Source organism: Somniosus microcephalus, chromosome 10 (genome assembly GCF_052327205.1).
Source record: "Somniosus microcephalus isolate GS21.2 chromosome 10, FLI_Smic_1.0, whole genome shotgun sequence".
NCBI lineage: Eukaryota > Metazoa > Chordata > Chondrichthyes > Squaliformes > Somniosidae > Somniosus > Somniosus microcephalus.
The window spans coordinates 36,559,170-36,631,258 of NC_140996.1; the positions used below are offsets into that span (position 1 = coordinate 36,559,170).

General features: G+C 45.0%; 1 protein-coding gene across 1 annotated transcript; it reads right to left on the minus strand.

The window, feature by feature from the left end:
• Positions 1-37,440: 37,440 nt before the first annotated feature.
• On the minus strand, positions 37,441-41,463 carry slitrk1 (SLIT and NTRK like family member 1). Its single transcript, XM_085998552.1, has 2 exons — positions 40,765-41,463; positions 37,441-39,966 (listed from the first exon to the last, which is right to left on the minus strand). Exons 1-2 carry the CDS (start codon positions 41,459-41,461, stop codon positions 38,576-38,578), a joined length of 2,088 nt encoding a protein of 695 aa, XP_085854678.1. The 5' UTR covers positions 41,462-41,463; the 3' UTR covers positions 37,441-38,575.
• Between the last annotated feature and the right edge of the window lie 30,626 nt (positions 41,464-72,089).

Here is a 72,089-nt window from a genome sequence, read left to right on the forward strand (position 1 = left end):
TGAAAACAAGGATGAGAATTTTAAAATCTTCAGCATCAAAATCTCCACTATGCCACTGTGAACAATCAGTCCACCTTTCTGTTACAATGCTGAGTTCTTAAGAGCCTCACTGGATTTTATGTTCACTAGCCATCTGCTGCAGAGCAAAACCGGTCGTTTCACTTTGAACTTTTCCATTTCAGTTTGTTACTTTGTAAATTGTTCCACGCCATCAATCACAAGTCTATAAATTGTGATGAAATATTCCATTCATCACTCATCAGTATTTCTCTGCCTGTGACTGTGGTTGGTTTCAGTTTCATTTCCATTGTATTGTACTGTGTGTAGGGCTCCGCCCATACCTGGCTTCTATGTAAGCTGGCCCAGCCTGCAGCACATCCAGTACGGCAGACCTCTGGATGGAAGATACATTCTCCTCTGTGTGTTACCTTCTAAGTCAATAAAAGCCTTGTTTTGTTTCGCTAACATCGAGTCTCGGATTTATTGAGGCACATCAATTTTATTGACATAATTTTCAACACAATGGCTCAACTCTTGAAACCCGAACGTTTGGATTTGGACCAGCATGCTTTGGACGCATCGGCACGCTTCGGACACTGGTTTATGTGTATGGAATTCTTCCTGGACAATTCCGCAGCCGTCAAAGACGCTACGGACGCTGCGAGTATGAAACTCGGAATTCTGCGGAATTGGGTAAGCCACCGGGTTTACCCCCTCATCCAAGACGCCGACACGTACCTGGCCGCCTGCGACATCTTAAAGGCGCATTACCAGCAGCCTACGAATGAGGTGTATGCTAGGCATCTGCTCGCTACTCGCGCACAGCGACCTGGGGAATCGGTGGAGGAATTCCTAGGCACCCTGAAAACGCTTGGCAAAGACTGCAAGTGCCAAGATGTAAAAGCCGCAGTGTACACTGACGAGCTTGCTCGCGATGCCTTTATCACAGGCCTCAGCTCCACTTACATCCGGCAGAGACTGCTGGAAAAAACGGGATTGGACCTGAAACAGGCTGCGGACACAGCACGATCCCTGGATGTGGCCCAGAGAAACTCGGACGCCTACCCTTCAGCCCGCGCCGTCCACGCCGCCACGTGTGCACCAAGGGCGCCGCCATCTTGGAAGGCATCTTACCCGCCCGGCAGCCCGACACCGTCGGGGCCCCGCTCTCCCCCCAGAAGCCCTACGACAGCCGCGACGCGTCGGGGACCCAACTGCTACTTCTGCAGGCAGCCGAAGCACACCAGAAACCTGTGCCCGGCGAAAGGCACCACCTGCTTTAAGTGCAGTAAGAAGGGGCACTTCGGGAAGGTGTGCAGAGGGAACCCCGCCGGAAAACCCGCCACCGCCGCGTGTGCGCCGTGGGAGCGGCCATCTTGGACGCCATTTTGCCCAACCTCGTGGGGTCCGCCATCTTGTGAGCAGACAGCGTGGACGCCATCTTGTCTCGATCAGGGCCCTACAGTGGCATCGGTCACAGTGGACCAGACCAGGCCGCACCCGCTATCCAAATCAATGGTGGACATCGAGGTAAACGGGTGCAGGGTTAAATGTTTAATTGACAGTGGAAGCACGGAGAGTTTTATCCACCCTGAACTGGTACAACAACTCTCCCTAAAGGTGGTCCCTACTCAGGGTACCATCTCTATGGCTGATAAAACCCAGACATCGACCATTATGGGTTACTGCACGGTACAATTGTCCGTTAATGGAACTGTATACGATAATTTTAAAGTATTAATCATGAAGAATCTATGTGCGAGCGTGATCTTGGGCCTGGATTTCCAGTGCTACCACCAAAGCATCACGCTCAATTACGGTGGGTCCCAGCCGCCCCTCACAGTGTGCAGTCTGGCTACCCTGAAGGTAAAGCCGCCTTCGCTATTCGCGAACCTTACCCCTAACTGCCGGCCAATAGCGACCAAAAGCAGGAGGTACAGCTGGGAGGACAGGCGGTTTATCGCGACCGAGGTAGACAGGCTCCTGAAAGAGCGCATTATTGAACGCAGCAATAGCCCGTGGCGCGCCCAAGTGGTGGTGGTAAGGGGTAGCGAGAAGAAACGGATGGTGATCGACTATAGTCAAACGATCAACAGGTACACCCAACTAGACGCCTACCCGCTACCCCGCATATCAGAAATGGTGAACCAAATCGCCCAATACCGGGTGTTCTCCACCATCGACCTCAAGTCAGCGTACCACCAGCTCCCTATCAGACCAGAGGACCGCCCGTACACCGCCTTCGAGGCGAACGGACGCCTCTACCAATTCCTCAGAGTCCCCTTTGGGGTGACGAATGGGGTCTCGGTCTTCCAGAGGGAGATGGACCGCATGGTCGATGACCACCACTTGCAGGCAACCTTCCCCTACCTCGACAACGTCACCATCTGCGGTCACAACCAGCAGGATCACGACTCGAACCTCGAGAGGTTCCTGAAAACCGCACAAAAACTCAACCTCACCTACAACGAGGACAAGTGCATTTACAACACCACGCGCCTCTGCATACTAGGCAGTGTGGTGGAGAATGGGGAAATCGGGCCAGACCCCGACCGATTGCGCCCCCTACGGGAGCTGCCCCTGCCCAACATTCCCAAAGCCCTGAAAAGGTGCCTGGGGTTATTTTCTTATTATTCCCAATGGGTCCCCAACTACTCCGACAAAGCCCACCCCCTCTTGAAAGCATCCTCTTTTCCGCTCTCTGCTGAGGCCCATGCCGCCTTCAAAAGCATTAAGCAGGATATTGAGCGGGCCACGCTACAGGCAGTGGACGAGAACACTCCCTTTCAAGTGGAAAGTGATGCGTCTGACTTTGCCTTGGCGGCCACCCTCAACCAGGTGGGGCGGCCCGTAGCTTTCTTCTCGAGGACCCTCCAAGGGCCCGAGATCAGACACTCCTCCGTAGAAAAGGAGGCCCAAGCCATCGTGGAGGCAGTGCGCCACTGGTGCCACTACCTAGCCGGCAAACGCTTCACCCTACTTACCGACCAGCGGTCGGTAGCGTTTATGTTCAATAATAAACAGAGGGGGAAGATTAAAAATGATAAGATTCTTAGGTGGCGGATCGAGCTCTCCACCTTCGATTATGACATCATTTACCGGCCAGGGGCCCTTAACGAATCCCCCGACGCCCTCTCACGAGGGATGTGTGCCAGCGCCACCGGGGATCAGCTACAGACCCTCCACAATGACCTCTGCCACCCAGGGGTCACGCGGCTGTTCCACTTCATAAAGTCCCGCAACTTACCCTACTCGATTGAGGAAGTTCGGTCCCTGACCAGGAACTGTCGCACTTGCGCTGAGTGCAAGCCTCGGTTCTACCGCCCAGATAGAGCCCACTTAATCAAAGCTACACGGCCCTTTGAGCGGCTCAGCTTAGATTTCAAGGGCCCCCTCCCGTCCGTCGACCGCAATGTTTACTTCCTGAACATTGTGGATGAATACTCTCGTTTCCCATTCGCCTTCCCCTGCCCAGACATGACCAGCGCCACGGTCATTAAATGCCTCAACAGCCTGTTCTGCCTGTTCGGTATGCCGAGCTACATCCATACGGATAGGGGGGCGTCCTTCATGAGTGAAGAGCTACGCCAGTACATGCTGTCCAGGGGGATCGCCACGAGCCGTACCACCAGCTACAACCCCCGGGGTAACGGTCAAGTGGAGCGAGAGAACGGGACAGTATGGAAAGCAGTCACTCTAGCTCTAAGGACCAAAGGCCTCCCTATCTCCCGCTGGCAGGAAGTCCTCCCAGATGTGCTCCATTCGTTACGGTCGCTATTGTGTACTGCCACTAATGCCACGCCTCACGAGCGAATGTTTGTCTTTCCCCGGAAATCCACCTCAGGCGTATCCATGCCGTCATGGCTCTCCACCCCAGGTCCGGTATTCGTGCGAAGGCATGTGAGGGGCCACAAGACGGACCCTCTCGTGGAGTCAGTGCACCTACTCCACGCCAACCCCCAATACGCATATGTCCGGCACGCCGATGGAAGGGAGGACACCGTGTCCATAAAAGACGTCACCCCAGCCGGTAACGACAACAACCACGACAACAGCAGCAACAACGACCACAGCAACTCTTACCCACCCACTACTCTTTCATCACCCCCGGAAGAACATCGACCAACGGTACCCCCACCAACTAACCCTTCAACAACCCTGGCGGCACCCCCGGCAGAGACCCAGGAGGCCACCGGGGACACCCAGCCGACACCCGCGGCACCACAACAGCCACGTCGGTCGCAGAGGACTATCAAACCCCCGAACAGACTAAATCTATAGAAGGGGTGAATGTGATGAAATATTCCATTCATCACTCATCAGTATTTCTCTGCCTGTGATTGTGGTTGGTTTCAGTTTCATTTCCATTGTATTGTACTGTGTGTAGGGCTCCGCCCATATCTGGCTCCTATGTAAGCTGGCCCAGCCTGCAGCACATCCAGTACGGCAGACCTCTGGATGGAAGATACATTCTCCTCTGTGTGTTACCTTCTAAGTCAATAAAAGCCTTGTTTTGTTTCGCTAACATCGAGTCTCGGATTTATTGAGGCACATCATAAATATTTTACGCATTCGGAGCCAAGTCCACTAATCAGTGGACACAGCATTGCACAATGCACCACTTCCTCCCAGGCAGTCAAAAAGGAACTTTCAATTATATAGTGCCTTTCACTACCCAAAGTGCTTTGCAGCTAATGAAGTACTTTTTGAAGTGTAGTCACTGTTGCAATATAGAGAAATATAGCAGCCAGTTTGTGCACAGCAATGTCCCACAAGCAGCAATAAGATAATGACCAGGTAATCTATTTTAGTGATGTTGTTTGAGGGATCATTATTGGCCCGGACACTGGGGAAACCTCCCCTGCTTTTCTTTGAATACTGCCATGGGCTCTGGACTGCTTTCCGATGAGATGGTTGTTCTGGAGTGCCAAACAGAAAAAGACTCCTGTGCTCCACTTGATCCAGTAGCACTTTTGCTATTGTATCAGGAAATCTTGGTGTTCTTACGTGGTGCTGGTCCATTATCAATTGTAGCCTTGACCGAGTGTAGCAAATCTTTTTTTCCCCACCAAAAACACCTTTAAATCCTTGCAATGCTGCTGAATATCCTGTCCCCAAAGCAACTCCCAATCACTAGCAGATCGCATGCCAGGAGCTCACTTGTCAGGGCCAGGATTGGGCTCGGGTTTGGGTGGGTGCAACATCTGCACTATAGAAACATAGAAAAATAGGAGCAGGAGTAGGCCATTCGGCCCTTCGAGCCTGCTCCGCCAGTCAATATGATCATGGCTGATCCTCTATCTCAATACCATATTCCCGCTCTCTCCCCATACCCGTTGATGCCTTTTGTGTCCAGAAATCTATCTATCTCCTTCTTAAATATTTTCAGTGACTTGGCCTCCACAGCCTTCTGTGGTAGAGAATTCCATAGGTTCACCACCCTCTGAGTGAAGAAATTTCTCCTCATCTCAGTCCTAAATGTCCTACCCCGTATCTTGAGACTGTGACCCCTCGTTCTAGACACCCCCGGCCAGGGGAAACATCCTCCCTGCACCCAGTCTGTCTAGCTCTGTCAGAGTTTTATACGTTTCAATAAGATCCCCTCTCATTCTTCTAAACACTAGTGAATACAGGCCTAGTCGACCCAATCTCTCCTCATACGACAGTCTTGCCATCCCAGGAATCAGTCTGGTGAACCTTCGCTGCACTCCCTCTATGGCAAGTATATCTTTTCTTAGGTAAGGAGACCAAAACTGCACACATTACTCCAGGTGTGGTCTCACCAAGGCCCTGTACAACTGTAGTAAGACATCCTTGCTCCTGTACTCAAATCCTCTTACAATGAAGGCCAACATACCATTTGCCTTCCTAACTGCTTGCTGCACCTGCATGATTGCTTTCAGTGACTGGTGTACAAGGACACCCAGGTCCCTCTGTACATAAACATTTCCCAATCTATCACCATTTAAATAATACTCTGCCTTTCTGTTTTTCCTACCAAAGTAGATAACTTCACATTTATCCACGTTATATGCATCTCTCATGTATTTGCCCACTCACTCAACTTGTCTCAATCGCCTTGAAGCCTCTTTGCATTCTCCTCACAACTCACAATCCCACCTAGTTTCATGTCATCAGCAAACTTGGTCGTGTCGTCAGCAAACTTGTCATTCCCACGGTTTACACACTCAGATTGGAGAACACACGGAAGACTGAAGGAAGGAGACATTTACAGAAAGGAAGGAAAAGATGGACGCAAAGAGACAAATAAAAGCCGAGTTACAGAGACACCAAAAAGAGAAAGTACGCCAAATAGCTTGCTGACATTCACCATCTAGGGTCACATTTGAAGGGTAGTCACTTATGAGAGATACTGGAGGACTACTGGAACAAATGAAGCGTTAAACCGACATGAGTCATTGTCTTCAGGAAAGGAGGAAAGAAAAGATGGAAAAAGATTTTTAAAATAAATTTGTTGAAGTGAACTGTGTAGTACACATTCATGGGTTCTGCAGGCATCCATTAATTGCTATACACAAGTACATGGATTTTTCATGTGTACATGGAGTGCTTCAATGAGATCTAGTCATCTAGTTATTAGAGACTGACTGCAACGCTGTGTTTTTTCAAATATATGAGGCTGATGGAGGCCACTGTTGCTGAGTTGCTGATTGCAGCCTTTTTTAAAAATGCATCCACGCATAGATTAACATAAAGAATCCTCCCATGTGTAACTGTGTGTACAATGAACACATGACAGCATCCAACATCTGTCTGGAGCATATGATAAACCCACATCACAGTCAGCTCACAGCATTTCTTTGCTTCAACAGCTTGATGTCTCATATGACAAACATAATGTGGTGACTCCAATCTCTAATTAAGGCACTGTTTTATTTAGTCTTGATTTTCTAACAACATACTGCTTGGAGCATGTGGGAGTAAGTGTATTTTTGTCACAGAATGTGTACTAAATGCAGACAATTACTACTTCTTGCTTCATTTACCTCCAAAACTTTGTGATTTTTGTGGCACATACTAAACACGGCTTTTTTTCTGTTTTCACCTTGTACTCAATGCAAGTCACTTTGCAATTGCCCCTTTCCTAACACTACCATGACAGCCTTGCCTTTCCTCTAATTGACTACATAACATTACTGGGAAAGTTCCTCACAGATTGCTGCACTTACTTACTAATAAAAGGGTGCCAATAAGAGATATTAGTCAAACGACTTAATAAGTAACAACTTTCTAGCCCATTAAAGGGAGTGCATTTATCACAACTCACTATGTTGGCTAACACCTCTCACCCAAAAGGAAACGTTTCCCTTCCTTTCATCCTCACCCTACAATATTAACTCATCTTTTGAAGGCAGGGCAAGTTGTTCAGAAGATAATGAAAAAGACCTGGAATTAAGAAAAATGAAAGCCGAGACATGAATTAATTAAAAAAACTAAAAGTGCTCAAAAGAAAGCCAGCCAGTAAAATGTTCTCAGTTTGTCACCAGTTTGGTTTTGAAGTGGACAGCCAAGGTGTCTAGGGGGAGAAATTCGGTATCGCCCCATTTGGGGCGCTATTATTGGCCGTGCGCAAAGTTTAGCGCCTGGTGCTAATTATCACCTCCGACAGCAAACTTGGCTTTTATCGCCCCTGGAGGTGATTGGAGCGCTAAATCAGGTGCTACACACCTCTCTTAAGGTGCTAAGGCCGAGGAGTGAGGCGCTACCTCACAGCGCTGGCGAAGCTCATGTGATTTCAGTCAGCAATGGAACACAGACACACTGGCACCGTCCAATTCTTAAAGGGGAGTTCTGACGAATGGTCATCGACCTGAAACGTTCTGTTTTTATCTTAAAGGGGAGAGTTGATCTTGCTCTCCATCCACATCCTGCTCATTGCAGTCTTGAACCTCGGCCTGAATCTCGGCCTGGAGAGACCTGTACATCAAATCTGCCAGAAAGAACAATGGAGAGAACCAGGGGAAGAGCTCAGAGTGCAGCCCCCACAGTCTCTTCTAAATCGATACAAGGAAGGGCAAATCAAAACCAACCTGCAAAGTGCTGCTCAGTACCCAAAACTCCTTCACACAGCGTTGAATCTCTCCAGAAGTCTCTCTCTCTCTCTCTCTCAGAATGCGTGGTGCAAAAATGTCACCGACAAAAAAAGGCAGCAAGTGGTCGCCTTTAAATAGCGCTCCCCTAGTCCCTTTCTGACAGCATAACACTCCCCTCAACCTGTCGTTGCTAGCGGCAGGCGGTAAGGCAGGGGGCGCCACTCAATTTCTGGTCCTGGGCGCTAATGGGGCGCTGCGCATTCGACTGATGTCCAGATCTGCCGGCGGAGGAGATCGTGGCGGTATTGTTTAGCACCGCCGCAAAATGTCCGGTCAATTTCGTGAGAGGCGCAGATATCGCCGCGCCAGGGCGCTAGTTGCTTTGTGCCCCACTTATCGCCCTCTTAAGGCGCTAACGAGTGGCGCTACCAACTGAATTTTTCCCCGCTAGAATTTTTTGAACTGGACACAAAGGGCAGGATGTTCTTTTCATTTATTGCCCATTCTGTGGTAGATTTACGATCAGCAAAAGAGGAAAATCAACAGGGAAGCCTACTGCATAATCTCCACCTGCAAAACAGTCCACTGCAATTTCCCTCCTGCTACATTCAAAAAGAACCCTGTTGAATTTCCCACCCCTGCTTCTGAATAGCAACTTTTTTTTATATAAGAGGTGTTACTGGTTGTTAGGCAGCAGTACCCATGTGGAAATACTAATAAAGGCCATTAATCTCTAATTAAGGTTTTGTGGAATAGCTGTTTTTTTGTTGCTTTTTGCACCTGTACCTACGCAATATTTCCAGTATGCCACCTGGGGTTCCATTATTTCACTTTTTGCCTTTGCAGCCATTTCCCACCCCTTTTCATGGCTATTACACTTTACCTAAGTTATGAAGATTGAGATTGAAACTATCCGTTAAGCTGCCTCTGCCACTTTCCTTCCTTCCCCTAGCCCACCGGACCAAAACTTCCTCTAAGGTTCCCCTCGCCCTAGCCCTGAACTCATATCTTTCCCCAGTTTCTCTCCCATCTCCCCTCATGACCTCTCCGCACTCATCTTGTGCATGAGACCCTATACCCACCAAACTGCTGACCACCCAACTTCCTTTTCTGGCTCCCATGTTAGCTGACATTGTTAACAGTTCTCTCTCCTCATGTACTGTCCCCCTCTCCCTCAAATCTGCAGTCATCACCCCTCTCCTCAAAAAACCCTTGACCCCTCCATCCTTGCAAACTATCGCCCCGTCTCCAACCTCCCTTTCCTCTCCAAAGTCCTTGAATGTGTTGTTGCCTCCCAAATCCGTGCCCATCTTTCCCACAACCCCATGTTTGAATCTCTCCAATTAGGTTTCCGCCCCTGCCACAGTACCGAAACGGCTCTCATCAAAGTCACAAATGACTGCGACAAAGGTAAACCATCCCTCCTCGTCCTTCTTGACTGGTCTGCAGCCTTTGACACGGTTGACCACTCCATCCTTCTCCAACACCTCTCCACCATCATCTAGCTTGGTGGGACTGCACTCGCCTGGTTCCATTCTTATCTATCTAATCGTAGCCAGAGAATCACCTGCAATGGCTTCTCTTCCTGCTCCCGTATCGTTACCTCTGGTGTTCCCCAAAGATCTATCCTTGGCCCCCTCCTATTTCTCATCTACATGTTGCCCCTTGGCGACATCATCTGAAAACACAACGTCAGTTTCCACATGTACGCTGATGACATCCAGCTCTACCTCACCACCACTTCTCTCAACCCCTCCATGGTCTCTAAATTGTCAGACTGCTTGCCGACATCCAGTTCTGGATGAGCAGCAATTTTCTCCAGTTAAATGTTGGGAAGAGCAAAGCCATTGTTTTCGGTCCCCGCCACGAACTCTGTTCCCTAGCCACTCGCTCCATCCCTCTCCCTAACATTTGTCAGAGGCTGAACCACACTGTTCGCAATCTTTGTGTCATATTTGACCCTGAAATGAGCTTCCGACCACATATCCGCAGCATAACAAAGATCGCTTATTTCCACCTCCATAACATCGCACATCTCCGCCCTTGCCTCTGCTGAAACCCTCATCCATGCCTTTGTTACCTCTAGACTTGACTATTCCAATGCACTCCTAGCTGCCCTGCCACATTCTACCCTATATAAACTTGAGGTCATCCAAAACTCAGCTGCCCATGTCCTAACTCGCACCAAGTCCCGTTCACCCATCACCCCTGTACTCGCTGACCTACATTGGCTCCCAGTTAAGCAACGCCTCAATTTCAAAATTATCATCCTTGTTTTCAAATCCCTCCATGGCCTCGCCCCTCCCTATTTCTGTAATCTCCTCCAGCCCCACAACCCTCCCTCCCCCCCCACCTCCCCGCAGCCCCGAGATATCTGCGCTCCTCTAACTCTGTCCTCTTGGGTATCCCTGATTATAATCACTCAACATTTGGTGGTCATGCCTTCTGTTGCATAGGCTCTAAGCTCTGGAATTCCCTGCCTAACCCTCTCCGCCTCTCTACCTCTCTTTCATCCTTTAAGACACTCCTTAAAACCTATCTGTTTACCAAGCTTTTGATCACCTGCCCCAATTTCTCCTCATGTGGTCAATTTTTTTGTCCCACATTTTTTGTCTTATAATACTCCTGTGTAGCACCTTGGGACATTTTACTACATTAAAGATGCTTTATAAATACAAGTTGTTGTTGCTGCATGGGACAAGTGGGCACAAGTGCTCATTGGGGTGCATCTTCACTCCATGCTAGCAGAAATTTGGTCAGTTGTCTGTCCTGGGAGGGGGAGGAGAATGATTGCTTCGGCCCTCAACCTGTACAAGCTAGAGGGTTGATTGAGGATACATTTTGGGGCTAGATTTTCATGTTCACCGCCTTGGCAGTAATCTGCTGAGGAATGCCCGTCCTTTATACAACCTGCCCGATTTTCATTCCATTGAAGTCACTCTGTACTCCTCCAGATTAACACCCAGGTGATGAGGGTGAAAATCTACCCCTTAATTTGTTTTTCTTCGATGGCCCAGCTCACTTGCTGGGCCTGGACCTGTCCAATGGGACTCACATATCCCCTTGTTGACGGTACGTCTCATCTCTCTCAGCAGCAGCTGCCACTACAATGCTGAATCACCGGAGTGCCTATGGGACAGGAACTACATCCAAGGGACACACAGCCCTGGCACCTCCCCCAGCTCGCCCCTATGGAGTTTTGGGGCCACAGTGTATTATTGCAGCTAAAAAAAAAGAAGCCTGCGATGGTAGGAGTTAAAAGTACTAACAATCTCGTTGTGACATGGACTCTTTACTATAAATAAATTAGCAATTCAGAGGCTTGTCTCTGTCAGTGATGAGTACCTCACACCGATTGTGTTGGAATGTTTGTGACCTCTTCTTTACCATGAACAGCTGGGAAATAAAGCAGTATAGCAGACTCCTAACTAATCTAATTGAGTTTATGGGAATGGAACAATGCACAGACAGTCAGGCAACAACAGGCCACAAAAGAGAGGGGACAGCAGGGAGAGGAGGTCGTGTCCTGGACAGAATGCTGAGGGGCTGTTCTGTTCAAGTTAAGTAGGATGATCAACTGAACTGGGGTCAGGTAGCACATTCATTATTTCCATGTGATCGCATGGAGATAAGTTGTATTGATTGAACTAAGTGAATCTAATCATAACTATTGCTTTGTATATTTGTGTTACTGTTTCAGAAAGGTTTCTTTTCAAAGGATGAATAATGTGTACCTACATTTATTTATATAAGGATCATCAATAATTTATTAGAATGTTAGTTACAATATTTTCACTTCCATCTTATTATTGTGTGCCATGCAGTTAATCTTGTAATAGAAAATTACCATCAAACATACTTCTTGTTTCATTGGTGTAAGACTTCCACTATTTTTTAAAATATTATTATTAATTGTTGTCTTAGTATTGCATGAAATAAGCTGTTCATTTGTAAATTAAGTTAGACTTAGTTTTGGTGAAAAACATACGTAAAATCTCTAAAGGTTTGTAAGTGTGTTATGCAATACAGTGTTAGGAATGAAAACTGTAACTGATTTGTGTGAAATACTTGTCTGCAATATTAACTAAGGCATAACTCATTTAAAATAAATGAGTGAACACATTCTTTAGTCCAGCAGAAAAGGAATTTTATACAAACAAATTAACACGCACATTGCTGTGCAGTGTGATTTCAAGCCACAATTGTAAGGAATATTGTCCTCCTCAAGCTAACAAACCTCTTCTCCCAGCTTTTTGAGTTATAAACAGGGCAGTGACATGGGTCTTTCAATTGTGCCTTGATCCTAAATACATTAGTCCAGTCAGCCTAAAATTACTTGGGTCAGAGATGTAAGATTCGAAATTTTCAGCAATAATCACGCAAGAAAACAGGATAAAATAAGACAGTTTATTGACCAAAGTAAGCTTGCACAGAAAAACCTTTGATAAAAGGGCATACAAAATGGCCGCCGGGCCTCGTGATCAGTTTCTGGACCATTTGATTTCTGTTACTGCAAGCCAGACAGGCTTGTGGATTGAAAACAGTAAGCCCGCGAAAGCCAGTATCGGGAAACCGAAACTCAGGGAAACAGCATACATATTCAATGGATTCTAAGTACAGGACGGTTTCAGGCAAACAGGATGGGGCCCATCAAGATATGGGCGGACAATGCATGAACACTTATACCCATTTAATGTACAAAGGAGAAACCGTTTAACAGCCATCAAGGGAAATCTCCAGACCGATCAATATGCGAACCGGGTCACGGTGACAATGTAAAAGACATTAAAAGACATTATCGGCCAGGAAGGCCAGTTAAGTTATCACCGGCTCCCGTTACAAGACAAAGCGCCCCTGCAGAGATTTCTGCCCGCCAAAATTAATACAAAGACAGGACTATGATTTGGCGGGAGATAAGACTGTCCCAAAAGGGTATAACTATGGATTGAAAGTCCATCAAAGTGACAGTTACACAGATCCAGGATCAAGTTCACGTTTCACTTCTTCGGAATTCGACCAAGACGTTTCTTCTTTTCGAGGACGCTTCGGACGGACTTTTCAGTGCAAGGCAGCACTTCGATTTCGGGACACGATCGGTGTTCAGCCAGACAAGGCTCGGCCACGACGGGAAGATGACGAGGGTGGCCCGGGTGCTGTTGTCGGGAGATCATCGACGACCCAGGCCGAAGGAGAAGACACCCTCGGAAAAAACCAACGATCCAGGTCAGATAAAAAGGACATTCCGAGCCTAGCCAGGCAAGGCCTCGACACGTGCATCCATTTCTTCAATATCACATTGGTGGCAGGGACTGCTCCATGAACCCAAATCCACAATAGTGGATCTCAACCTTGACGAGCGCTCATCGAGGCTGTGTCTACCCCGCCGCCTCGAGAGAGAGAGAATATCGGCTGCGCCAGAAGTTTCCAGATCCACGTGACGACGGAAAGCTGTGCTAAAAGATTGCGAACCCCTTTTTGCGATTCTGATAGTGGTGAGCATGATCCCGAGTTCCTCAAATCGAAACTTAGTTTAGGTATTTAGGGGAGGGAGTAAGGTTAAATCGTAATGTGTTTCCCCTTTTACGACGTGCCGTGTGTTCCCCATTTCCATAGAGTCAAGTTCATAAATTTGTGCATGATTGTAGTTACTTTAATCTGTGCCTATGACATGTATTTTGTAATGCTTCAAACTGTTTAAAAATAAAAGCATCCATTTCGTGCTATTCAACCTGGTCTATTGAGTCCTTTCTCTGCACTACAGTTCTCTGCATCTAAGTCCAAGGTCTAGAACCGTAGGGGAGAGTGGGTCGAACCACTCAAGGGTAATTATTACACAAAGCCTGGCAGGAGACCAGAACGAGCAAGAGAAACCCCCTACAGAGAGGGCAGAAAGCCTGATTTCTGCCTGGGATGAACAGAAATTTGGGGCAGAATCCAGTTGTGCCGGGATTCTGACCTGTCTAGAATGTCCTTTTATATTCCTGTGAGCAGGGTGTGAATGAATCTTTTTCCTGCCTCCCTGTGGTAAGGTGGGGGGTGGGGGGATTGGTGTCTGGGGGAGTTTCCAGGCTACCCCAAGGAAATTTCCACTTTAACGCCCTCCTTGTGGTTCAGTGTTGAGGCCTGTAAAAAGGCCTCAAACTTTTACCAGTGAAAGGTAGTTGATCCCAGGGATCGACTCCGTTCCCAAAAATGCCTGTTTGCTTTATCAGGAACAGAAGATCTGAAGGAGTTTTTTCAGGGCCATGCCAGGCTTTCCCTCTGCTGTTGGAGCATTCTTCCTGGTGGTTTGGGCTGAGCACCTCTGATCTACCCTTGCAGGTGCAATGGACAAATGACTCCAACCCTTGGAATTGGGAGAGGGTCTCTGTTCCGCTGTATTTGCACTGGCACAGTGAACCCCCAGGAATTTTGGGGCCAGTGTAAGTTCAAATTTGAAAAACACACTATTTCCAGTTTAAATTAGACCCCTTATATTGTTCTTCACTGTTAATTATAGCCTAGAAATTACTGTTGGTAATATTAGTGGACCAATGCTTAAAACTTAAAAAGTGTGTGTGCTAATATCACCAGCAATCATTTATAAGCTTGTATAATCTTCTTGTCGAACTCTTCCTTAAAGAGATGTGTTGCATGGTCAGCTCCAGCAATGTCATTATTAATGATCCCCGAGCTGGCCGAAAAATCCTGATTGCCTCAAAGTTGCTGTGCTGTACAGCAATAGGGGAATACAAAAGATCAATCAATTTAAGTGCTGGTCACCACAGTTTTTATTTATTTAGTGACTTCGCTGTTTCATTTTCTTTTTTAATTAAAGTGAAACTTATTGAAAAGGGAAAACAAAAATAGAAAATCAGGTGGAACGCACATTGAAAGAAAACGGCAAAACCTGCAGAGCGACCGAAAAATAGGTCTATTAACCTGCATTTAAAATCCGTACAAATGAGAAGTCAATGCATGCGCTTGTATCACACATAGCCGTCACCTCGGTGAACTACTTTTCATATTTTATGGAGATAACAAAAAAAATGTCATAGTAATCGCATCAGAATCACTGCACTCTGCACAAGTCAGTGCTGCCACTTAAATTTACATTCCCAGCTAACTTTCATTATTTTAATTGAATTAGCTACTTAACTAGCGCTATCAGCGGAATGTGTGATGAAGAGCGGAAGATATCCCGTTCATGATGTTGACCATAACTCACTTACTTTGCCAGATCAGAAAATTAATGAGATTTAAGTCATTCTCCCTCATCATGTATCACCTATGTGTCCAATACTGTGGTTGCACTCTAAAATTTAATGTACTTGAAGAAATATACATAAAAAAATATGGAGAAAGAGCAAGGAATTGCATTAGAGTAGATAGTTCTGATGCGGAGCAGGCACTGACACAATTGGCCATATGGCCACCTACTGTGCTAAAATGATTCTATGAAACAAAGTGTTAGAACATAAGAAACAGGACCAGGAGTAGGCCATTTGGCCCCACGAGACTGCTCCGCCATTCAATAAGATCATGGCTGAACTTCAACGTCAATTCCACTTTCCCGCCTGATCCCCATATCCCTTGATTCCCCTAGGGCAGGATTTCCCCGGGGCCCACACACACCATGCGGGTGGGACCCGGGAGACTGCGGGAAACCCGGCAGTACAGATTGACAGGCTGGCTTCCAGTCGTGCGGGGATCGCGGACCAGGAGGCCACAGGACAAGGTAAGTGCTGGGCCCAGGATGGTGGGGGGATCCAAGCCCGGGAGTCCGATTCCCCGGAGGGAGGTCCGATCCTCGAGCCAGGTGGTTGGGGTGGGGGGGGGAGCTCAATCCGCGACCCTGAGGCTGAGTCATGATACCCGGGGGGTCAGATCCCTGACCCTGGGGCTGAGTTGCGATTCCGGCGGGGCGGGGGGGGGGTCCGATCTCCAACCCTGCGGAGGTGGGGAGACTCGATCCCTGACGCCAAGGCTCAGTTGAAATCCAGGGTGGGTCCGATCCCCAACCCCGAGCCGAGTTGCAACCCCGGGCGGGGTGCGGGGGTGTTCCAGGCCCGGCGTAGGGGGGGGCGGGGGTGCGGGGTCCAATCTCTGGGGGGAGTCAGATGCCTGACCCTGGGGATGGGCAGGCTGATGGTGGCGGCACTTCGGGGGCCGGGAGTAACCATTCCTGCTCCTCCTGGCCCACAAGGGTTGCTCCCTGAGGCTGAAGCCACCTTGTTGCAGTCACTGGGAATCCCGAGCCCTGGGATCCTCGGCCGCCTGCAGTTAAACCCGCTTGCAGGTTAAAGTAGAGGCTTCAGGCTTCATTATCATATTCAAATTGCCAACCCACCTCCTGGCAGCGGGTTGGCAGCCTGCACCCCCATCCCTCTTGAGTTAAAGGTGAAAGTGGGCGGGTTGGAGGCAGGTTGGAGTCAGGATTCACATTTTTTCAACTTTCAATTCCCCCCGCTCCCACTCCTCCAACCCACCCATTCTTACCTCTGAAAATTCCGGCACCAGATTCCAAAAATCTAACTATCACAGCCTTGAATATACTCAATGACTTTGGAGCAGAGAATTCCAAAGATTCACAACCCTCTGAGTGAAGAAATTCCTCCTCATCTCGCTATTAAAATGCCGACCCCTTATCCTGAGACTAAGCCCCCTGGTTCTAGATTCTCCAGCCAGTTGAAACAATCTCTCAGCATCTATCCTATCAATCCCCCTCAGAATCTTATATGTTTCAATGGGCCAGAAATTCGCGGCCAAAGGCGTGAGTGCGCTCGGGGTACTCACGCATCTGGCCGTTGGAAATGCCGGCGTTCAGCATGAACAGCGCATGCGGGGAACGCCGGCATTTCCAGACCTCGAGCACGTGCGACTGCACAGGCAGCGCTTGCGCAGTGAACTTCGTAGATTTCATTCATGAAATCCGTGAGGGTAAGTCCTCAGAAGTTACACTTGAAAAAAGCAAGTGTAAAGTGGTTCATTGGCTGCGGAGGAAGAAACATTTTATCGTGGAGCTTCTGAAATGCAATATTTTTGTTTGGGAAAGGGAGGGAAGTTATTTTAAGAAATTTTAAGTAAGTTTTAAAGTTAAAATTTTTTTTTTTTAAAAGGGTTTTCAGAACGGTAGGTAGAAGGAGCAATTGTGGCTGTGTGAATGGAATGTGAGAATGAGTTATGTATGTATGTCCACATATATTCCTTTATGTATATGTATGTATGTTTTATATTCCTTTACTAATGTGTATGAATGTATGTTTTTAATTATGATTTTCAAATAAGTTACTTTCTCTGAAAGTCATAACTAAATAATACATTCATACACATAAGTAAAGGAATATATACATAACACGCAAAGGAATATATACAGACATACATACTTTCAGAAGCTCCACGATAAGAAATTATCTTCCTCCGCAGCCTCTGGAGCAACTGTACCCATGCTTTTTTCATGTGTAAGTTGTAAGGACTTGACCTCACTGAAAGCAGTAATGAAAGCAGCGAATTATACTGTGCACGCACTGCCTGTGCAGTCGCACGCGTTCTGCCTCTGAACCCCTTCGTTCAGAGGACAGGAAATGCCGGTTTTCCCCAAAAGCACTGTGCATGCTGAAAACCGGCATTTCATCCGGCCAGGTGCGAAAGTACCCCGACCGTACTCGCGCAGTTGGAAGGGAATTACTGGGCCAACATTTTACATGTCAATAAAATGAAAAATTTAACAATTGCACGACTTGCCCCCTCGCATCTGCGACTGAGGGTCCAAGGAGGTGCATTGCGCAAGAGGTCATCATCATGCGTATCCTCACACTGTTCCCTTTGGGGAACTGTATGAAGTGGTGGAAGGATTTATGGCCGTGATTAACGCTCATTCCGTGACCGTAACCATCTTTGAACCAGCCATTAGGGTGGTTAGTCCTATGGCGGGAGGGTTTTACGGGCTCCCACAACCCATCTGAGGGGGGGGGGGCCACCAACACCCACGGACGCAAGTATCCCGCTGGATGTCCACCCAGAATTTAAAGTTGGAACTCCGACTCCACTTGCCGGGACTGTCTGGAGTGGGGTTCAAAACCTTACTCCTTCTGGCCCAGCGGCGGGGATGCTTACTGCTACGCAAAAGGCCCACTCCGCACAAAAGGTGACACCCATACGTTTCCTGTGCCTTTTCCCTCCCCGTGACTGGAGCCCTATGCTGCCATTTCACGTTGCTAATCGGATTGGGCCTTTGTCATAGCGGTAGGATCCCCGCCGCTGGGCCAGATCAGGGTAGGGTTTCGAATCCCGCTCCAGACAGTCCCGGCAAGTGGAGTCGGAGCTCCGGCTCTAAATTCTGGGTTGACATCCAGTGGGATATTTGCGTCCGTGGGTGTGGGTGGCCCCCCCCCCTTGTATAGCTTGTGGGAGCCCGTAAAACCCTCCCGCCATAGGACTAACCGCCCTAATGGCTGGTTCAAAGATGGTTACGGTCACGGAATGAGCGTTAATCACGGCCATAAATCCTTCCACCACTTCATACAGTTCCCCAAAGTAAACAGTGTGAAGACACGTATGACGACGACATTGCTAAATAAATAAATGGAATTTAAAAAATTATTTTAGGGCTTTTAAAAGTCTTTAAATTGCTTTAATTCTCTTTAAAACTACTTCAGATTACTCAAAATAATGTAAACATTTTAAAAAGTTTATAAAAGTTACCAAAATCTTCAAAAAACTTCCAAAAACCTATTTAAACTGCTGCTTTGCATGTAAAAATCCTTAGCAGCTTGACAGAAACATTGGGGGCGTGTCCAGTGAAACTGAGACCTCAAGGGGCGTGTCTCACTTGCACTGCACGCTCCAGGCTTCGCGCTGGCTGCACTCCTGGGCGGCGTGACGTCATACGCTGCCCGGGATTCTTCTTTTTCATTCACCAAGTCCAGGCGTCCCTGGAGCTGATCGTCAGTAGCGCGGGGTAAGTGTAAATACGGGGCTTGCACGCGCTGCAAGCCCCGTTCTGGAATTTCTGGGCCAATGAGATCTCATTCTTCTATACTCCAGAGAGGATAGGCCCAATCTACTCAATCTCTCCTCAAGGGACAACCCTCTCATCCCAGGAATCAACCTAGTGACCATTTGTTGCACTCTAAGGCAAGTATATCCTTCCTTAGATAAGCAGACTAAAACTGTGCACCGTACTCCAGAGCCCTGTACAATTGTAGCAAGACTTCCTTACTCTTGTACTCCAACCCTCTTGCAATAAAGGCCAACATGTCAAGTTCCTTCCTAATTGTTTGCTGCACCTTCATGCTAACTCTCTGTGTTTCTTGTACTTGGACACCTAAATCTCTCTGAACACCAACATTTAATAGTTGCTCACCATTTAAAAATATTCTGTTTTCCTATAAATCAAACAAAAATGTTCTATAAATCAACATTAATATGAAAAATAACAAGGAGACAGAGTCAAACAAATCCAGTAGATATTGATCATTAGGTGATTTTTAAATACTTTGAAGTGCAATATATCTGAACCAATTTTTATTTTCTGACATTTCTAAACTCGTTAATGTACTACTTTTTTTAACAAAAGACTGCCACATTGAGTGCCTTTTTTTAAATATTTCAGTCTGTTCCAACATTTTGCAATCTTTTAGCAAAGCATTTGGGTGAAAGCACATTCTGTTTCACACCAACATGTATAATGATGAGATATTGTATCTGTTGGGCTGATTCGAGTTCTATTCCCTGCTGTTAGAAACTAGGGGAACCTAAAATGATATATGGTTATGCGGATGAAACTGTAACACAAATAATAGTGTTTAAATGATTGTATTTGTGCTCGAGACAATAAGGGGTTAATGTATAAATTGTGTTTTACTGGAACTGTGTAAGTTTTGTTTTCCTGGAGACTTGTATTAGACTTTGAGACAAAATTACTTCAGTTAGTTAGATTCGATATTTCAGGCATAACATCCCACACAAGGGCCCATAGCATGGCCTTGCCCTGCCAGGCGAGCTGCCTGTTGTTTGTAAGTTCGGGTTTTAACTTTGTTAATGTATCTGTACTTTGGCCAATGAAGGCCCAACCTATGTTTCTTCCATTATTACTAATAACCATATTGTAATGCTAAGGTAGAATTTGGAGTTTGTTTGACAGAACTGCTTGCGAAGATAATTAAAAGTTAATTTGTATAAAGGACATAGGATAGAAGGAATTTATGGGGGTTAAGGTACCATCTCAGGATGGAATAGTCTGTTAGATTAAGGGGAGATAGTTTGGATGGTGGCTGGTTGAGCAGACAGCTCTGGCTTGGGCCTCTGATTTAATGGCCCAAAGCTATGCCTGGTATATGCACTGGCTGCACCAGGGGGGACAAGACAGGATGAGCTAAGAGACTATTGCTTTGGAAGGAAAGGGGTGGATGAGATAAGGAAAGACAGTCCTCAACATGCTGTAAGGCCATGATTGGCCAAGTACAGAAAGCATGTGTAATGGTTGTGAAGACCCCTTGAGGGAGGGTCTTCATTGGTAAGTTTAGACAAAGAACTCGACATGTCATTGGGCACCTTGCTTTAAGGAGAACCTCTACAGGTTAAATGGTCTTGTCCATTATTCTACCTCAGATCCACCCCTAAAAAGAGAATAAAAGGAAGAGCTAAAGAACTCTTAGCTCAGGCAGGGGAGCAGAGGGCTCCCAAGAGTGAGTTGGTAGTCTAACACTCTTCAGAGAATGGACACATGCGGACCCTAGTCTAACACTCTTAGGTAGTTCAGAGAAAGAGAGAGAGACACGTGAGACAAGGAGGACGAATAAGAAGAGTTGTTCTTGCATGCCAGCTGTCTGTCCGATCGGGTCCGGTACCAGCTACTTGTCACGGTCGTATGTTTTTGCTGTATAACTAGTGTGTTATATTCCGTCCTAAAGTCCGATTAAACACAATATACCCATCATATTGGTTTGCACTCGATCCTGTTTCCCAGAGATATGCAAATCTCTACACTGCACAGGCAAAGCAGAGCTCTTTAAATGCTACTTAAATACATGTGAAAAGCTCTGCTTACAGTAGCTGACCTTGGGTAAAATTTATCATGTTTGGGAAGAGCTCACAGAAGAGTCAGCACTTTCCTGCTATTAGAAATGTAATAGATGGGTCTAGTGTCCAATGGGAACTAGGTTGCAAATGCCCAAATACATGTCACTGATATCCTACAGAAAGAGGAAAGTTTTGTTATATTAATTAGGGCTGGATTTGAACCCAGGTCCAACAGGTGAAAGGACCTTCTGCTAACTCACTGTGATAACCAAATCCTAATGACAGATTGTTTCTGATGGATTGGTCAGAAGGCTACAACTTCTTTTTACTGCTGTGCAAATGATTTCAAATTATGAGACAAATAACAAAAACAGCCTAGTAAGATAAAGTTGTTGAAACACTGTGAATTTGCCTTTTTCAAGAGACTGGTCTCTTCTATTAGGGCTTGAATGGAGGCATGGCACTGCTTCTACTTCATCTCGGCGTCTGTGCTCACTTTCCTGAGAGGTGACATGAGCCAGGTTTGGAGAGGATAGCGTTTGTCCCCAAAGAGCCAGCTTCTGACCCGATACCGGGATGGTGGGAGTTCAGGACCAGTGCGGGATGAAGACATCATGGACCTGTCACAGCTCTGCATGATGCACTGCACATTTTCGCATACCAGATGGATGTTCAGTGAATGAAATCCCTTCCTATTCACATAGACTCCAGGCTCTTCTTTTGGAGTATGCAAGGCTGTAGGTGTGCAGTCGATCATGCCCTGCATTTGGGGAAAGCCTGCAACTTTAGCATACAATGTGTGCAGGACTCCTTTCTTACCCAGTATATAAAAAGTCCAACAAGAGAGGGTGCACTGTTGGATCTAGTCATGGGAAATGAACCAGAACAGATAAGAAAACTAAGTGTAGGGGAGCATCCAGCCAATAGCAACATAATAAGGCTTAAGATAAAGATTGAGATCGACACAATTAAGACAAAGACCAAAGTAATACATTGGGAAAAAAATGATTTTAAGGGGATGAGAATGGAACTAGGGAAAATTAACTGGAAAAATTTACTGACAAACAAAGAAATAGAACAGCATTGGGAAATATTTAAAATGGTGATCAATAAAGTCCGAGAGAAATCTATCCCACTAAAAACAAGAACAAACTAGCCAGTAAAGTCACACTACGGATGAATAAAGAAATAAGGACAAAATTGAAGCTAAGGAAAAAGGCGTACACTAAATGCATAGGCAACAAAGGAAAGGATGAAAAAAGGGAATACGAAAAGGTTAGGAAAGAGGTCAAAAAAACTATTAGGAAGGCAAAGAACTACAAAATACAATTATCAACGAATATAAAAAGAAACAGTAAACTATTCCACAGACACATAAATAACAAAAGAAAAATCAGGATAGTGATAGGGATACACACGATAAACTCACAGGCAATGACAGTGAAATGGCAGAAATATTAAATCTGGGAGATGAACATGGTGGGCATGACATTAGAAGGGGTGATCAAAAAAGATACAGTATTAAAGACATTTAAGATAGAAACGGGAAGATAATTGATAAACTAATCAAACTTAGAGAGGATAAAACACCTGATCTGGATGGATTGCATCTGTGTATATTAAAAAGAAGTTAGGGAAGAGACAGCAGAGGCATTACTACATATATACACTTGCTACCGCAAGAAGTAGTTGAGGTGACTAGCATAGATGCATTTAAGGGGAAACTAGATAAACACATGAGAGAAAAAGGAATAGAAAGATATGTTGATGGGGTTAGAATACGAAGGGTGGGAGGAGGCTCGTGTGGAACATAAACACCAGCATGGAGCTTTTGGGCCGAATGGCCTGTTTCTGTGCTGTAAATACTATGTAATACTATGTAATACTATGTAACTATGTAGTCCAGTGCCCTCTCCTCCTGCTTTGTGGTATCCATGGGGAAGGAGAGGAAGTTATTGGCTTTGGCAAAGAATGCATCCATCAGCTGGTGCATACAGACTTGATTGACTGATGTTGCAGATGTCACCTTCTGCAATTTAGAATTACCAAGGCATAGAAGTTCTAGACCATAGGGACTTTGACAGCCACAGGCAAGGATTGATGTGGCCTTGGGCTGCAGTTGGTGCTGCAGCAGGTGGCTGAGCTCTGTGACAGCCTCCCTGGTAAAGCAGAGCCTTCTCTTTCAGGTAATATGTTAAATCGAGGCCCTGTCTTCCCTCTTAAGTGGACGTAAAAGATCCCATGACTCCCTATTCGAAAAAGCGCAGGGAGTACTCCTCGGTCTCCTGGCTAATATTTATCCCTCAACCAACATCACTAAAACAGATTATCTTGTCATTATCACATTGCAGTTCGGGGGACCTTGCTGTTCGCAAATTGACTGCCGCATTTCCTACATTACTACAGTGACTACAGTTCAAAAGTACTACATTTGCTGTAAAGTGCTTTGGGGTGTCCTGAGGTCGTGAAAGGTGCTATATAAATCTAAGTTCTTTCTTTCTCACAAACTGCTCCTCAGTGATAAGAAGCTCTGTCCTGTATACTTGTGTAGGGCAAGGCCACCATGTGAGCTGTCCTCCTTCTCTCTTCCAGGCAGCTGCAAGTCCCTAGACTCTAACCTGCTCCTCATCCATCACAATGATAGTGTAAGTACCAATTAAAACCAATCAGAGGTTTGCCAGAAGCCCACTGACAAAAACCCTCTTCTGACACTCCAAATTACTTTCAGAAATTATTCCAGCAGCCAAAACTCCTAAAAAGCTCAAAAGCAGTGCACTAGCACTCTAAATAAGCTAACCAGTGATTTAGCTGAGAGCAGTTGTTGATCCCTTTAAAAATCGCTACAAATGGCACCTTCTAGGTTGTTTATGATTTCTGTGACGGATTTAGAATTGGCGAATAGGATACCACAGCTGTTTAAAAGAACATTTGGGTCCGAAAACAGACGCAGGACCCTAATTAGTATCGTTAAATAGGCATCTGCTGAATTCAGGCAAGCGCGCTGGAGACCTAAAAGCCCTGATTCAAAGTGACGACAGGTGAATTCTGTGTGCAAAATGGGCATGTGAGATAGTGACTTGACTGTCATTGCCTGAGCACAAAAACTGGTGTTCGCCAATTCAAACTCCGCCCACCCCCACCCCCCCACCCTACCAGTGGAATTAACACATGCAATCTAAATGTGACTAACATCATCATAGAGTCATAACAGCACAGAAAAAGGCCATTTGGCCTATCGAATCCGTGCTGGCTCTCTGTGGAGCAATCAGTCAGTCCCATTCCCCCGCTCTATCCCCGTAGCCCTGCAAGTTTATTTCCCTCAAGTGCCTATCCAGTCTCCCCTTGAAAACATTGAGTGTCTCCGTTTCCACCACTTCCGTCAGCAGCAAGTTCCAGGTCCACACCATTCGCTGCGTAAAAAGGTTTTTCCTCACATCCCCCCTGTATCACTTGCCTAAAACCTTAAATTTGTGTCCTGTAGTTCTTGTTCCATCAACTAGTGGGAACAGCCTTTTCCCATCTAGCCTATCCAAACCCAACATAATCTTGTACACCTCTATCAAATCACCCCTCAAATTCCTTTGCTCTAATGAAAACAAATCCAGCTTCTCCAAACTGTCCTTGTAGCTAAGATCCCCCATTCTGGTAAATCTGCTCTGCACCCTCTCAAGGGCCTTCACATCCTTCCTAAAGTGTGGTGACCAGAACTGGACACAATACTCCAGTTGTAGCCAAACCAGCGCTTTATAAAGGTTCAGCAAAAATTCTCTACTTTTGTACTCAATACCTCTATTTATGAAGCCCAAGATCCAATATGCTTTGCTAACCACTCTCTCAAAATGTCCTGCCACCTTCAGGAACCTATGTACATTAACTCCCAGGTCCCTCTGTCCCTGCACACTCTTTAACACTGTGCCATTAAGTGTTTATTGCCTCTTCCTATTCCTTCTGCCAAAATACATCACCTCACGCTTCTCTGTATTAAATTCCATCTGCCATTTGTCTGCCCATTCTGCTAGCCTTTCTATGTCCTGTTGCAGTCAATTAGTATCATTCTCACTGTTTGCCACACCCCCAAGTTTGGTGTCATCGGCAAATTTAGAAATTCTACTCTGTATTCCAATATCCAGGTCATTTATATATATATCAAAAAAAGCGGTGGCCCCAGCACTGACCCTTGGGGAACACCACTGTCTACCATCCTCCAGTCTGAAAAACAGCCATTTACCACAATTTGCTGTTTTCTATCCTTAAGTCAATTCCTTATCCAAGCTGCCACTGACCCACCTATTCCATGAGCCTCAATTTTGTTAACCAGTCTTCTATGTGGTACTTTGTCAAACACCTTCCTAAAATCCATGTAGACAACATCCATTGCATTCCCTTCATCAATCCTCTGATACTTCGTCAAAAAATTCAATTAGATTAGTCAAACACGATCTGCCTTTTACAAATCCGTGTTGGCTCCCCTTAATTAGCTTAAACCTCTCCAAGTGCCCGTTAATTTTTTCCTTGATTATTGTTTCTAAAACTGATGTTAAACTGACCAGCCTGTATTTACTAGGATTGTTCTTACACCCTTTCTTGAACAATGGTGTCACATTTGCCACTTTCCAATCCTCAGGCACCTCCCCCGCATCTAGGGAAGATTGGAAAATTATGGCAAGTCCTTCCGCTATCTCCTCCCCCAATTCCCTTAGCAATCTGGGATGCAAGCCATAAGGCTACTTATCCACTCTAAGCATATCCATCCTGTCTATCAATTTCACCCCTTCCATTGCTTCTACCTTTTCCACTTCGACCGATATTTTGTCAGCATCCACCTCCTTAGTAAACACCGATACAAAGTACTCATTGAGCATTCTAGACTTGCCCTGCAGCTCTAAGCATATATCAGCTTCTTTGTCCCCAATAGGCCCCACATTGCCTCTTACTGTTTACATGCCGGTGCAAGATTTTTGGGTTCCATTTTATGTTAACCGCCATTCTACTCTCATATTCTCTCTTTGCCAATCTTATTTTCATCTTCACTTCCACTCTCAACTTATTGTATTTGGTCTGGTTCTCCCTTGAAGAATTCACCTGACATGCATCTTACACCCTCTTTTTTTGTTTCATCATCTTCTCTATCTCCCTCATCATCCAAGGAGCGCTAGCTTTGGGTCCCTTACCTTTCCCTCTTGTTGGAATGTACCTAGCCTGTACTTGGAACATCTCCTCCTTAAAGATCACCCATTGTTCCATTACAATTTTTCCTGTCAGTCTTTGTTTCCATTTTTACCCTGGCTAGATCCTTTCGTATCCCATTGAAGTTAGCCCTATTCCAGTTTAGAAGTTCCACTCTAGATTGTTCCTTGATCCTCTCCATTGCTAATCTAAATCTTCTGAAACGATGATCACTCGTACCCAAGCATTCTCCCACAGACTCTCGGTCGACCTGGCCCACCTCATTCCCCAGCACCAGATCCAGCAATGCCTCCTTCCTAGTTGGGCCAAGAACATACTGGTCAAGGAAATTCTCCTGAACACATTTCAGAAATTCCTCCCCCTCTTTTCTCTTTACGCTAGCATTATCCCAATCGATATTTGGGTAATTAATGTCCCCCAATATCACCACTCTATAGCTCTTGCATATCTCTGCGATTTCCCTGCAGATTTGCTCCTCTACCTCCCTCTCACTATTTGGATGCCTATAGAATACCCCCAATAGCATGATCATACCCTTTTTGCTCAACTCTAACCAAATGGATTCTGCCCTTGTCCCCTCAAGAACATCCTCTTTTTCCAACACTACAATGTCTTCCTTAATCAGTACTGCCACCCCACCTCCCTTTTTTCCTGCCCTATCTTTTCTGAACACCACTTTTAAGCCACGTTTCCGTTATTGCCACAACGTCATATTGCCACATGACTAATTGTGCTTGTAGCTCACCAACCTTATTCACCACACTTTGTGCATTTATGTACAAGCATTCTAAACCCATTTTTGAATTTTTTGTAGTCTTTCTTAGTCTGCTCCTAGCTAATATGGTACTACTTCCACCTCTAATACTACTTTCTTCTCGAGTACAACCAAAACACAGGGGCCTAGAAATTCAGTATAGCCACTTTTGGGGCGGAAAAGTCGGGCGGCCGCTAAAGTTTGCGCCCGGCGCAAAGTCGAGGCCGCTTCGCCGATATTCAGTAGCTTCACCCTAAGAGTTTGCTCGAGCGCTAAAACTGACGCTCCACAACTATCTTTAGGCGCAAAGCCGGCGGTGCTGAGCTAAACCGCCGAGGCCGGGCGCAGCACAGGTGCGGTCATTTCTTGACTGACAGCAGACACCCTGGCGCCGGCCAGCTCTTAAAGGGGGAAGGGTCGAGTTGTATGCCTCTTCAGCAGGGGTCCTGGGCGCGCGGAGCGGGGTCATGAGCCAAGTACACAAAGGATAGCCTTTGTCCCCGATAAGCCATCCTCTTGGGTGAGGCTGTGCCTGGAAGATGTCAGCCACAGTAGTCTGTCGCAGGATAAAGGCATCGTGGGGGGGAGGTTCCTAGAGAGCAAATAATAAAAATGACAACAGAGAAGGTCATAGACTTAGGTAGCAGTGGGGAAATTAAAAACCAGAGCGTGTCAGGAAGGGGCAGAAGGTATGGAGTAAAAGGTAAAGTAATAAAAAGGGCAAAAGCAGGAACTAAGTGTCACAAAACATCTTTGAAAGTTCTCTATCTGAATGCACATAGCATTCGTAACAAAATAGACGAGATAATGGCACAAATAACTACATATGGGTATGATCTTGTGGCCATTACAGAAACATGGCTGCAGGGTGACAATGCCTGGGAATTAAACATACCAGGTTATTTAACGATCAGGAAGGACAGGCAGGAAGGAAGGGGAGGTGGGGTGGCTATGTTAATAAAGGAAGGAATCACTGTAATACAGAGAAATTATATTGGGTCAAAAGATCAGGATAATGAAACAGTTTGGGTGGAGGTAAGGAATAATAAGGGGAAAAAAACACTAGTGGGCGTAGTCTATAGGCCTCCGAACAGTGGCAACTCTGTTGGACGGAGTATCAGTCAGGAAATAGTTGAGGCTTGTAATAAGGGAACATCTATAATTATGGGGGATTTTAACTATCATATTAATTGGACAAATCAAATTGGGCAGGGCTGTCTTGAGGATGAGTTCATTGAGTGTATTAGGGATGGGTTTCTTGAGCAGTATGTAACTGAACCGACCAGGGGGCAAGCAACCTTAGATCTGGTCCTGTGTAACGAGACAGGATTAATTAAAAATGTCCTAGTAAAGGATCCCCTTGGAATGAGTGACCATAACATGGTTGAATTCCATATTCAATTAGAGGGTGAGAAGGTTGGATCTCAAATAAGCGTGCTAAGCTTGAATAAAGGAGACTATGAAGGTATGAGAGCGGAATTGAGTAGAGTGGATTGGGAAAATAGATTAAAGGGTAAGACGATACATGTTCAGTGGTGTACATTTAAGGATTTATTATACAACTTCCAAAAAAAATATATTCCACTGAGAAGAAAAGGGTGTAAAAGAAAAGACAGCCATCCGTGGCTAATTAAAGAAATTAAGGATAGTATTCGACTAAAAACAAGGGCATATAAGGTAGCCAAATCTAGTGGGAGGATAGAGGATTGGGAAAACTTTAAAAGACAGCAAAAAATAACAAAAAGATTAAGAAAGGGAAGATAGATTATGAAAGTAAATTAGCAAAAAATATAAAAACAGATAGTAAGAGTTTTTATAGTTATATAAAAAGAAAAAGGGTGGCTAAAGTAAATGTTGGTCCCTTAGAGGATGAGACCGGGAAATTAATGGTGGGAAATATGGAGATGGCAAAAACACTGAATGAATATTTTATATCAGTCTTTACAGTAGAAGACACTAAGAATATCCCAACACTGGACAAACAGGGGGCTAAAGGGGGGGAGGAGCTAAACACGATCAAAATCACTAAGGAAGTGGTACTCGGTAAAATAATGGGACTCAAGGCGGATAAATCACCTGGACCTGATGGCTTACATCCTAGGGTCTTGAGGGAAGTGGCGGTAGGGATTGTGGATGCATTGGTAATAATTTTCCAAAACTCCCTGGACTCGGCAAAGGTCCCGGCAGATTGGAAAACTGTTAATGTAACACCCTTATTTAAAAAGGGCAGTAGACAGAAGGCTGGAAACTATAGACCGGTTAGCCTAACATCTGTGGTAGGTAAAATTTTGGAGTCCATTATTAAGGAGACAGTAACAGGACATTTGGATAATCATAATTTAATAGGACAAAGTCAGCATGGTTTTATGAAGGGGAAGTCATGTTTGACAAATTTGCTGGAGTTCTTTGAGGAAGTAACATATAGGGTGCATAAAGGGGAACTAGTGGACGTAGTGTATTTAGACTTCCAAAAGGCATTTGACAAGGTGCCACACAAAAGATTATTGCTTAAGATAAAAAATCACGGGATTGGGGGTAATATTCTGGCATGGATAGAGGATTGGCTATCTAACAGAAGGCAGAGAGTTGGGATAAATGGTTCATTCTCAGACTGGCAATCAGTAACTAGTGGTGTTCCGCAGGGGTCAGTGCTGGGTCCCCAACTCTTTACAATCTATATTAACGATTTGGAGGAGGGGACCGAGTGTAACATATCAAAGTTTGCAGATGATACTAAGATGGGAGGGAAAGTAGTGAGTGAGGAGGACATAAAAAACCTGCAAGGGGGCATAGACAGGCTAAGTAAGTGGGCAGAGATTTGGCAGATGGAATACAATACTGGAAAGTGTGAGGTTATGCACTTTGGCAGGAAAAATCGTAGAGCAAGTTATTATCTTAATGGCAAGAAACTGGAAAGTACTGAAGTACAAAGGGATCTGGGGGTCCTGGTGCACGAAACTCAAAAGGCTAGTATGCAGGTGCAGCAAGTGATTAAGAAAGCCAATGGAATGTTGGCTTTCATTGCTAGGGGGATAGAATATAAAAATAGGGAGGTATTTCTTCAGTTGTACAAGGTATTGGTGAGACCGCAACTGGAATACTGCGTACAGTTTTGGTGTCCATACTTAAGAAAGGACATACTTGCTCTCGAGTCAGTACAAAGAAGGTTCACTCGGTTAATCCCGGGGATGAGGGGATGGACATATGAGGAGAGGTTGAGTAGATTGGGACTCTACTCATTGGAGTTCAGAAGAATGAGAGGCGATCTTTTCTCTCCAGTTTTGAAGAAGGGTCAAACCCGAAACGTCAACTCAAATTTCTCTCCACGGATGTTGCCTGACTTGCTGAGTTTTTCCAGCATTTTCTGTTGTTATTTCGGATTTCCAACATCTGCAGTATTTTGCTATCGTAAGATTGTGAAGGGGTTGGATCGGGTGGATGCGGGGAAGATGTTCCCGATGATGGGTGAAACTAGAACTAGGGGGCATAGTCTTAGAATAAGGGGCTGCTCTTTCAAAACTGAGATGAGGAGGAACTACTTCACTCAAAGGGTGGTAGGTCCATGGAATATGCTGCCCCAAAAAGCTGTAGAAGCTACATCATTACATAAATTTAAAACAGAAATAGACAGTTTCCTAGAAGTAAAGGGAATTAAGGGTTACGGGGAGCAGGCAGGAATTTGGACATGAGTCTAGGTTCGGATCGGTCATGGCCCTGTGGGTAGCGGAGCGGGCCCAGGGGCCGTGTAGCCTGATCCTGCTCCTATTTTGTGTGTCTAATTCTGTTAGATTCAGGAGATGGTTCTGTGATAGTGGATTGGCGGTTAGGATCAGATCAGCCATGATCTTATTGAATGGCGGAGCAGGCTCGAGGGGCCGATTGGCCTACTCCTGCTCCTATTTCTTGTGTTCTTATGTTCTTATGGCACTGGGAGTAATCCGGAGATTACTACCTTTAAGGTCCCGCTTATTAATCTCTTTCCTAGCTCCCTATAGTCTGCCTGCAGGACCTCATCCCTCTTTCTGCCTATGTTGTCGGTACTGATATGGACGACGACCTCTGGCTATTCACCCTCCCCCCTCAGTGTCCTGCAGCTGGTCAATGATATCCTTGACCCTGGCACCAGGGAGACAACATACCATCCTGGAGTCACGCCTGCATCCACAGAACGCCTATCTGTTCCCCTAACTAATGAATCCCCGATGACTATTGCTCTTCCACTCTTCAGTTTTGGGCTGCAGAGTTTCTCATTTGTATAATTTGTACATATAAATTTGATCCAGTCCACATTAATATTAATGTGATGTTCCTTGTAGCTTATGAGATCTATCCTCAACGTTTCATTAAAAAACAGAACTTGTGTGTTTTGAAATATAAGTAAAAGATAAACCAAAATTTTAAATATATAAAATAGATCAAACAGGTATTATTTGTGAATTTATTCTAAATGATATGAATCACACAGTTACCATGTTTCAAAAAGACAAGATTCTTTGAATTATAAGGAAATATCCTTGAATTACCTAATAATTCCTGCAAATGTGCTCAAACGACGACAGTTGTCTAAAGTGCTTTGGTAGCAACACAATGATTTCCCCTTCAAGCTTAGTAAAGATAGAATTTTACATTTTTGAGTTAACCATGTCAGTATCACAATGCTAGCAAGCCGAAAGTTATCCATGTTTTTCTCCTGCTGCTCCTACACTTTGTACTGAATTCAACAGAACGAAAACAAACGCCCAGAGGCTGCGTACAATTAATTCAGTGTTGCCAGAGGTGGGCTCCCCCAGTGATTCCGTTGGTTAAGGCAGTAAGAAGATGATCCACAGACTAGGATGATCCCAGGTTCATCCCAGTCTGTCCTGGGTTAGCTGATGTCAGTAAGGGTGTAATGTGCTTTCGTTGATTTCAGCGCCCGAGTTGGGGAAAGAGGAATTGACCCCTGTTGGACGCACAGCTGTATGGATGTTGAGTAACAACAGCATTAAGCTCAGCTGTGATGTCATCCATGGTAGCATAGCCGTCGAATGCTTACTTATAGAGAATGGTGACTTGGTAAGGTACCAGAGAGTGACTGGCTCCATACCTAACTCTATCTCCACAAGGAAGGAGATAGTGCCTTTAGGACAGGAAAGGAGGAGCAAATTGGAAAATAAAGGAAAGAGCTATTTGGGGACATTTTCAAAGCCTTGAAAATTATTGCTTTTATTGTGACTTGTGTTCAAATCCATCCATGGCCTCACGCCCTATGTCTGTAACCTCCTCCCGCCCTACAACCTTCCGAGATCTCTGCGCTCCTCCAATTCTGGCCTCTTACAAATCCCCGATTTTAATTGCACCATCACTGGCGGCTGCGCCTTCAGCTGCCTGGACCCAAAGCTCTGGAATTCCCTCCCTAAACCTCTCCATCTCCTTCTCCTCTTTTAAGTTGCTGCTTAAAACCTACTTCTTTGACCAAGCTTTTGGTCACCTGTCCTAATATCTCTTTGTGTGACTCGGTGTCAAATTTTGTCTGATAGAGCTCCTGTGAAGCGCCTTGGGACATTTTTACTATGTTAAAGGTGCTTATAGCAATGCAAGTTGTTGTTGTTGTAACTGCACAGTTTTTAATGAGTAACTGCACTGTATGGTACGGACCATAAAAGTTCCAAATTCAATGCTGAATTTGCTCATTTCAACCAGGACATTGTAGGGGCACTCCAACTGACATCAGTTCCCATGTTCCCAGTTGTATCCAGTGACCCTTGCTAAAAAGAGATTGTGCCTGTGGATTTTGGGTGAGGACAAAATCAAGCTTGGTGAGATGCCCCCCATGTTAAAATCGCCTGCCATAGCTCACCGTCTTGATCCATACATGAAAAATGGCCATTTGGATAAGATGAACATTATATTACCAATAATCAGCACCTTCAGAAGATAAGGGCAGAACATTTTTAAAAACACACACACGGGTGCATTAGTTCTCAGTGCTGAATTGAAAACCCCGGAATGACACGAGACAGAAGAATGAGAACATGCAGATTGTGAAGAAGAATCTTATCATTACTCAACCTATATTTCTTGAGGGTGAACACAGGACAAGTTTGCATAAAATAGGAGAATAAAATATAAACCAAGGAGAAAAGTGTCAAAAATAACAATTGCAATATCTAAGAAATAAACAACGTATCCAACAGTTGTTCACCAATGTCACACCCATAACATCTACAGACTAAATCATCAGTGGGTATCAATTAGAAATATACCCCAGAAATTAAACACATATGAAAGCTATTCAGCCTATCAAGCCCATTCTTTCTACAAGCCACACAATACCCAGCTCACTTAATCTCCTGATGGAAATTTCTGTGTAAATACTTTCTTATCACAAAGGCAATCACATAAAACACCAGAATATTTATTCATCCTCTCCATTTCCACTACTCATTGCTGGGCCTCTGGGTTGCTACAGCCATAGACAACATTACCCTGCCCCCAATTCATCCCAACAACAGGGGTCCATTGTGTCCCATTAAGTATCTGATCATCTCAGTCTATACCGACCCTTATAACCTTGACCGATATACCTATCTACATAATTAAAAGACTTAATCCTAGTCAGGAAGTGCTGGTTATGTGAGATAGATATGCCAGTGCTTTAGGAGGAGGAGGGACAGTTGGTTCTTGGGGCGGGAAGCCTGCAGACCGTGTTGGCCTAGTTTTTTTCCTTCTCCCAGGCTCCTGCAGTCTGCTCTGCTTTGCCAATTATTCCTGCTTTCATCTCTAACGGGGGTTGAACGCTGCACCTTCTGTCTCAGAAGTGGGCATGCTACCACTAAGCCAAAGCTCAGTCCAGCTGGGGTAGGTAGCAGGAGCGGGAGCTACCCCAGCTGGACTGAGCTTTGGCTTAGTGGTAGCATGCCCACTTCTGAGTCAGAAGGTGCAGAGTTCAACCCCCGCTTTAGACAGTCTCAATGAGCAGAGAACAGAGCTCTGGTTCTGAATGCTGGGTTGATAACCAGTAGGATACTCATGTCTGGTGGGTGTTGTGGAAGCCCATAAACCTCTTGTGCCATGTAAGACTATCCTATTGGCTGGTATAAAGATGGTTACAGCCATGACAGATGTGCTCACATTGCAGCCTGTCAAAATGTTAATTAGCCTGTGAATACTTCCATTACTTCACAATATTCTCCAAGGTAGAAGTGTGAAGATATGAAAACAACAACCACCCCGGCTTTTCACACATTCTTTTTTCTTTTAAATAACTTTAATTTCTCTCATTATGTCTCCTAGTGATAATATTGTTAATATTACCAGCCATTTAACCACCTTCTGTTTTACACATAAGGACATTGTCGGTTATTACATTTCTTCGCGTCGGTATGTTTTTCCCTCACGTTCCCTTTTTTTCTGTTCCTTGTTAAATGCTGGTCTCTGTATTGTCTTCCTGTTCTGATGCAGGGTCCACCTGATACGTTCACTTGCCTGTTCTCTCTGCAGATGTGCTAAATGGGGCAATTTCTCAAGCACCAATGGATTCCCAGTGCATTAAGCCAGGACTGATTGATTTTTGCTCAATGGGAACAATTTGATAAATAGGACGATTTAATTCCCACCATAGTGTCCCAATTAATAGACTTCTGCTACCAATGTGTTCCAAAAATCATGATACCCTGAACAGACAAAAGCAGTCAAATCTATCCCCACTCCATTATGAAAATCAGAACATCACTAATTTCCTAATTGGTAATGAAATGTCTAATTAGCAACGGCACCTAATTATCTGAAGAAAATCTACTTTTCTCTAAAAGCTCTATTCCAGTGTTAAAGGGAATAGACATTCATCACAAACTTTGAAAATCTGCAAACCTTCTATCACCCTTGAGGAAAACTTGTACACACAGAACACTGTCCAGAAGAAATTTAAAATGTGTCAGCTGATTTTTCAAAATTCCCCTTCACTTTTAGGATTTTTTTCATTAAACCAGTGCTGCTGGTTGATTGGAACATCTTACCTGAATTCAAAATCTCAAGTCAAAAAAAAATCTTAAACATAACTCTGGTGCTCCATTCCAATAACACTGGGAAAGAAATTAAATCCTCCCTTCTCTTCCACATACACCCACGCCGCCGCCACAGACAGCACCCGCCCCTCCGCAAACAACCCCCTCCACACACCCCTCCACCCCCACCCCCCTCCACACCCCCTCTGCAACTCCCCCTCCATGCCCCACCTTCAGCCCCACTCCACTACCCTCCGCACCCCCTCCACACCCCCCACTCCCCCTCCGCACCCCCCCACTCCCCCTCCGCACCCCCCCCACTCCCCCTCCGCACCCCCCCCACTCCCCCTCCGCACCCCCCCACTCCCCCTCCGCACCCCCCACCCCCACTTCGCACCCCCCACTCCCCCTCCGCACCCCCCCACTCCCCCTCCGCACCTCCCACTCCCCCTCCGCACCTCCCACTCCCCTCCGCACCCCCCACTCCCCCTCCGCACCCCCCCACTCCCTCTCCGCACCCCCCACTCCCCCTCCGCACCCCCCCACTCCCTCTCCGCACCCCCCACTCCCCCTCCGCACCCCCCACTCCCCCTCCGCACCCCCCACTCCCCCTCCGCACCCCCCCGCTCCCCCTCCGCAACCCCCCGCTCCCCCTCCGCACCCCCCCACTCCCCCTCCGCACCTCCCTCCACACCCCCATCCGTAAACCCCTCCACTCCTCCCTCCGCATACCCCTCTTCCGCAATCCCCCATAGCCCCATCCCCTCCCCCCTCCACACACCCCCTCCACATACACCCCTCCCCCATTCCTTTATCCAGTTGCTGTTGTGTGAACAGTAGTGACATCATCAAACACTATACTTTAAGAGCACAACAAAACATGAGAAGGTAGAACTGAGAAAGAACCATTAAGCTCATCTTTCAATTTAGCTTTATAGGCAAGAGTTTCTCAGAATATTTTCCATTTCTCTCCTACCTCATCCTCAAGTATGTATCCTTCTGCTCCCTGTTTAATCAGGAACCTCTCTTCCGCTGTTTTGAATGCAATGATTCTTGTACACATTCCCTGTTCTGGGAAGACATCTAATTTGAGCATTGATTTTAAAATCTACCCAACTCAAATTTTCTCAGATTATAATAAGGTCCTTTAGGATTCTTCTACCTCCACTGCAATAATTCCCTGGAGTTGTTAAAATTATATTAAAATGGCTGCATAATATAATGGGCCTTGAAATTAAGCTGTGTGAATATTGGCATGCAAATACAAGTTTGTATAAAATGTCTTTGTCTGGTATTTTAACAAAGTCATTAAAACATTACAATAGCTATTAAAAAGCAGATGAGGGACTTTCATGCAAATGTGTTAAATGTTCATACACTAATTTTCACACTGCATAATTTCAAGACCATGATTTCTAAAATAAGTAGATAATCTAAGACATATTCCTATTTGTAAAAATATTCTTTTTAATATAAATTAGAGAAGAATCACTCCTAGTTCCACTGATGGACCAGTAAATAACTGGTGTACCGGGTGCGTTACAGAGCCATACTGAACAGTAGTGTCTCAGAATTCAATCTCTGATCTGTGCTTGTCTGCTGATCTCAACTGAGGTAGTTTTAGCAGTAATAAATTGGCCTAAGAGCCATGGTTTGACGAAAGATAAATCAACCCGGATTCCTGCTCCCGAGGCCAGTGGTCAGTGACTCCTGCTTGAAAATGAGAGCATGGATGTCCATTGGTGACAGGATTGAGCTCAGTTCTGATGCTCCCCCTGACCAAACAGCTTACAGACAACAATGTCTAAATTCACACAAGAAGTAGGGTGATTTTAGCTAATTATCGTAGGGTTACCAGTGCCTGTAAAACCACACTACTGCACCAGTCACCATTTTTTGGCATTAACATTTAGTTGTTTTACCTTAATGGAATATTAAATAAAGGTTGTCCGATGGATGCTTGACTGACTTGTTAAAAACATAGGAGTAATTCAAGTCTGCTTGTGTATAAATTCTGAGGATTGCAACAACACATTTTTTTTTAAACAAAGAAGGGATTTTATGAGCTGAGGAACCATTTACTGCCAATAGATTCTATTAACAAGGTAGCCTTTGCCAAGACTGTCAGTCCAATGTGCTGACCACTTAAGTGACACTGTAGTTCACAAATCAATGCAAAACTAGATGATCATTACTTCTGCATCCCGTTTAGAGCCTTGGGTGCTTGCAGTCATCTCTGTGTACCACTGATGCCACTAGTTGCTGCAGTCAGGGAAAAATACCATGGTCACTTCAGAGCATTTTGGAAAATTTCAGGGTCTCCCAAAGTTTAAACAGCTGCAAAACATTCAAATAAAATGTCAATTGATAAATATTTAGCACTATGCATAAGTGTGAGCAAAGCTCTTCATATAGATGGGTCTTCTGTTCTGATGAGGGCTAAATAACTAAATCAGTCTTCAGATTAAACCAGTCATTTTAATGTTGAAAAATTTTGCCATTATAAAACTCTAAAATAATCCTATTAAATGTCCTCTAAGTGCCACCTCCATAGTATTTTCTGTTTTATTATGTTACATAACGATGACTTGAACAAAATAGTTTACATCATATCACTGATGCAGCCTGAGCAATAGAGTGACGTTAATTGATCATGCTTAAGTGTACTTTATATATTTATTCCCAAATTTAAAAAAAAAGAATATTCCATTGGCCATTTTAATTCCTTTACCACGGTACAAAACATAGTAACTACTCTGAAATTTAGATGGAATAGGCATTAGCAAATATAAAATAACACCCAAAACATGGAAAAATTCATAATATAAAATAAATAGTTACTAACCATGCATGAACAAATATGGTCTAAAACAAGATGACCTGCAGCTTACACCTTATCTAAGCAATAATAGCACAAACTGCACAATTATAATCACAGCAAAAATAAACAGGGGAAGGTCACTGTGATCAATACTGGAGACATGACTTCATAGAATACAATTAGTACTCATGAATGGAGCATAATAATAGCTATTTCCTCCAGCTATGTGGTGTATCCCTGTGGTGTTGAGTTCATGCATGACATGCATCACTTGCTTCTAATTAGACAGTTCTGTACAATACATTCATGCGTTCGTGCAACTTTACAACTGTAAAACCTAAATGCCGTAATCTACTTCCCCTTTTTTTGTATTCTTTTTACAATTCTCCCTTATCTCCAAATGACAACAAATCGTCTTTATATTTTTTTTTATACAACTGATTAATTGTCATTTACATTCGGAATATCAACATGATGAAAAGAGCACTGAAAAGCACAACATTACCACCTGTGCTTTCTTGCGAAATGCGTGTATGTTTCACAGCAGGAGAAAAATTGTTAGTTCTAAAAGTTATATGCACTTCTGTAGCGTGCGTGCTTTCTATTTTCATTAGAAAGCTGAGTTCAACATTCTGTTGCAGAATTTTAGCAGAAGCCTATAGTATCATTATTTACATCAGGAGCATCTAACCATCAATGTCACGTCCTCATCTCCGGATAATGTGCTGTTTTAAATCACACGCTATATTTGCAGTACTTCATTTCATGAAGCCTAGTCTGAAAGGGAGTGTGTAACACAATCGTATACTCTATGAGGTCCCTCTGCATGGTAAGGCCCATTGTGCCAGTAAGAATCGCACACTGTTTGCAAGGAGTTAATTTCTGAAGCAGAGGAGTTGGTATCCCTTTTTCTTGATCTCTTACGATTTCTCAAGATAAACACCAGCATGCCAACAACCGTAAAGGCAGATGTAACAAAGACAAGTAAAAGGCCAGGTACCAGCACTGAAATAGAAACTCTGCTGGTCTCCAAGTAGGGATTCACGTGAGTCCCTGTCTCTGCTGATATGGTAATGTTACTGGATGAGGAAAACGTTAGATGGATTTTTGTATACAACTCCGGGCACATCAGCTCATTGCTTATAGACTTAAAATCTCTGTCCCAAAATTCTTCAGGAGATGCACATTTTAATTCGCTCACAACAACATCAGTGCCCATCCTCTCAACCCACTGCTTGAAAGCTATGATGTTGCATGAACAGTCCCATGGATTTCCATGAAGGTCGATTTGCACAACTGAAGTTAGCTGATCCAAAACACCAGTGACTGGGAGATACATAAAATAATTGGTGTGTAAACTTAGCTTGGAGAGGGAGACAGAAGAAAACACATCTACAGGCAAAGACTTCAATAGATTGTTATGTAAAAACAATTCTCTCAGATTTGGCATCCAGTCAAATGTGCCTGGCAGGATTAACTGAATTAAATTGAACTCCAAGTTCAGGTACTCTGTATTTTGCAGCCCTACAAACATATCGGGGATGAGGGTTTCCAAGTTATTGTTATCCAGATACAGCCAACGCAAATCAGTGAGATTATGAAAAGTGTTGTTTTCTATCAACTTTATGGCATTATTTCCCAAATCCAACAAAGTCAAACTGCTGTAGTCCAGGAAATGAGTTTTCCTTATGATTCCTATATTATTCTGTCTTAAGAACAGTTCCTGTGCTTTCAATGGTTTGGGCTGGAGCTCAGCTATACTCTCAAGCTTGCTGCCCCTGCAGTTAACCTCAAGACCTGATTCAGGGCTATTGATAGAACAACTACAAGCTGTTGGACATCCAGCTAATAAAAGGGGATTACTACTGCCATTAGGTACAATAGCATTGGCCGAAGGTCTTGTCCTCAGCTGCCAGTTTCCGCGTGGCTTTGATACTCCTGTGCGCACTGATGCTGACGTTGGTGACCTGGGATGCTGAACGGCGGGAGTTGGAGGCAGCCCAGAAGCCCCTTGAGCAGGTGGAGCAACAAAATCATTATCAATCTTCCAAGGGCATAAATCATATTCGGATGTTTCATTCAGGTCGTTTCCTTGTAATCGCATGGGTGCCTCACAAACTACTCTTCCAGTCGAGGCTGAATGGGAGATGTGCTCTAGCCATTCTTGAAGGGAAAAACAATATAGATTGGAGATGTTCCTGATATGTTGCTATGTTAATCAATGTTAGCCACCACCATATTGTTAAAATATATTACAAAAATATCTTATCGAAATTACTGTGCAAAGTATTAACATAAAGGGTTCACATTAAACTCCAAAATCAATTGTGACTATAATTAGCACAACTTCATCCTGTTAAAATATGCTGAAGCAAAAGAATGGAGGCATTCAGAACCTGCAACATTTCACCACCCCAACTCTCAATTTTACCAACTCTTTGATGGCAAACAGTAAAAGTAACAAACCAGGAAATGAAAACTATCAAGTGTTGCAGCAAAGTGACCGAAAAACCCCCCCCCATAAGACTGTATCTTGAGAATGTGTGCTCTGTGCCCATACTGCGCGCCATGGCTACAAGAGACATTTTCAAAGTACACAACTGAAACTCCTGCATGTTATGAACTCCAGCTCTGCACACTCCTGAGCTTCCTTTCTGCTCTCAAGTCATTCTGAATGAAAACTGCGCAGGTCAGTTAAGGCACTTCTGTGCTGTGAACTCGTGTTTGCTTCAGACTTGGCATAGATTGTCAGAACTTAATGTACCCCCCCCCCCCTCCCTCCCTCCCTCTCTCTAACGGCCATCAATGAATACAGACAGACCACTGCTATTTATCTTGTTTGGAATAGTTCTGATTTCAAGCACCGTTTTACCCAACTACGCCACCTAGCGGTCACAATGAGTAATTACTATTATCACCACCCCCCTCCTTCCCGTCTTACTTTAATCCTTTGCACCTCACCTTTAAGGGGCAGCAGATCGCAAGTGCAGTCCCAGGGGTTGTCCTCCAGCAGAATTTCAGCCACCCCGGGGATCAGCTCCAGAATCCCTTCGTAAGGCAGCGTTTTCAGCCTGTTTCCCCGGAGATCGAGGTGTGTGATGGGCACGTTGTGGAACAGGTCGGCGGGGAGAGAGGCGATGAGGTTGTCGTTCAAAATCAGAACCTCCAGCTCGTTGAGGTCGCGGAAAGCCCCCGGGTCGATGTCCCTGAGCAGGTTGAAATCCGCCTGCAGGTACTGCATGTCATCCAGCCCCAGAAAGGTGTGCCTCCTGAAGCCTTTGATCTTGTTGTTGTTGATGTGCAGCCGCTTCACCAGCTGCAGCCCCAGGAAAGCCCCCGGGATGATGTCGTGCAGCCCGTTGTTCTCCAGGTGCAAAGTGACCGCGTTGTAAAAGTTGGCGAACTCGTTGGGGAAGAGTTTGGACAGCGAATTGCTGTGCAGGAGGAGTTCGTAGAAGCGGGAAGTGGGCGCGCTGTAATGCTGCAAGTTGGAGATGCCTCTCCTCTCGCAGTCGATGTGCAGGACGCCTTCCACCTCGGTGCAGGAGCACATCTCCTCGCAAAGGTCCGTCGTCGGATTGCCCCAAGCCAAACCCAGAATGATCTGCACCAGCGCAAACCGCGGCAGCATTTTCAGACAGTTGCATCTGCCTCCCATCTCATGCCATGAATTGTTTCAGCTGCATTTCAATTAAATAAAAAAAGATTTTCCACGCACGCACACACACACATATATATGTGTATATAATAAAACAACCAACAGATCCGAGCCCGGGAAGTTGCTTGTCAATCCTGACACAAGTGTGTCGGTACGCAGCACCAGCAGCGACGCAACACTAGGCAAAGCCCCGGTAGTTTTCTAAAAGAATCGGCATTGCAAAAACTGCAAACAGCAAGCAAGTACATAATCAGGCATTCACAATCCGGTTACGGTCACAGTGCTCTCTGCTTTCCTTACCGTCGTCCCCCGCAGACTACAAGAAATATATCATTCCAGATTCCCTCAGTTGCACTTGGCACCTGATCCCATGTCCCAGACGTTTCGCTGGCCGCTGAAGAGACAACGTGCTGGAGAGAGAGAAATTCTGCAATCTCGGCATATTCCGCCAGCCCCTCTGCCTTTCTTTTTGTCTGTCTGTCTGTGTGTGTGTGTCTGTGTATGGAAAGGGAAGCGCTAAGCGGCTCTGATCGTTCCAGTTTGGTGCCCACTAGAAGAGCTCGCACCCTCTGCCGAGCCGTGCTGGCAAAAACAAAAATCCCGTCTGATCAGGGAATCGGTGGGCGAAAAATCAATTCACACAAGCAGCCAAATGTTGGCATCAAAGCGGTCGATCCGTTGAGCCCAAACAGATTCACTTGGAGCAGAAAGATTTCCCCCCCACCGTCTTTATCTTTCCGACCTCACTGCTGGCAAAGTAGATGTGGACTGTGTTTTGTACCCACAGCTTGGATTCAATTACAGAGGCAAGGCGTCAACTGACTCTCAGTAAGGGGTAATTATATCTCGCGCTAGTTCTGTTTATTGCAGAAAACTCCTTGGATTTTCCCCTCTTCTCTCTCTCTCTCTCTCTGAACAGCGCCTCTCTCCCGGACACTTCAGCAATGGTCTGGATCAGAAGGGAGTGTTTGAGTAAAGGACTGACTCCCAGAGACTGCACATAGGGCTTCGCACGTATGTTTGTGTGGCTATGTTATGTGCGTCTGCACATTGGGCTGAATGCATGCACGCAGTTGTCTTCCTTACGTACAACACCCAGGCGTGTGTCAGTCCGCAGATCCACTGGACGTAAAATAAAAAAGGGAATGACGCTGGTTTAGCAACTTTTCAAGTGGGCGAGCCGGGTTGCAATTCAGCTAACTTCACTTTTGCAGATTTTATTTTTTGGGGGGCAAATTTTTTTTTGTTTGAAATGAATGGTAATTGATACGTCCGGTCTTTGAGAAAATCGCAATGCAATAGTTAAACCCGCCGGGAAATAGCAGCGCTCGCCTTTAACGCGCTGAACAAAAGCCCCAATTGTTTTTTATTCGCGGCCACAGTGAGAAGGGCGCTAGCGCTGTCAGTCTGCGGGACACAGCTGTATGTTCATTTCGATTTTTTTGTTGTTGTTGGTTCTTGCAGAATATCGGAAGGATTTCCCCTCGCCCGTGCTTTCTTTAAAAGCTGAATTCGACGTTGAACAACCAAATAAATTGATTCAACTCAATTTTGGCAAATGGCAACAGCTGCCGCATTTCATTGGACCCCAAACAGTAAAAGATTACGAAAATGGCAGCAGACCAGTGCAGAAGCAACTATTGCAACGTTATAATAAAGGCTGTGTACACAGCCATCGGATAGCTTTATATTCGACTGCAATTTGCAATGTGATGCTATAGAACGAAAAGAAACCATAATCATTAACTTATTGCCCCCCCCCCCCCCCCATCCAAGTTAAATTGAATCTATTTAATGTCATTTTTAGTGTGTGGTCACATTTGATCTGGAGTTCTACTATTTTAATCTTTGTAATCTGAGGGGGAAATGTATTTGTCTCTCATTGCCAGTGTTTCTATTTACCATTGTGTGGACATACAATCAGATCTGAAATCTTTATGACAGAATAGATTCTGCCATGAATGATTCCGATTGCAGCATGAAAAGGTAACTGCTGTGGAACGCGAAGATCTTTATTTAATAATCCAAACTGTATCTTGCAGGAGGCGTTTGTACGAATACTGTTTCTGATGTTCAGGTACTGTCTATGCAGGAGTGAAAAAAAATGATACTGTTTGCTGGAAATGAATGCATGCAAATAATATTTAATCAGAACTGTGCAGTGTATAATGTGCCGTTAGCAGCAAAATAACCAGTTTAAAAATGATTGAAGCTTTGACATTCCTTTGCATTCGTCTCCTCTGCAGTAAAAGTAATCGGTCAAAAATCAAATCTAATGATCATAATTCTAAAAATACTGTTCTTCTGAAAATCTCCACCGAGTTTCTATTAAAAGAAAAGTTGAACTAATTGACACAAAGTAATAAAAGCTTGCAAAAACAAAAAAAAAGTCCTGCCATGTTATTAATTTAATTTAATTAAGGTTCTTTACACATTTGATCAATATATTGATATGTATAAGAAAATATTGCCTAGGCAGATTATTTATAGCTTTGAAGTCCTATCCATTTTAGCAAAAGATATTTTGTCCTTCTAATCTTGCACTTAAGGATTCATTAGGAACTATATGCAGCATATTTCATAGATGTAGAGAATTCCTGATCTATAATAAAAACGGTAGGGTAAGAATAGATTATAAAAGGCATAGAGATGCCACAACAGCCTACGCCATCCTGCTGCAGCAACTGCAAAGGCAACCTGAACCAAATGAAGATTGATGACAAACAAGGAAAGTTAATAATGAGAGGGTAGAGGCTGATACAGCACATGCAGTCTGCACAACAGCAATTCATACTGGAAAGGAAAGTGTCACCTCTGCATTACTCAGCTCTTTATATTTTATGCATATAACCCAAAGTAAACAAAAAAAAATCAAGAATGCAGTTCAAAGCATTCTAATCCTGTTGCACTTAAAATTAGGCTACTTGTAAATATAGCACCCATTATTAAAATCTAGTTTGCGGCAAAAGTCACCATGCTTGATGTAAATGGTTAATTGAATTGGCTTTTGAATCAGTCTGCTGAAATTAACCATGACTGGTCTATATTTAACTAATTTCAGAGCTGATGATTTATATTGCCAAAGGCAGCTAATGTGTTTCAGATTATTTCATGACATACTGTACGCCGATTAGTAAGTATTTGTAAGCTTAATTATAGTCAAACTCCTTCTATTTGGGCTGACAGTGATATTCTAAAAAAGCTTGGCTGGAACAGCCTGGCAACTGCAGTGTTGGATTTAATACGGCACACTTACATTTTGATCGCTAGTCTTCACTGGCATTTGTATTTGGATAATTTGACAGTATCATGGGATGGAGGGAGGTAAAAAATCATTGTGTGGAGGAATAAGAAACCCTCCCAGTTTCCACTGTGCAAGAATGCTTCCTGGTGGAAAGGCAATTATAGCAACAGTGGAAAGGTCTGTGAGGATGGTATTACCTACTCTCCAATGGAAAAGGATAATCTGCACACAAGGGGAATAAGTGGGAAGAATGGGATAGAACGTTAAAGTAACTTTTATTACCATGAGTTGATGTAAATTGTTATCCAATTTCTAATTATTAAAATAAAATGTGATGTTTGGAATCTTACAGTTCATTAGAAACCAACATTAAGGCTGCTGTCCAGAGGAAGGAGACTAGATAAGTGATAAGTTAAACATTTTAAAGACAACGAGCAGGAGTTTCTGCTAGGTTGTGCTGTTTTTTTTCAGCTCAATTTGCCAAAACCAAATCGGCCAAACCAGCACAACAGATCGAAGAATTTCAAGCACAAATTAAGTCCAGCGCAGATCAAATTTCCACAATCTCTTGCGCTAGTTTAAAAAAGCATCTCGCTAGAAGACGGCCCTGCCCACAAACCTGGCCATGCCCCCGATCAAATTAATCGTCATGGCGAGTTTCCGCTACTTGCGCCCGTTTGCGGGCCTTCAAGGAGGCTCTAAAAATTAAGGTTTTTTTAGGCATGTTTTAAAAGCTTTTAAATATATGTTTTTAATTTACTAAGAAATTGATTACTGTACACCAATGTAACTAGTAAATGGTTCTGTATAGTTTTTTTTAAGTAATGTTCAGTTATTTAAAATCAGGTTACTAACAGGTGCTGGACTTGAAACTTTGATTAAAAATACTTATTTTTTGTGATAAACCCATTTTCAGCTGTACAGTATTAATAAATCTGTACCAGGTTAACACTCTTAAATATATCAAGGAATATTTTTTATTGCTAAATAAAAAAATTACGCTCTGAAACACTGCCCAATTGTGCTTGTTCATGAAGGATTCTATGTTCATAGAATTATAGAAATTTACAGCACAGAATGAGGCCATTCAGACCATCTTGTCCGTGCCGGCCGAGAAAGAGCTATCCAGCCTAATCCCGCTTTCGAGCACTTGATCCGTATCCTTGTAGGTTATGGCACTTCAACTGCATATTCAAGTACTTTTTAAATGTGATGCGGGTTTCTGCCTCTACCACCCTTTAGGAAGTGAGTTCCAGACCCCCCCAGCACCCTCTGGGTGAAAAAATTCTCCTCAAATCCGCTCTAATCCTCCTACCAGTTACATTAAATCTATGCCCCCTGGTTAGCGACCCCTCTGCTAAGGGAAATAGGTCCTTCCTGTCCACTCTATCTAGGCCCCTCATAATTATATACACCTCAATTAGGTCTCCCCTCAGCCTCCTTTGTTCCAAAGAAAACAACCCCAGCCTATCCAATCTTTCTTCATATCTAAAATTCCCCAGCCCAGGCAACATCCTGTAAATCACCTCTGCACCCCCTCTAGTGCAATCACATCCTTCCTGTAATGTGGTGACCAGAACTGCACGTAATATTCTAGCTGCAGCCTAACTAGTGTTTTATACAGTTCCAGCATAACCTCCCTGCTCTTATATTCTACGCCTCGGTTAATAAAGGCAAGTATCCCGTATGCCTTGTTAATCACCTTATCTACCCGTCCTGCTACCTTCAGTGATCTGTGGACATGCACTCCAAAGTCCCTCTGATCCTCTGCACTTCTCAGTGTCCTACCATTTATTGGCCCGGATCTTCCGATCGGAGGCTTCCTGTGTGCGGATGCCTCCAATCTGGAAAAAATCTACGAACTTACCTGCTGGCTACGTAGGTCCCGACACTTCCGCTCCTGGGCTTCTCCTGGTGCACGCGCGCAGAAGCCCAGGTATCCCAGGGGCGCAGGCAGTTCGCAAGCGTCCCTGGGACCATGTGGGCCATGGGGAACCAATCAAGGAAGGGAATCCCCCTTCACACTTTTGACAGGTCTCTCTCCGCTTAGATCTGTCAAAAGTATGAATGGGGATCACTCAAAAAACACACTAAAACTAATAAATATATTTTTTTTAAATCACCTATTTAAAATTAGTTAAAATCACATTAAATTAAGTATTTTAAACAAAAATTTAATTTTTTGAAAAAAATAATTCAAGTTTTTTATGGGGCTAAAAATAAACTTAACTTTTTTAAAGTATTTTAAAATTATAAATGAGTGAACATTTTTTTTTTGTTGCATTTTTAAACTCTTTTACCAGGCGTAAGATTTTTAAAGGTTTTCAGCGGGCGGAGGTTGTGCAGAAAGTGGAACTCACTGCTCGCGGAGGCCCTTCTCCAGGGCAGGCGGAGGATCTGTCAAGAGGATTCTTGACAGATCGGAAGTGCCGGTTTTCAGCGCATGCACTTCGCATGTCTGAAACCGGGATTTACGAGGCCCCTACGGGTGTTTACACAGCTCATACACACCCGTGGGGGTCAGAAAGTATGGGCCATTGTGTATTCCCTTGCCTTGTTAGCCCTTCCCAAATACATTACCTTACACTTCAGATTGAATTCCATTTGCCACTGTTCTGCCCACCTGACCAGTCCATTGATATCTTCCTGCAGTCGACAGCTTTCTTCTTCATTATTAACCACTCGGCCACTTTTTGTATCATCTGCAAACTTCTTAATCATACTTCCTACATTCAAGTCCAAATCATTGATATATACCACAAAAAGCAAAGGATCCAGTACTGAGCCCTGCGGAACCCCACTGGAAACAGCCTTCCAGTCACAAAAACACCCTTCGACCATTAGCCTTTGTTTCCTGCCTCTGAGCCAATTTCGGATCCAACTTGCCACTTTGCCTTGGATCCCACGGGCTTTCACTTTCCTGACCAGTCTGCCATGCGGGGCCTTATCAAAACCAGTTGGATCTGAAATGCAGCAATATGCAAATGAGTTTGAGCAGAAACTTGAGCAAAAACAAGTCTTCAAACTTGCACAATTTCAAGTGTAATTTGTGCCCGGATCACCGATTGTGCCCAAAGCAGAAACTCTTGGCCGTATTGTTTCAAGTAGATTATGCAATGCAGGCAGCAGAGAAACCAATAAACTGAAATATTATTTAGAAATCATATAATAACGCAACTTAGGTAAAGGACCAGGGCTCATTGTGCAGAACACTATTAAAATTAAAAAGACTAGGAGAGAAGTTGAGGTAAATCAAGAAGTGATGCACCTTTTATCAGTAATGATAACATATGTTCATTACAGCTACATATGCACAGCAGTAGACACAAGTTTACAGAAAGATTTATTTAAGATTGTTTTTGAAAATGTGTGCATTGCAGTAACCCTCATTTTAACACACAGGAATGCATCAGGCTAGAGGATGCATTGTGGTCCATTGTGGTTAGGTCACATAGTTCAAAACATACCATCCTATTTTATACCGCTTAATCTAGTCTTTCACGAAAACCACCTCTCTCTTTAATTTGCTCCCTCCATGGGGAGTCTGTTCCACAAATTCATCACCTCTTTTGTGGAGTAGTGAAATCTAAACTGTCTCTTCACCTCCCCTGTTCTGAACTCGAGTTTGTGCCTCACATTACAGTTTCTGGTTATGTCAAAGAAATTATTACGGTTCTGTTTATCTATGCCCATTAGAATCTTGAAAATGTAGATAAAGCCTCTTGAGCTATTTTTGTCCTCCATGAGTCTCTCCTAGTTCAGTTGCCTCGTCCCTGGTATCAGTTCAATGGTCCTCCTCTATACCCTCTCCAAAGCTAGGATTCTGCCACTTTAACGCACTGATTATAATTGTACACCCTACTCCAGGTGGAGTCATATCAGTGCTGTATATAAGCTCACTATTACCCTTTAGGACTTAGGTTGTATCTCACTCTCTATACACGCCAAGGTAAAGTGATGAGGCAGGGTGAAGTAAGCTCAATACTTGCTAATTTATCTTGGGCCAATCTTTACGGATTTTCCAGATTCATTCTGCATGGCAAGTACCTGGCCCATGTTGGGCTTGGCACTGGAAGATTGCTGGGGGTGAGGGAAGAAAGTGTATGACGGCAGCCCTTAAAACACTACAGCTAAAATTTTAAGGAATATTTCAAATTTATTATTCAACCTTTTAAATAACTGCATTGGAGAAAAAAAAGGTAATGCAGCCAGAATAAAGACAGAGGCATAAACCAAAGCCACAGTTTTAACGGGGGGCAGAAGTTGTGCGGGCGGGAGCCGAGGCAAGAGGCAAACCGTCCGGAACTCGGCAGCCTGAGGCACAGGAGATTTTAGATCCCGGGCCGCATCTTTATTGGCCCCGCTGGTCTCCCACCTGAACTCGGCAGTAAGTGGCAGCTGGGATTGAAGGAGCAGACCCCAGCACTCAGGTAAGTGGTTGGGAGGAGGTTCAGGAGGGCCTCGCACCTCGTGGTAAAGATAGGGGAATCCCAGGGCAGGGGAGGCCTAAACTTTCCTGGTGGGGCCAAGAGGAGCACTCCTCCTGGCCCCACAAGGAAAGCAAACAAATGGCCCCGGCTCCTCTTCCCACTAGGTTGGCCTGAAAGGCTTCGGGTTAAAATTGCAGTTGGGACCCAATGATTTAATCGGCTCCTGATGTGCATATTTAAAGAAGGTTCCCACTAGCCTCCTGTGAGTGTCCCTGTTGCCTGCTCACATAAGAGCAGGTTAAGATCAGAACCTGTGTGAAGACAGCAGGATTGGTGCAGGAAAGTCCTACAGACCATTTTACCTGCCTGCCCGGTTTCTGTTGGATGAACAGGGTTAAAATCGGCCCTCAAGTGTGTGTGCACCACTCAAACTCCCTGTTTCATGCCTGGTAAAATCGAGGTACTGCTGCATGAGATTAGTACATAGAGGGTTGCCTCCTTTGGCAATCCAGACATCCTCCCAGAGAAAAGTAATGCAGTATGCCTAGTGGGAAGTGATAATCAAGTTCATTGCTGAATGCACTGCCAGCATGAATTGAGGCCAGATGTAGAAGAAGTAGGCACTTCTTAAGGAAGCTGCCAATGTAAGAGTACCCAATAGTACCAGTTACCATCTAGATTTCAAAATTATGCCTGCCAGAAAGTGTTGTCCGTCAACCTGTTGCCCATTTACTGCTGGTCCATGCTGCGCCCTCACATGGCCATACAACTCTATCATCGTTGACCATGTATATCCATACTCCAGCAGGGCACACCTTCAAGAAAAGAAAGACTTGCATTTATATAGCACCTATCATGACCACCAGACGTCCCAAAGCACTTTACAGCCAATGAAGTACTTTTTGAAGTGTAGTCACTGTTGTAATGTAGGAAACGTGGCAGCCAATTTGCACACAGCAAGCTCCCACAAACAGCAATGTGATAATGACCAGATAATCTGTTTCAGTGATGTTGGTTGAGGGATAAATATTGACTAGGATACCAGGTATAACTCACCCGCTCTTCTTCAAATAGTGCCATGGGATCTTTTACATCCACCTGAGAGAGCAGACGGGGCCTCGGTTTAACATCTCACCCGAAAGACAGCACATCCGACAGTGCAGCAGTCCCTTGGTACTGCATTGGAGTGTCAGCCTAGATTTTTGTGTTCAAGTCCTGGAGTGGGACATGAACCCACAACCTTCTGCCATCAGAGGTAATTGTGCTACCAACTGAGCCACTGTCTGACCTTGCCAACCTAACACTTTCAAGGGGCTTCACACATATGAGAATTGTAACACAGCCTAACTGCATGATAATTAATGACTTTTTGATACACATGATGGGCTGCAGGTTGAGCACATGTCTGCTAGTGTGCATGTGCTCTTTCAGTTTACAACATCTAACACCCACTTCAATGACAAGATGATACAGAGTACAAGTGGAAGGACCTGAACTTGAGGAAAGCTCAGATATTATCATTTTTACATTTTTTTGGAAGCGATCACTCTGGACATCCTTGTATAGAAGAGCATGGACAGAATAGGACAAAGTGAAGCCATAGGGTTTTCCCAAGCTCAGGCACGTATGTCTGGTTCCCCATATCAATCACAGACACTATTATGTAATGCAAGCTCCGATTGAAGATGTGTCCTGGAGCCACTATTCTGATGTTTCTCCCTTCTCTGTCACTGTTGGACTGGATTAGCAGTCTCCTTTAACTGTCAGCAGCCCAGAACAGAACAACATGCTACAGCATCTTCAAGTGCTTGCAAGAACCATCCTGGGGAACGCAGCCAATGAGCTTGAAGCAGTAACACTGAATGAGTCCTAGTATATAGGCGAGGAGGAATATAGGATGGTGACAGAGGAAGACGAGGAACCTGCTGCCTGAATGGCCAAACGGATACCATCAATGACCCTTTGTTCGGAAGAAATGCCGCAGTATAGTGGAGCTGGCTAGCCACGTCAGCTGCTGTCGTTATTCAGTGGACAAACAGAAGGAAGTGCTGACTGTGCTGACTGATGTATCAGTTCAATACATATGTTGGCAGCACATCGACTGATTCTACAGTTGATCCATGATCCCTATGCTGGTTGGAAGTAGTTGGAGGTACAAAAGTTGAGTGCGCTGGTGCCCTTGCCTGTCTGCTGGAGATTGGCTACTGTTGTCCTTACAAGAGATGGCATAGCTGCTCAACTGGCTCTGCATTAATCTGGAGCCTGCAGAGGCAGTTGTTGTCAGTTGCTGGCAAGTAGGTGTGTTATTGGCTGCAGATATGGTTGGTGGCATAATGGTGGGTACATGGGCATTCCGGCATATGTATCTGCTGATCTCTCTTGCATGCCTTCTTTAATCTAGTACATGTTAACATTGAAATATTGCAGTTTGGGCCCTTTAAAAGCAACCCCTGTCATTAATGTTGAATTGTCCTGCTGACCCGCGTGGGTCTCAGTAGCATGCAGATAGATGGCTTATTACTCATGGAGCTGGAGGTAGAGTTTGTATTGTAAGTGTCCCTTTCCATATTCACTTTCTTTTTTACTATTTTACTGTTCTGCTGACTTCTGGTAAATATTTCAGGCTTCCAGGAATTTTGCAGACAATGTTCATCTTTTTGTACCCGCATCAACATTCCAAAAATGTTTGGCGCCACAGGAAAAGCAAAGCAATCCAATCAAAGAAGAGCAGAAAAATCCACTGAGAAATAAATAAATCAGCATGCTGTGGTGTATGTAACCGTTCCACCTTTAAGAGAACCGTTCCACCTTTAAGAGAACTATTTTAAGAGTTGCACTACTTTATCTTGGCTGCTGTATACTGTAATACCGGTGGTGACCACACCAGTATATAAGTGCTGTGTAATGATTTATTGGGCAGTTCAGCCCAGACCTTCGACTAGTAAAGACCTGTTAAAAGTTACTCTTGTGGTCTGTGTAGTAATTCTCATTATAACACACAGACTTAACAGTGGCGACGAGTACGATCTTACCCTGCGGCAGAGATACATCCAAAGCAGTTGACGGGCGTTGAGAGGAGGCATTCGCCCTCATCATCCTGCTGAGAAAAGACGCAGGTCTGAAGAGCAAAGGAAGAATCCTGACACGAAGTCTTCCATCAGCAACAGGCAGTGATCATCCCTTCTATCACGGTGGTGGGTAAGCCGATCAGCGATGAGCAGCAAGTCGGCCACGTTGACTGTGAAGTAGGGGAGGGAAAAACGGAGGATATAAGGGTGGAGAACTCGACCACGGCCGGGGAAAAGAGCCGGACAGAAGTCGGGACCAGAGGCGCTGAGACTGGGGCAGCGTAAGGCATGGGGAGCCGCGGTGAATGCAAACGCAGCCGGTGTAAAAGACCGGGCTGCAAGCGGGCTGGGAGACGCAACAGCGTCGAGAGGGAGCTCGACCGCGACCGGTGAAAAAGGCTGGGCAGCTACCGAGGCCGCGAGGCGCAGCGACCGGGTCAGCGTAAGGCGCGGGAGAAAATAAAAATAAAAAAACCGCGGAGAACTCAGCCGCAGCCGGGGGAAAGGACCGGACTGCAAGAGGGGCTGGGAGGCACAATTTGAAAACCGCTGGGGAGGGCGAACGCAGCAATACGGCAATCACCATTACAGCCAGTGGGGGAGAAAGGCAAATGCGGGAAGCCGCCATTTTCGTAGGCGGGGAAGAAGACAAGCGCGGGAAACCGCCATTTTGAAAAAAAAAGTTAAAGAAAAATTTCTTTTTGTTTTTCAAGAAGATTGCGAGGATGCCTAAGCGTGGTAACATCAATGATTTCGATTCCGATGTTGAAGATTGGGCCACGTATGTAGAACGCATAGAGATTTATCGTAAGGCAAATAAAATATCAAATAATGATAAAGCACTAACCTTACTAAACTCAATGGGTGCGAAGACATACGGGCTATTGAAGCATCTTCTATCACCAGCTAAACCGGCGGATCAGACCTTCGCTAATATTGTTGCTGTCCTGAGAAATCATTTGAACCCCACACCGCTGATGTTAGCGGAACGATTTAAATTTTATGCGAGAACGCAACGGAAAGAGGAAAGCAACGCGGAGTATTTAATTGAACTGCGTAAGCTGGCGAAATACTGTCAGTTTGGGGAAAGACTGACAGAGGCACTGAGAGACAAATTCGTGTGTGGATTGTCGAAAGAAGGAACACAAAAGCGGCTACTGGAAGAGAATGATCTTACACTTGATAAGGCTGTCACTATTGCAGCATCGCACGAAGCCGCAGCGAGATGCACTGCGGAAATGCAGCTGAAGGCAGCGGTACTCAGCGTAGATCAAATGGCTTTGGGTACATCGAAATGTTATCATTGTGGGATGACAACACACGATCAGAACCAATGCTGGTTTAAAAACCAGGAATGTAGAAAATGTGGCAAGCTTGGTCACATAGCTAAAGTATGCCGGTCAGGAAAGAAGGCCAGCAACAAAAATTCACCGCAGGAAAAGTGCAGAAAGGTACATAAGGTGGCTGAGAAGAGTTCGGATGAACAGAATTCGGATTCAGACTCCAACAGCAAGGAACTGGGTAGTCTGAGAATTCACAATGGGAGTAAGGAAGCTGACCGACAAACTATCTGGGTCACACTGCAGATAGCAGGAGTCCAAATGAAGATGGAATTGGACACCGGATCGGCATTGACGATCATGAATAAGCAAGATTACAAAAGGTTATTCACACATACTCCCCTACGGGATACGGAGATAGTATTGCAGACATACACGGGGCAAAGAGTATACCCCATCGGAAAGATAAAAGTCAAGGTGGTACACCAGGGCAAAGAACACCAAGGAATGGACATATATGTAATACCTGAGGGAGGTCCACCACTTCTGGGACGGGAGTGGATCAGGAAAATAAATATAGACTGGCACTCCCTGAAAGCAATAACGGTAGATTCCGGAAAAGAAGATGTTAAACCTAAACGATTGCCCAGAATATTGGATGAGGGCATATGCAACAGTGACAATGACAAAGCAGAGAGTGAGAACTCGGTGAAGACAATCAGCTCAGACTCTGGAACTGATGATGGTAAGGCCAGCCCATGTGCAAAAGACAAGTCTAAAATGGACTTGCAGACTAATGATGGAAAAACGAAGGAGTGCATAAATGCTTCAGAAGAGAACAAAGTATCAGAACAGAATTCCACTGAACAACAACAACATAGTTTGACAGAGAATTCTGAGTCTGTCCAGTCTACAGACATGCACATTTCTGAGGAACACCGGGCTCGAACTCAACTCAATTTCAAACTACAACAGCAATTAGAACAAATGATTCGCCGTTTTGAGCAAGAGATAAATGCAAAGAAAAAGTTCTTTGACACAGAGTGGGAGAATCTGGAAAGACAGCAGAAGCAGCTGATTGAGAAAATGGAACAGGAACACGCAAACCATCTGCGCGATGAGGCCAAACGAATCAAAGCTGAGCAAGAAAGGGAATATGTCAAATTCATCGATCAGTTGAAAGCTAAGAAGAAAGAGCACCCTTTTGTGAGCAGTGTCAACAGTAATAAGCCACTCAGGGAATTGGTGGCAGAGGCAAAAGCTGAAGTGATGGAGGAAATAGAAGACAATAGAGAAGAAGCAGAAGATGATGACTCATCTGAACCATTATCACCCCTACCAGGCCACGCACGTGGTCCCTCCGAACTGAGCCAAATCAGTCTGGAAGTAGAAAAACTTCCCAAGGTACTCGAGCCTTTAGAAGTCAGCAATGCTGGTTCTGAAGTTACGAAAGTTCAAGCTGTTAAGTCCAGTGAAGGACTATTAGATGAGTCACCCCAGCAACGAGAACCTACTACACCACAGAAAACTACTACACCACCGAGGCGTTATCCGGACCGAGTCAGGAGACCTCCTCAGAGACTGAATCTGTGAACTGTTTTTACATGAAGTTGTGTATATATGTTAGTATGTTATGTTTAATGGGGAATATATACTGTCAAGCTAAAAAGGGAGGATTGTGGTGTATGTAACCGTTCCACCTTTAAGAGAACCGTTCCACCTTTAAGAGAACTATTTTAAGAGTTGCACTACTTTATCTTGGCTGCTGTATACTGTAATACCGGTGGTGACCACACCGGTATATAAGTACTGTGTAATGATTTATTGGGCAGTTCAGCCCGGACCTTCGACTAGTAAAGACCTGTTAAAAGTTACTCTTGTGGTCTGTGTAGTAATTCTCATTATAACACACAGACTTAACACATGCCACTTCCCCTTAAGAGCTTATTTGTGTACAGAGCTACTCTTTGCATCTACTGCATATGAGCTACCTGAGTGCGCAGTGCGATCCCATTGCAATCAATGGAAATCATGTGTGCTCTGATTTCCATACATTAGGGCTTATTTAAACATTGAAATACATTCTCACACATAGGGCTGAAATTTGCCGGCGCTCAGAGGGCAGGTTCGGAGGAGGGTCTGCTGTCAAAATGGCATTGATTGACAGCAGGGCAGAAGTCTGCTCTGAGCCCGCCTCCTTGTTAATTTCCCAAGTGCCGGCTCTTACTGCGGTTTGCCCGTGGTAAGCGGCAGGTCAGGCAATTGAGATACTTAAGAAGCTGCTTAAAGGTATTTAAGCAGCATTTGACCAAGTCCTCTCCGGGATTATCCAGGGCGAAATTCTGCCTGTAAAATCCCATTTTGTACTAATGATTTTTCATGTTTTTTACGAGGTTCCCGATGCTTGGGGATCACGTCAGGTAAGTTCTCAATGATGCTGCATTGTTGTGAATAGTTCACAGCTGCAAAAGTGGTATAAAAGCTACCATTTCACAGCTGTTCAATTTCCAAACTTAGAGGCTATTTTCCACTGGGTCTTAATGCCCACATTGTGGGCTAGATTTTTCCAATCTCGGCAGGTCTGGGAGCATGTGGTGATCCCGCATCTGTCTCGATCCCAGCCTCCAACAAGATTTTCTGTTGATGGGGCTTGTGAGGTTCCTGGCCAATTAACAGGAAGCTTCAGGATTTGGAATACACTTTTCAGCTTTTTGGAGGTTTGAAGTGCTTGGAGCAAACTCTCTATCCCTGTGTCACCTCCTTGGAGCAACCTCTCTCACCACTGACAGATCGTTTCTGTCATCTCAAGTTCACCTACCATCTATTCCATCAGCATCGATGCACTTGAAAAAAATCTCACCTTGGTCCTCAGAATCCCACCATGATCAGCCCCAACACCAACATCACCAGGCACACCAGTATCACCAGGCACACCAGCAGCACCAACAACACCTACCAACCTTCTCTGCAATCACCTGATGCTGCACAGGACACAGGGCATCAGCACCCGAGCACATTACTGCCCAGGAGGCCAGGGATGGCTTCACCATGGCCAGATTTACTTCACTTGACGTTGTACACCCTGGCTGCCACATGATGTGCCAGGTTGGCACCACCCCACACCAACACCATAAAGCATCGCTACAATGCCCAAGCCATTCTTTTCACACTCATCACTATTACTGTTATGTCTCACCATTCATTGCAACTCACTTAGCCATTTCCAAAGGTGCACACAGATCTGTCCAAGAAGGCAAAGTGTTGAAAATAAAGATTTCAATGTTTGACAACACATTAACAGAAATGTTACATGATCATTGGCAATATCACCCAACTGCCTACCCTTGTGTGTTGTTAGTTGGTATGATTGGACAAGGATGAGGGTGTGTGTGAGGGGTGGCTAGTGAGATGGGGATGTGATAATGTAGATAGAGGGGGATGGGTGGAGGTGCAAGGTAAGTTGGTGTGAGTAAGGATGTGCAGGAGTAAGGTGGGGAAGGCAGAGTGATGGGGATGTGATGAGTGGCTCAGCAGGATGAGGTTGAGTGTGGCTTTGCATTAACGTTTTGTGATCTACTGAGATCATTGAAAGGTTTGCACCACTGCAGCCTGGTCCTCCTGACAACATCACTACTTTTGTCCCTGAAATTTGCAACCAGGCTGCGTTGGTCAACTGGGAAGGTCTCTTCCGCCCATGGGAAGGGAAGAGGACCTCCCTGCGTGCTGTGACTCCCTCCATAAGCATATGGAGGGAGTAATGGGAGAGCCTGGGTGCAGCCGTGCACCTTTGTGCAGTGCTTGCCAGTGTTTGCAGCACCTCAATGCTGCGGAACACTGACAGCACAACTGTCAAAATGATTGTGGACATGGCCCCTTTAAGGAAACCGGCTGATGACACGTCATCAAATGACGTCATTAGACCCGCTTCCTATTAATTGTCTGGGAACCTCGCAGGGTGGGCTTAGGAAGCCACACCATCAAAAATCTTGTTGGAGGCCAGGATCGAGACGCAAAGGACGTCACCCGCCCCGGACCCGCCGAGGTTGGAAAAATCCCGCCCAGTATGTGGGCACTAAGACCCAGTGGAAAATAGCATGCGGTGGGATTTCTGTTGGGAGGGGGCAGTCAGGCGCTATGTTGAATTCTGCCCACACAAATTTTACCAGCAGAATCAAAAAGGCTGCCTGTAAAATTCACCTTCTGTAACAGACTGCTCTTTATATAACGACATTTTCACATGACATATTATAGCTTGTATTATAGAATGGATAACTTATTTTAGAACGGATCTACCAGTGTAGAACTAGATACCATTCTTATATACTGTATTAATTAAAGAAAATTCAACTATTAAAAGTCCAGTATAGCTTTCAAATGGGCTTGATGACCATTGTATATATTAAATGTCAGAGATCACTGTACAGCGATTGAACAGTTTACCTTTTAAGTCAAGTTTAACAATTAAAAAATGAGTTCATAATATCTTTCTAATTGCAGTACAGGACTGGTGTGCACAAAAGTAACACTAATTATTTTTTTTCTTACCAATTATCCTGATGCTGATGTTTCTCCGGTAAGTTATGTCAATTCATAGCTGGCTTTCAGCTTACAAGACTTTGTAGACACAGCAGGAGACTTTGCAGGAGGAGAAAACTGCCCCGTTACTATTTTATTTTTATCCTGGTTGGTTTCTGTGCAATGATCCCAGGAGACCAATTATGGAGCTGCATTGACAAAGGATGTTGAGCTGTCCGCAGTCCTGACCACTTGGTGCCCCCTGGTGCTGCCTTCGGAAAGTAGAGGGCAGTTTGGCATCGAGCATTGTCCAGAATGAAATGAAGTGATTCACCCTATAGAAGAAAAACGAAACCATGCTCAACTCTTTAAACTAGTGAACAGTAACACTCGGCACATTTTTTAACATCATAAAAACAATGGTGTAGAAATTGGACTTCATTGCACCGTTGTATGGGCATAAAACAAGCGCGATGAGGTCCAATTTCAGGGACCAACAACCAAGGATTCCTGAAAAACGCCCTTCCCGAAATTGGCTCAGGCCATTTTGCAGGCATCCCTGTCAGCCACCTAAAACAGGCGTTGGGCTCCTTAAATATGTAAATGAGTGGCCTAGTGTCTAATTTATGTCCCTTCAGAGAAATTCTATTTTGATGAGTGGGGCTGGTATTGGGCTTGTCCGGCTCAGGATTACTACGCAACGCTGCAGCAGCCAACTAAAGGTAACATCTTTTTTTTTTTAATCTTGTGGATCCAAGAGAAGCAGGAATTCTTCCCTGTCTCCACAGTCATCATAATCGTCCTCCCCCCCCGACCCTGTTGCCTGCCCCCACCCTCGTTCCTGGGACTTGACTTCAGGTCTCTGCTGGTGAGGCAAGCGGCTTGATATTCGTACTCCTCAAATGCGCAAGGTTCCTGTGGAGGCGTGGCAGGTGCTGGCAGCTTGCGCATACAAGGTTAATGAGTTCCAAGGTCCAATATCACGATGGCCTCAGACCTCTTGGTTGGGGTGCGTGTTGCCTTCAGTGCTGAGTCTGGACCCAAAGTTGGGCCCAGACACATTTATACCTCTTTATGCCTACGAAACAAATGTCAAATATTTCTGAGTATTTCCTGCATAGAACTTGACAATAACAGTATTCGACTAATTCTGGTGCATTTGGTCTACTATATAGTGGGGCTATAGTTTGTGAATTCACAGCTGGCCTAGATTCTCCGCATAGTGGGTTCTCACTCTAGGCTGCCGTTGTGGGAAGTACCAAGTGGAGACTAGATCCTTTCCCGGAGTTAGATAGGAACACTTGGAGGGAGAGTATATTAAGGCTGCTGTAGCATACATCTTAGTGGCTGGATATGCAGCAATACTGGTAGAGGGTTGAGAATGGATCCCTGTCCATCCATTCAACTAGGGTATGATGGGTGTCACTGAGAAATTTAGGGACAAAATTCACATGTTGGATATTTTTCTGATGTTATATTGACGACCAAATACACTTTACTGCATGGGTCGATATATTGATCTGTTGGGGATGGAGATTACAAGTTTCCAATGTTTTCTTGCGATGTTAGATGTGGATTCAAGGTGTTGGAAAAACATCAATTTAGGTCATTAACTGGAATTGTTAATCTACTTTAAAGCACCTCAAGCCTTGAACAAATCCAACTACAGCTAAGCAACACTGAAATCTGCCATCATCCTTTCAGATAAGGGACCTGATTGCCACCCATTTCAGTGAAAGGAATCTCCTGTGCCTAGCTGAATAATGCCATATACTGTACTGGTCTGGTTGATACTAGCTCACACATACGCATGCGTGAGCACAACCTAGCAACAATAGGAGGCATTATACTGACAATTACAGGATTCATTATCATTGCTGTTGGACACAGCCAACGACCATTCCCATTGTGTAAACCTACTGTCCCTCGTCTGAGCAGAAACTGCTCTTAATGAATAGAACACAAGCAAAGAAGTTTATACAAATTTGTTGCATACTTTATGCAAGTGAAATATAAGTAGACCATGTGTATTTTCTGGTCTTGCTCTGTTCTCACCCTTTTAGCGTGTACTTGTGATGATATCCTCGATCCTCCCTTTCTCGTAGCGGGAAGGTGACTGAACCAACTGTGGACCTTCAGATTGTTCATCTGAACTGGTGCAGAGATCAGCTGCACATCCTAATGGTGGAGTAACAGGACAAAGAATGTTTGAATTGTTATGGAATAGGGCTTGGTGCCTTCCAGTGAGGTATGAGAAGAAACAGAGTGAAGGTTGCATGGCATCAGACACAAACTAGCAGCACAAGTTCTTGTCGACTCTCTCTGCATTGCCCTACTTAGTCTATTGGTGATCGACAATTCCTTGTGGCTGCCATACATCTGTCTAAGGACAGCAAAATATCCATAAAGTGAGCAAGAACCTTATGGTTGCCTACATTCTACAACAAGAACAACTTGCATTTATATAGTACCTTTAACGTAGTATAAAGTCCTAAGGTACTTTATTCTCTCGAACAGATTATTTGATCCGAACTGTAGACCGTCCTGGGTTGCAGGTCCTTTGTCAAAACTAATAGCAAACAAAGCAGCCATTAGAGTAGTGTGGAAACGAGTAGTGTGGAAACATGATTCTATGTTCATTGCCTAGGTCCAGCACACTATGGATGTCACAGATGAAGGTTAATCTGAGATATGGAAATTCAGCTCAGAAATGGACACCTGTGAGAAATGGCGCAGAATTTGCGGTCCGGATGATGACGAACTGGCAGCGTTCGCCGACATTCCGCCTTTGAAACTGACCGCAACTTCGGGATTTGGCGCAGGCGCATGTGGACCTCCTGCAGTTGCGGTCTGTCATTCACTGCTCCTCCACAGGCTGCGCCATGCCTCTCCCCCACCCCTCCCCCCAACCCCGACAGAGCCGTCAATCAGTGAAATCACTCAAATAAGGGAAACCAACGAAAACCTCGTCTCTTGCGCAGTAATTAGGCTGTTAAATTCCCCACTAAAAGTTAGACCCAAAGGGATTAGGTGGAACTGGGGTATTAGCAGCATATTGACTGCTAAGCAAAGCTTATGGGCCTGAAATACTAATTTTAATTTTGTGCAGTTTTAAATTATCCATTTATAAGAAACTTTAAAAAAAAGTAGTTTGTTCATCTTTATTTCAGGTTTGCCTTTTCCCCATGTGAGAGCCCCAATCTTTGTTTTGCTCTCTCTAACATTTTTAAAAAGTTCGAATTTTAAGAGCTTACTCACTTCCTGGTTCGCTGTCTGTGCGAATTCTGTGTTTTGATTGGTTGCTTAGACAGCTTGTTGATGTCACAGCAGCTCGCACAAGGGGATCCCCACTATACTCAGTTGATTTGAATTAAGCATCGGAAAACCCAAACTTCTCGTGCAAAGCGTACTTCGGGGCCCGCGGTGAATGCCTTTGCTTCGCCGCTGACCGCAAATTACGGGCCAATGCTCATCCCCTGTGCCACCATAGTGTGTATGGTGGCACAAGATTGTGCACATGCTGCTAGCATTCCACTATTTGATTTGATAAAAAGTAAAGAAAGAACTTATATATTTATATAGCCCTTTTCACATAGTCAGAACATCCCAAAGCACTTTACAATCAATGAATTAATTTTGATATGTAGCCACTGTTGTTAAGTAGGCAAAGGCAGCAGCCAATTTGCATACAGCAAGGTCCCACAAACAGCAATGAGATAAATGATCAGCTAATCTGCTTGATGGATAAATATTGACCAGGGCACCAGGAGAACTCTCTTGTTATTCTTCAAATAGTACCACAAGGTTTTTTATGTCCACCTGAACAGGCAGAGAGGGCCTGAGTTTAATGTCACATCTGAAGTATAATGGCCACAAATTTAATAGAGGAGGTGGGTTGGAGTTGGGTTGCCTGGTGGGCGGGTTCCGGCCCCGCTTCCAGTTTCAGCTACTTCCGATTTCAGATTTTAGTTTAAGTGCCCTAATTAGTCCCGTCATGCGTGCTGGCCGGTCCAGTGAGTGGGAGCAGGTCTGTTGCTCTCCACTGATGATGTCATTGCTGTAGTTGTTTTTAAGGGGCCCATATAGACTCAGCCTCTCATTTCTCCTTTCTGCTGCTGTTTGAATGGGCCCAGGCTACAATGACTGCTGCCAAAGCCAAGGCTGCGCCAAGGCTCAATGAGGACTCCCTCCAAGCTCTTGTGGAGGGAGTAAGAGGACGCAGGGAGATTCTGTTCCCTTCCGATGGCCGGAAGAAACCTCCTCAGCAAACAAAGGCAGCCTGGATGCAAATTGTTAAGGAGGTCAGCGCTAGGTCCTTATGTTCACGCACCTGGGTCCAGTGCCAAAAACGGTTTAATGATCTTCTGGGATCATCAATAGTGAGTATCACATCACACTTACCTTCAATCTGCTTCCCTTCTCTTCCCATCACCAGCACTCTGCTTTGTAAGCTTGCTCCTCCAAATCCCACCTTACCCTTACTTCCCTTGCACCCTTACTTATCCATCTCTCTCTCTGTACTGAATCACATCACCATCCTACTATGCACCCCTCACACTCGCTCTCAATGTTTTGCAATGACAACAACTAACAACGCACAGGGAGGCAGCTTCCTCTTAGCACCTCACTCTATCTTGGTCTCCCTCTAAGCTATGCTATGGATTCTTTACAGTCACTCTATCACTCTCGCTGAAACTCCTCTTGTGTCCCTCCTTGCAGGAAAAGATAGCCCACATTAAGAAGGAGAGAGTGAAGACAGGAGGAGGCCCACCATCCCTGGCAACATTGACAAGTGCTGAGGAGGCTGCTCATGAGATCGTTGGAGCTGGAGAGGAGCTGGAAGTGGGGGACGGAGAGACGGGCGCATGAGACGAAGCTGGTGACAGATGGATTTTCAACCCTCGCATTTAGATTTCATGATTGACTGCAGTGGCATATGATGTTTGTGGAGATTGACTTTTGATCATCTGCACAATAGGATGTGTCTGCTACCTAAAAATCAGATGTCTAACTCATGCCTTTCCTCTCCCATAGGATCAGCAAGAGCCCCCCTCCACACTGTCCAGGAGGAAGAGCCGGACGGCTCCTCAGAGGAACCTGCAGCCTCTGAGGGAGCAGCATCACCAGGACTCCGCGCAGCCAGCACCAGCGCAGAAATGCACACCTTGGTGGGACCTTCGGGAGATAGAGTAGTGTTGTCACCTGGTGTATCACAGCTCACAAATGAGCATCAGCAGATGGTGGAGACAGTGACAGCCGTGGAGAATCCACGTTGGAGCTCGCAGGATGCTCCTAGCTCTGCTCAGCTGCATGTAGACACTGTGCCTCTGGGGCCATCCAGAAAGAGAGTTGTGCTGGAACTCCAGCAACAAGTGCAGGAGTCTCTGACAGGGTTTGTCTCCAGGGTAACTGCGAGTGTGCAGAGAATGGAGGAGTCCATCTCCAACATGAGCACTGCCTTGTGGAGGCAATGGCGCATGAATGTGTCGCCATGGAGAGGGTGGCAACCTCCATGGAGGACATAAGTCCCCAGACTCAGGAGAACATGGTGACTCTTCTAAATAGATGGTCTGCTATGAAGGATAGATGGGCATCTATTGAGGAGGTACATGGATGTCCCCATTATGAGGATTGTCAGTACAGAGACGGGTCCTCATGGCCCCACAGATGTGCAACAAGGTGCTCTCCAGCCACTTGCTTGCACTGCAATGCGGGTGACCCATGAGAGAGATGTTGGTGGCAGACAACAAGGAAGCGTGTGCACCTCTTCAAGTGCTCACATGACCATGCCACTGCGGAGCCCTTGGTCAGAGCCCCAGATTCCTCACCCAACTGAGGTGGCCATCTCAGCCCCTGCACAGCCGCAGGAAGAGCAGACTGTGGAGGAGCTCTCCCAGGCTCCCAAACCCAGAGGACGCCCACCAAAGACATCTAAGCAGGCACAGCATCAAAGTGAGTAAGGTGCCTCTACATCTGCTGAAGCCACAGGGGAAGCACCACGTAGAAGCACGCATAAGAGGAAGTTAACACACTAAAGGTCACAAGTGTAGTCACTTGGGTGTTTTGTTCTGTTGTAAAGTATCAATTGTCATCCTTTTGTGATGTGATTCAACAAAAGTGATGGCAAAGAGTTGAAGTTCTGGCCTAAGTGTTCTGGGAAATGGTAGTTGCACAGTGAGGGCTCAGGGCGAATTGCATTTATAATGATGGTGCTGAGCGTGATAAGAAAGCACCGTTTATTGGAGAGATGATGTATGGCATGTTAAGAAGATCGTCCACACATTCATAGCCTGTGGTTGAAATGTAAGCTTATGTGAATCTGGCATGGATGAGTGCATCACTTGCCTGACAGGCAGCAATGTGGTCGAGTGCTGCTGCATTGGCCACATCCGGCCCCGCAAGGCATGCCTCCCTCTCCTCATCCTTGTCCTCCTCCTCCTCCTCCACGGCCTCCTCCCCATCCTCCTCCTCCTCCTCTTCTTCCAAGGATGCTCTGCGCTGAGCCACTTGTTCCTCAGGCAGCGCCAAGCCACGCTGCTGTGTGATGTTGTGCAGGGCGCAGTAGACCACGATGATTCTGGACACCCCGGCTGGTGCATACTGTAGGGCTCCAACAGATCTGTCAAGGCATCAGAATCGCATTTTGAACAAGCCGATGGTTTGCTCTATGATGCTTCTGGTCGAAATGTGGATCAGATTGTTCTGCTCCTCAGCCTTGTTTGATGGTCTCCTCATCGGTGTCAGGAGCCACATTGTCAAGGTATAGCCCTTGTCACCAAGTAGCCATCCGGAAAGTTGCATTGGCAGATTGAAGAGCTGAAGCACTGTAGACTGCCACAGGATGAAGGAGTCATGGCAACTGCCAGGGTACTTTGCGCAAACATGCATGATGATCTTCCTGTGGTTACACACCAGCTAGACGTTAATGGAGTGGAAACCCTTGCAGTTGACAAAAACAGCTGGGTTGTGATGGAGTGCCCTAATGACCACATGTGTGCAGCCTACGACGTCCTGCACCCTTGGGAAGCCTGCCATATTTACAAAGCCAACTGCACGTGCAGTTACACTTGCTTCATCCTTGGAGAAGTGGATGTAATTGTGCGCCATTGCAATTAGGGCATCGGTAACCTGTGTGATGCAGGCATGTGCGGCTGACGGGGAGATGACGCTGATATGTACAGCTGATCCCTGGAAGAAGCCTGAAGCAAAGAAGTTGAGGGGGGTGGTGACTTTGACAGCCATTGGTAAGGAGGTCCACATGCTCCTCTGGGCTCCAGGTGTTGGTGCAGCACTGCACAGATGTCAGCGACTATGTCACACCAAAGTCTCTGCCTCCTGTGGCACTGCTGCTCAGTCATGTTGAGGAAGCTCATCCTCTGCCTGTAAACCCTCCTGTGTTGGGGGTTTCTCCTGCAGCGAGGTGCAGCCCTGCACTGATGCCCTCGGCCCTGTGCATCATCAGGTGGGTGAGGAGAAGGTTGGCGCTCCTGTTCTTGGTGCTGAGGCTGTGCCTGGTTGCGCTGCTGCCATGGCTGCTCTTCTTCTGAATCTGACAACTAGGATGAGAGGATATAAATGGTTCCCATACCGCTGGTATATATCTTAGTTGAGAAATGGAGGTTGTTTGCGCTCAAACAAAGTGGCCAGAGGGTATTCCAAGGAGGTCACACTGCAGATGGATTTCAGCGTGAACGCACACAAGATTAGTAGAGCTGCAAAACGTGTCTCAAACCTCAAAGCACTAAGTTGTGGCATGTGAAACTATGAGAGATTGCAGGACCGCTTTTAAGCTGTTCGAGCAGCTGCCAACAGTTCAGGTCCTTGCTAAACCCGGCTCAATGCAGCTGGCGTGTTTTCTAAAGGTGGGCAGCACACAGAAAAAGCTGTAAAATCTGATCAGGCAGTTAAAATAAGATTATCCAGGCAGTTCACAAGCTGTTAACTGCCTTAAGTGCCTCTCCCGCCATTTGGTGTCGGGTCCAGTCGGCAGCCATTGACCTGACACTTGTCAAAGTAGCGTGGAGGCAGGATAGAGGCAGATTCGCAGCCCACCATCAATTTTTCCGATTTTTGCTACCAGCCTGCCCTCTGAGTTCTATTAAATTTGCGGCCAGTGTCTCCAATATCACAGCACTCTCTCAGTACTGCACTGAAGTAACACCACTGCACAAAGATTATGTGCTAAGTGCTGGAAGGGGGGCTGGAACACAGGAGCTTCTGGCTCAGAAGTGCAAGTGCTATCACTGAGCCAAGCTAACACTCAGGTACAGGAATGAGTGAAGACCCACTGATCTCTACACCTTTCTCTCAACTGTGAGACTAGAATGTCTGTAATCCCTCAGCCCTTTCAGTTAATGGAGGTCCTGCCTCCTCCATGCTATGTGAGTGGTCTGGTGCTGATAACTCATTAAGTTTTGGAGGTACAGGTAGTTCTGTGCCAGTGCTGGCTGATGGTTGTGTGTGTGTTTTATGGTGCAATGTGTGTTCTGGAGTGTGGCTGGTTCAGTTAGTTCTATCATGATAACAGAAGATTAGATACTGTACAGGTGAGTGTCAGTACAAAGTATTCCTCATTGCTTATGTGTATCTGCTGCATGACATAATTGCCCAGAAATTCGGGTCTCCACGGGTGAGTACGCATGGGGTACTCACCCGTAGGCCGAATGGAAGTGTCGGTTTCCTGCATGCACTGTGCATGCGTGAGAAACCGGCACTTCCGATCCTCTGAACGAAGGGGTTCAGAGGTCAAACGCGCGCGCAGGGGAGGCTGCACGTGCGCTTTGAACTTAGGTTTTTTTTGCAGGTTTTCACGCGAGGTTAAGCCTGCAGGATTTACACATTTAAAAAGCAGGTGTAAGGCCTGCTTTTTACAAGGTAAGTGGTCAATTAATTAAAATTAAAACATTTTTTCCACAGGTTTATTATTTTTAAATACTTTAAAGCAAGGTAAGTTTATTTTTAGCCCCGTTAGAATATAAAATTATTTTTTTCAAAAATTTAAATTATTTTTTAAAATAGTTATTTAATGTAATTTATAGTTTATTTAAAAAGTGTGATGTTTTTAAAATTTATTTGAAGGTTTACTGCTATTTTGGGGCCCGTAGTATTTATAAGTTTTGACAGGTCTTCCTGTCAATCTTATTGGGCTTTTCCCTCCTCCGATTGGCTGCCCATGGCTCACGTGATCCCAGGGGATGCATCGCACTAACTACGCCCCTGGGACACACAAGCACAGTGCGCCGGCAGCTGGGGCAGGCCCTGGAGCGGAATTCCATGGGGCCCTACAGCTCAACTGCTGGCGCGCAAGGTAAGTGCAGGTCGGGGGCTTGCATCCGCGGGAAGCCCCCGACCCGAATTTCTGGGCCAATATTATCTATGAAGAATGCTACACATCACAGTTTCCACTTTTTATCTGGTAAGATGCATGCCCATGCAAAAGACAAGAGAGGCACTCACCATTGTCACTGGAAGATACATTGCAACTCCATGGCCGCTTCTTTGGAAAGTGATCTACTGTGGTCCAACATCAATAGTGAGACTTTCCTTTTGATTGAAAGTTTGGTTTTCCTCTTGGCATCATAAAATCTCTTCCTCATCTTCTACAAGTGGTGAACATCATATTGACCCAGCTGGTGGTCTCCTTGCAGGTTTGCTTTATTGCTTTTGCATTAGGGGATGGGAGTTTAATGACAGCAAAATATAACGCTGCCATCCTGCCCAAGTTGGCGAACTTCACATTTCAAGAAGACTTGGGCAGGACGGCAGCATTATATTTTGCTGTCATAAAATTCCCATTCCCTAATGCACATGCATGAAAGTTGCCTTCTTGTTAAGTTCTTCCATCATGGCCGCAAGGTTTATAAGAACATAAGAACATAAGAAATAGGAGCAGGAGTAGGCCAATCGGCCCCTCGAGCCTGCTCCGCCATTCAATAAGATCATGGCTGATCTGATCCTAACCGCCAATCCACTATCACAGAACCATCTCCTGAATCTAACAGAATTAGACACACGAAATAGGAGCAGGATCAGGCTACACGGCCCCTGGGCCCGCTCCGCTACCCACAGGGCCATGACCGATCCGAACCTAGACTCATGTCCAAATTCCTGCCCGCTCCCCATAACCCTTAATTCCCTTTACTTCTAGGAAACTGTCTATTTCTGTTTTAAATTTATGTAATGATGTAGCTTCTACAGCTTTTTGGGGCAGCATATTCCATGGACCTACCACCCTCTGAGTGAAGTAGTTCCTCCTCATCTCAGTTTTGAAAGAGCAGCCCCTTATTCTAAGACTATGCACCCTAGTTCTAGTTTCACCCATCATCGGGAACATCCTCCCTGCATCCACCCGATCCAACCCCTTCACAATCTTATATGTTTCAATAAGATCGCCTCTCATTCTTCTGAACTCCAATGAGTAGAGTCCCAATCTACTCAACCTCTCCTCATATGTCCATCCCCTCATCCCCGGGATTAACCGAGTGAACCTTCTTTGTACTGACTCCAGAGCAAGTATGTCCTTTCTTAAGTATGGACACCAAAACTGTACGCAGTATTCCAGGTGCGGTCTCACCAATACCTTGTACAACTGAAGCAATACATCCCTATTTTTATATTCTATCCCCCTAGCAATGAAAGCCAACATTCCATTGGCCTTCTTAATCACTTGCTGCACCTGCATACTAACCTTTTGAGTTTCGTGCACCAGGACCCCCAGATCCCTTTGTACTTCAGTACTTTCAGTTTCTTGCCATTAAGATAATAACTTGCTCTACGATTTTTCCTGCCAAAGTGCATAACCTCACACTTTCCAGTATTGTATTCCATCTGCCAAATCTCTGCCCACTTACTTAGTCTGTCTATGTCGCCTTGCAGGTTTTTTATGTCCTCCTCACTCACTACTTTCCCTCCCATCTTAGTATCATCTGCAAACTTTGATATGTTACACTCGGTCCCCTCCTCCAAATCGTTAGTATAGATTGTAAATAGTTGGGGACCCAGCACTGACCCCTGCGGAACACCACTAGTTACTGATTGCCAGTCTGAGAATGAACCATTTATCCCAACTCTCTGCCTTCTGTTAGATAGCCAATCCTCTATCCATGCCAGAATATTACCCCCAATCCCATGATTTTTTATCTTAAGCAATAATCTTTTGTGTGGCACCTTGTCAAATGCCTTTTGGAAGTCTAAATACACTACGTCCACTGGTTCCCCTTTATCCACCCTATACGTTACTTCCTCAAAGAACTCCAGCAAATTTGTCAAACATGACTTCCCCTTCATAAAACCATGCTGACTTTGTTCTATTAAATTATGATTATCCAAATGTCCTGTTACTGTCTCCTTAATAATGGACTCCAAAATTTTACCTACCACAGATGTTAGGCTAACCGGTCTATAGTTTCCAGCCTTCTGTCTACTGCCCTTTTTAAATAAGGGTGTTACATTAGCAGTTTTCCAGTCTGCTGGGACCTTTGCCGAGTCCAGGGAGTTTTGGAAAATTATTACCAATGCATCCACAATCCCTACCGCCACTTCCCTCAAGACCCTAGGATGTAAGCCATCAGGTCCAGGTGATTTATCTGCCCTGAGTCCCATCATTTTACCGAGTACCACTTCCTTAGTGATTTTGATCGTGCTCCTCCCCCCCTTTAGCTCCCTGTTTGTCCAGTGTTGGGATATTCTTAGTGTCTTCTACTGTAAAGACTGATATAAAATATTCATTCAGTGTTTTTGCCATCTCCATATTTCGCGCCATTAATTTCCTGGTCTCATCCTCTAAGGGACCAACATTTACTTTAGCCACACTTTTTCTTTTTATATAACTATAAAAACTCTTACTATCTGTTTTTATATTTTTTGCTAATTTACTTTCATAATCTATCTTCCCTTTCTTAATCAATCTTTTTGTTATTTATTGCTGTCTGTTAAAGTTTTCCCAATCCTCTATCCTCCCACTAGATTTGGCTACCTTATATGCCCTTGTTTTTAGTCAAATACTATCCTTAATTTCTTTACTTAGCCATGGATGGCTGTCTTTTCTTTTACACCCTTTTCTTCTCAGTGGAATATATATTTTTTGGAAGTTGTAAAATAACTCCTTAAATGTACACCACTGATCAAGTATCGTCTTACCCTTTAATCTATTTTCCCAATCCACTCTACTCAATTCCACTCTCATACCTTCATAGTCTCCTTTATTCAAGCTTAGCAAGCTTGTTTGAGATCCAACCTTCTCACCCTCTAATTGAATATGGAATTCAACCATGTTATGGTCACTCATTCCAAGGGGATCCTTTACTAGGACATTTTTAATTAATCCTGTCTCGTTACACAGGACCAGATCTAAGGTTGCTTGCCCCCTGGTCGGTTCAGTTACATACTGCTCAAGAAACCCATCCCAAATACACTCAATGAACTCATCCTCAAGGCAGCCCTGCCCAATTTGGTTTGTCCAATTAATATGATAGTTAAAATCCCCCATAATTATAGATGTTCCCTTATTACAAGCCTCAACTATTTCCTGATTGATACTCCGTCCAACAGAGTTGCCACTGTTCGGAGGCCTATGGACTACGCCCACTAGTGTTTTTTCCCCCTTATTATTCCTTACCTCCACCCAAACTGTTTCATCATCCTGATCTTTTGACCCAATATCATTTCTCTGTATTACAGTGATTCCTTCCTTTATTAACATAGCCACCCCACCTCCCCTTCCTTCCTGCCTGTCCTTCCTGATCGTTAAATAACCTGGTATGTTTAATTCCCAGGCATTGTCACCCTGCAGCCATGTTACTGTAATGGCCACAAGATCATACCCATATGTAGTTATTTGTGCCATTAACTCGTCTATTTTGTTACGAATGCTATGTGCATTCAGATAGAGAACTTTCAAAGATGTTTTGTGACACTTAGTTCCTGCTTTTGCCCTTTTTATTACTTTACCATTTACTCCATACCTTCTGCCCCTTCCTGACACGCTCTGGTTTTTAATTTCCCCACTGCTACCTAAGTCTATGGCCTTCTCTGTTGTCATTTTTATTATTTGCTCTCTAGGAACCTCCCCCCCACTAGTTAGTTTAAAGCCCTCTCTACAGCCCTAGTTATATGATCCGCCAGGACTCTAGTCCCAGCACTGGCCAAGTGAAGCCCGTCCCAACGGAACAGCTCCCTCCTGCCCCAGTACTGGTGCCAGTGTCCCAGGAAGCAAAACCCATTTCTCCCACACCAGTCTTTGAGCCACGCATTTAACTCTCTAATTTTATTTGTCCTAGCTAAATTCGCTCGTGGCTCAGGTAATAATCCAGAGATTATTACCCTTGTGGCTCTGCTTTTTAATTTGGCCCCTAGCTGCTCAAACTCCCTCAGCAGAACCTCCTTCCTTGTCCTATCTATGTCATTGGTACCAACATGGACCACGACAACTGGATCCTCCCCCTCCCACTCCAAGTTTCTCTCCAGTCCAGAGGAGATGTCCTTAACCCTGGCACCGGGCAGGCAACACAGCCTTCGGGACTCTCGCTCTCGGCTGCAAAGAACTCTATCTATCCCCCTAACGATACTATCCCCTACCACTACAACTTTTCTTTTAACTCCCCCCACTTGAATGGGCCCCTGCTCCACGGTGCTGTGGCCAGGTTGCTCATCCTCCCCACAGTCCCTGTTCCCATCCTCACAGGGAGTAAGAGCCTCGAACCTGTTGGACAAGTGCAAGGGCTGCGGCTCCTCCAACACTACCTTTCCACTTAGCACGTTTGTATTGTGCTAGCAGGAGTCAAGAAACGTGTTTCCTGTCCGTTAAGGTGCTAACCTGTGATAATCATTACTCTGCTGCATTGATTTTAAATGGTTCATTGAACTTGAAGAAATAGTGGTCGCTGTGGGGACGGAGAGACCAAACTTCATTGTCTCCACTTGTTTACAAATTCTTGACTGTTAGGTTTGCCAGAGAGCCAAACATGTGTTCCCTTAGAGAGTGGAAAACATGGGGAAACATTTATTTTAAAAAAGGAAACCTCATAGAATAAAAAAAAAGTAATTTGTCCATAACGTGTAGATGTCATGAGCATGAATAGGAAACTGACATCT

What these genes read in the sequence shown, in the direction of transcription:
- slitrk1 (XM_085998552.1), bottom strand. Translation starts at nt 41,461, where the DNA reads ATGGGAGGCAGATGCAACTGTCTGAAAATGCTGCCGCGGTTTGCGCTG. An exon ending in CGATCTGCTGCCCCTTAAAG is followed by an intron (nt 39,967 to 40,764) that starts GTGAGGTGCAAA and finishes TTTCCCTTCAAG; the next exon opens with AATGGCTAGAGCACATCTCC.